Source organism: Nicotiana sylvestris, chromosome 1, assembly GCF_000393655.2.
Source record: "Nicotiana sylvestris chromosome 1, ASM39365v2, whole genome shotgun sequence".
NCBI classification, from domain to species: Eukaryota; Viridiplantae; Streptophyta; class Magnoliopsida; order Solanales; family Solanaceae; genus Nicotiana; species Nicotiana sylvestris.
In genome coordinates, this window is record NC_091057.1 from 56,277,669 (window position 1) to 56,349,757 (window position 72,089).

Consider the following 72,089-nt stretch of genomic DNA (forward strand, 5'->3'; position numbering starts at 1 on the left):
ATGCAGTAGGATACTTCATGCGAAAACTTTATCAAAATAAACCCACATTAAAACGAAACCACAAATAGATCCGTGAATAACATAGATTCGAGGTAAAAGATATGACCTTTACTACTGCACTTTCTTGCTCCGTTATGCACAGTGAAAACGAAACTCCAAAGAAAAAGCAAAAAATCCGTGAACGAGCTATGGCTGACCTTTATGCTGACGATCCGACGTCGAACAATGCTGAACTTCCGATGAAACACAGCTTCGTTCACAACACTATTTCGACGCTTGACTAACAAACACGGACTTGGACGGAACCTCGACGCACTGTCTCGACGTACGATTGAGCACGACCTCGGATGGCTGGTCTCGTTTTAGACTGGAGGGTGGCTGGTCTCGTTTTGGACTGGAGGGTGGCTATGGAGAAGGTGAGGCGGGCTATTTCAGGTGGTCGACGAGTTGATGGAGTCGACGGTGGTCGTTGGTAGTGGGGCTGGCGTGAAGGGAGGTAGTCATTTGGAGAAGCTGGCGGTGGCTGCTGGACGTGGTCGTGGTGGGCGTGAGGTGGGCTGTCGATGAGTGATGGAGTCGCCGGTGGTCGTTGGACGTCGATGGAGAAGGCTGGCCAGTGGTCAGCAGTGCAGCGACGAGCGGACTTGGTTGGGGCTCGCAACTGGAGGGTCATTGGGCTGTAGGTTGTCGATGGGTTGATGGAGTCGACGGTGGTCGTTGGTTCGAAGAAGAAGAATGAGGGCAGCCATGGATGTCGAGGGAGAAGGAGGGGTCGTTTGGAGAAGATGAAGAGAAGAGGGGGCGGGTGGTTTAGGGTTTTTTTTTTGTTAGGGATTGGAAATGAGAATGAAAATGGAAAAAGGGGGGGTGGTCGTTTGGGCTTTAGGGCAGACCGGGTCAGGGATGGGGTATGGGCTGGGTATCTGGGCTGTCTTGGATGGGTTTCAATTTCAGGGGAAGAAAAATTGTTTGGGATGATGGACTTTAAATTAATTTGGCCCAAATATGACTTAACACTCTTTTATTTTGCCTTTCTTTTTCTTAAACTAATAAAACTAAAAATTCCAAAAATCTTAAATTAACTTATAGGACTAGATTAATTTATAAAAGTACTAATTAACTTTTAATAACAATTAACACACACAATTAAATAAAATCACATAACTTGGACATGAAATGCTAAAAGCAAAAAATACATTATTTTGTGATTTTCTTTCTCTTGAAAACAAAACATGGTTCAATTAATTCAAAAATGCATAATTAAATTCTGAATATGCATGCAACATGTATTTTATTATTTTTCAATTAATTAAAACAAGGTAAACATTCACATACAGAAATAATTATCCAAAATGTCACGCAAAATTCTCAAAATTGTACCCAAAGACAATTTGTTTTATTTTTTGATTTCTTTTGGAGTAGTTTTCGTGAAGCAAAAATTACGTGCTCACACTAGTTATATTTAATAGTTAAATGGTTTAAATCTTTTAATAGCTCAACATGCATTATGCTTACCTAGTATCATTAATTTCTTCCGGAATTGTACCACTATTGAATGCATCTTGACAAAGGTTTGTAACTGATTTACCAATTATATTCCAATACTTTTGGAAGAAAAAAAGGGTGGAGTCCATCTGGCCCAGGTGCCTTATAAGGTTTGAACGAAAAACAGGCTTTTATAATTTCAGAGTTAGTAATGGGATCATCTAACGAGGTTAAATCTAGATTAATAAAACATTTAGGGTCATCCTGAATACTTTTCCAATCACTAATTATGTGCGAGGTTGTGAATGTTTTTTCAAAGTAGTCTCTTGTATGATTAATTATGGCCTCAAGGTTATCAATCCACTTACCATGGTCATTTTTAAAAAAAATAATTTTATTGATCCTTTTCCTATTAGTGGCCATAATGTGGAAGAATTTAGTATTTGTATCACCCTCATTTAACCAATGGATTCTAGAGTGAAGCTTCAAGTAATCCTTTTCAATTTTAAGAATATTATTATAGTCTAATTTTAGAGAGGATTCCAAAGATTGAAGGAAAGTACTGGAATGATAGGATGACGAACTTTGACCGCTAAGTCTAGCTAGGATACGTCTTTTATTTTTAAAAATGTCCCAAAATGTATTATTTTTCCAAATGGTGACAGTATCCTTAAAAGTGGATACTACTTGGTTATAAAATTTGTTACACCAAGTGTTATTGACTAAGGTTTTGAAGTGAGGGTGTCTGCACCAAAAGGGTTCCAACCGGAATGGTTTGCCCAATAAATGGCACTATTTTGGAATGAGATTAATGAGGAGGTGATTATGGTCGAAGTGAGTCTTAGGCAGATGAGTTATAGAAGCATTAGGAAAAATCTGGATCCATTGATCATTACCAAAAACTTTGTCTAGGCGTTCCATGATAAGGCTATTATTAGCAAATCTATGATTAGACCATGTATACTTACAGCCTTTGTAACCAAGATTTTGTAAATTACAGTAAATTATACTATTCCAAATTTTAAAGGCACGTCTACGATTCAGAGGTGTACCTCCTATTTTATCGTTAGCACTAAATACATTATTAAAGCAACCACCTACTAGCCATGGTCCATTGTGATTATCTGCTATGTTTTCCAAATTTTTCCACATATGATCTCTAATAACAACATTAGTACTAGCATATATGGAGGAGTATAACCATTTAAAATTAGTGGGCCGTACCTCAATTGTTGCATGTATTTCATGATTTCGACGTACAAAGTTGTGAATATTCACTTTGGTATGGTCCCAAAGTATCACCATGCCCCAGCTTGGCCATCAGTTGACACTTCAATCAGCTCAGAAAACCCAAAATCATTCATCAAGGAGGCATGAGCTTGCATTCTGGTCTCGAGGAGGGCAACCATACATGGCCTGTGGTGAACCATAAGCTCCGTAAAATTCCTTCTAAAATCCTCATTATTCCCACCCATAGTGTTCCAGATTATGAAGTTAGTGGGACTAAACATATTAACAGTTTGGGTTGGGTTGTGACCATTCTCCATCATTTCCCTGGCAGGGGGTGAGTTCCCCCTCAGAGATGGCACAAGGATCATCGTTTTGTTCCCCGCAGTTGGGTCATGTGGTGGACGAATATCCATTGCACACTTGTATAGATTCTGGGGGCAAGAAAGAATGTGCATCTTCTCTTGAGTTTCTCTGAACAAGAAAACCTTTACCTCATTTAGGTTTCCCAATTCCACGACTGATGATTCCCCTATCAGGTCTATTTGATCGATCATTTCCTCTTCCACTGGATTGCCTATGTTTGGAACTACTGGAGGATTGAGATTAATATCTTCCACTGCATTTGCATGTTGGGATTTTGTGGGTGTTGTTGGGGTTGTGGTGCTTCCCACTGCATCAGTATTGGATTCACAGTAGTTAGGGCTTCCGATGGGAAGAAAGGAAGATCTAAGCCCAGGTTCTAGGGTAGTATAGGAACTGTATTGAAGTGGGGGGAGGGGGGATAGGTTCTATTGGGATCTCATCTCTTGTACTAGATTTGGGTTAATTGCTGGTGCTAAAGGTTGTAAAATGTTGTTCACCCACACGTGGTTCATATAGTTGCTCATAAGGTGAAGACCCTCAGACACTAGTTGAGCTAAATAGCGTGGGTTTTGGATCAGTATCACACTCTCCTGGCCATTGATTGTGGCATTGAACATAAGACCCCTCCCCATAAGTCATATCTCTATCCAGGACAGTGGGCGATGGTCTTGTGGCAATGGAGGTTGAACATAGATTATTGGGTTGTTTGGAAGTTGGTGTGGGAGTGGTAGAAGATTTGCCATGTTCACTGGTCGTGGGGGACGAAGAATTTGGATGAGTCTGTATCTCCTCCGGTTGTTCAGTGGTAGTCTTGGCATTTTTTGAAGAATGGTGTAAGCACGTGATTTTTACCCTATGAAATAATTACTCCCAAAAATTCAAAATAAAACGATTTTCCTTGGTGTGCAACTTGGAGAATTTTTGTGTTATTTTTCTTGTATTGTTTGCATTTGTCTGCGCATATTTATTTTATAAATTAATAAAAATATAAAAAATACGTCGCATTTGCATTTAGGATTTAAGTTTACAATTGTTAGTAATTAAGTTTGTTTTACAAAAATAAAAATTACAAAAATAGGCATCTTTTGCATTTTTAGTATTTAATGTCCAATTGTACAATTTTATGCTTAATTATTACTTAATTGTGCATTAATTGTTATTGGGAGTTAATTTACGCTTTTATAAATTAATTTAGTTCTATATAATAATTTAAGGATTTTTAGAATTTAGTTTTAGAAAACAAAAGATGAAAAAAGAACAAAAATATAAAGAAAATCGGAATTGGGTCTCTTCTTCAATTTCAAACCACATGCCCAAAAAATACCCAACCTTCCCCATGACCCGGTCCATCTCAACACGGGTCGACCCGGTCCGCCCCATAACCCCTCTTTATTTTTCATTTTTTCCCAAAAAACAAAAACAAAAACAAAACAAAAAAAAACCCCAAAGCCCTAAAAACTAACCCATCCGCCCCCTTTCTTGCTCTCTTCTCCTTCACCATCCCAAACACCCCAAAGACCCTAGCCAACCATGGTTGCCTCACCTTCACACACATGCACAACCCCTCCATTGACCACCCTTCACTAGTCGTCGAACCTCCATAGCCACACCAAACGACCCCGCTGCCATTGCTTCATCTTCTTCGTCAAGTTCGAGCTCCGTCTCGACATCCATGGCAGAAATCAACCAACGTCCATGGTTGCTTCACCATTGTTGCTTCTGCTACATCTAAAGAAACCCCGCTGCCACTGCTTCATCTTCTTCATCAAGCTCGAGCTTGAGCTCGACACCCATGGCTGTTGCTGCGTCTTCTCCTCCATTGAGCTCGTTTCCGTTGCTGCTACCTCCAGCTGCCTCGACTTCTCCTGCTTCACCTCACTGCCATCGTCGAGACCCTCTCTGTCATCGTCTTCAACCAAATACCCTACTGTCCCGTTGTTGCGTCTTCTGCTACGTCCAAACGGAACCCATTCTGCTACTTCTTCGTCGAACAACGTCCAGCGATGAACGACCCTCCCTCATCACCATAACTTACCGGAAAAACACACACAAACATACACGCTGAAGCCCAGCTGAAAACATTCAAAATCGCCCAGAAGTTCTGTCCGAGGTGAGGTCCGTTCGAGTTCGTCGTTGGTCAGTCGTTGTTCGTGGTTCCGATCCGGTTAGTTGTTTTAACCAATTCGTGTTTATCATTTTTCTTATTTTTCTTCAGTTTATTTCATTTTTGTTTCATTGTTCTTGTTTATTTTTAGGTAGAAATTGTTAGTAATTATAATGTTTTTAGATTTAAGTTGAAGTTCAACTAATTATGTCTTTAGTTTGTTCTGTTGATTTTAAAATGATTTAGTATAGAAGAGCGTTAGTTTAAATCATTTAAATCCATCATGTTTGTTGTTTAAAATAGATTTAATTCATGTTCGTTTTTGTTTGAAGTTCGTTTTTTTAATCCAGTGATTTAATGTGAGTTTATGTTTTGGTTTTTGATTTGTTGATTTAGTTTGAATCATGTATCTTTGTTGTTAATATTGTTGTCTCTTTGCTCATTCATTTGTGTCTAAGTTAACCAGGATTGGTTCCCAATATGGTTAACTTATTCCCATTAATTTGATGTTGTTCAATCTGTGTTTATGTGATTTGTTGTTTGAATTTGTTTAGAAATTGGTCATATTTGTTGTATTTTGGTTGAGATCAATTGGGTGAATTGGTTATAGTTGATGGGGTAGTTTGGTAAATTGCAGTACGTTCAGGGGGTAAAATGATAATTGCAGTAAGGTCGGAGGGGTATTTTTGGAATTGAACATTTGAACAATTGTTTACTCTGAATGCTTTGTCCACTAGGCATTAACAATATTAAAATAATACATTGTGGGGGACAAGACATGTAATGATGAGGTTGATATATTTATTTAATGTAGTGGGGGACAAAACATGTAGGCATATGGGATAAGGGAATTAAATAAGAAAAACATTAAGTAGTGAGGACAAAACATGTAGGTATGGGGGACAAAGAAATTAAAATAAGAAAAACATTAAGTAGTGGGGGGCAAGACATGAAATTAAAAGAATATTTCGGGTTAGTGGTTCAAGACAAGAGTCTTGCTATAAATAAGAGTCATTCTTGATATAGAGAAGATGGAGATTGAAGGAGGACTTGAAGGATTTTTGGGGAGAACATTTTTGAGAGAGAAATACATTCTGAAAATCTGAAGAGAGTGTGATAGAGTTTAAAAAGAGAAAAGAAAAACAAAGTGAGAAACGAGTTTAGTTTCGGGTTTTAATACACGCGTGGGTTGTTGCTGTTTAGTTTGTTTACAAATTTTTGGGTTTGTTCTATTGAGTTGTTCGGTTTTTCTTCAAAGTTTCTGGGCCTTGAATCTGGTTCGAATTGCTGCTGTTGGGTTGCTGTTGCGTTGCTGTGTTATTACCGCTGCTGACTCCTCCTTCTTTTCTTCTTGTACTGTCATTTCCAGGTACACATTTGTACACTCTCGGCTTGAAGCAAAAAATGAAATATTAATCAGGCTTTGTTCCTGTTGAATTCCTCTTGTTTAGATTTGTGTTTGAATAGAATTTTCCTTTCTTTGTATCAAATGTAGTTGACTGATTAATGAGTAATGGGGTTGCACATGTATAACTTATTCATCTAATAATGCTAGTTTAAATTAATCAAAGAATAATTAATTTGTTTTGATATTCTTGTGTGTCTATCTCATGTTCTAGTGTTAGTAAATGATAGAATATAGAATAAAAGCAATCCTTCTTGGTACAAACCCGATTGCAATTTTCCATTTGCATTAACCGTAAACTAATAACTAATAAGTTACGTGTTTTTAGCATGTAATTAATCGGGAGATTTTCTTTTATTTTTAGAGACGAACTTAATAGAAAAATGTAGTCACTGTAGGTTTATCCTTTTAAATAAAAATGAGACGAGCCTCGCCAAATAAAACGCATAGATTGCGGGGCCCTCACAAAAAATGTATGTGTTAATTACTTAAAACTCGGGACAGGCCGCTTAGCGAACTCCACGGCCTTACCCAAAAAATAATAATACACTAATCGATTTAGGCGCGTATTTAATAAATCTTACCTTCTTAAACTCGGGTGCACATTTATGTGACCCAAATCCAAATCTCAACAGAGTTGAAATATGCCAACAACCACGGGTGCATTGATGTGACGTGGTTCGAGATGTGTTTCCACAATGTTGCAATTCTTGATAAAAATAATAATAATGACAAAAGCGGTTAAAAGTTAAAATTCACACATAGGTTCAATATTTATTAAATCAGATAATCAAGCCGAATATGACAGTTGAGCGACCGTGCTAGAACCACAGAACTCGGGAATGCCTAACACCTTATCCCGGGTTAACAGAATTCCTTATCCGAATTTCTGGTTCGCGGACTGTAATACAGAGTCATTCTTTTCCTCGATTCGGGATTAAATTGGTGACTTGGGACACCCTAAATCTCCCAAGTGGCGACTCTGAAATAAATAAACAAATCCCGTTTCGATTATCCTTTAATTGGAAAAACTCCTTCACCCCTCGCGGGGGCGGAAAAAGGTGGTGTGACAGCTCTGGCGACTCTGCTGGGGATTAGACCCAGAACCACTGGTTCAGGGTTAGAAATTCGAGCTTAGATAAATTGTTATATTTGGTTTTATCTGATTTTGTTACATGATATATGTCTAATGTGCTAATTGATTGCCTTTACCGCTTTGATATTATGTGAACTGTATATAAACTGTGCCGAAACCCTTCTCTTCTTACCTCCGGGGAGAAGCTCGTTGGTCGAGACTCCCTATTCTGTTAGTGTCAATACCTGAAATAAGAAAGAGGCCGAAGTTACAAAGCCGGACGATCCCGCGGGTCCCTGGTACGTAGCCCCCTCCTCGACTCGAGTTGCCCGCTCGGGTACACAGTCTAGAACAAGTACCCAGGTTATGCACTTAGAATAACTCAGCTTCATGCTGGATCCCTAGTAGGAACGTTTGTTTGCATCACATGCATTTGACTTTGGAGGCTCAACACAGGGGTTGGGTCTGTCTAGGACAGGTGTACCAAAAAATAAAAATGACCATCCTGATGCATCTTACCTGCTGCTACTTGTGCATTTATTTGATTCAGACTTGTGTGTTGACCGATTTTTGAATATCAAGAATATTGTGAAATTGAAAAAAAAGATGAAAAAAAGAAAAGAAATAGCGGTTAGGGAATTGATTGTTTATTTTTGAAAAAACCCAATGCCCAAATACTGTCAAAACTCTGCCGAAAATCTTGGAAAAAAATGAAGAAAAGAAAAATGTTTTATTTTATTTCACTCAATAAATAAATAATAATAATAAAAAGGAGTCTTTTATTTTAAGTTTGGAAGAATAAGTTGGTCATTTTAGTGAAACGAAAGAAAATCTTCACTTTGTCTTGTTTTCAAAATAAAGAAAAGAAAATTAGTTTGGCTTGCCATGAAAAATGAAAATGAAAAAGAGTCTTGTTTTTAAAATGTGTTTTATTTATTTATTTATTTGTTTATGAAAATGCCAAAAATGAAAATAAAAGAGTCATGCGTTGCATGGTTTTATTATTTGTTGCAAAAAATATGTATATATATAAATTCAAAAAGTATTTTTCTTTATTTCCTTTCTAGAGAAGTTTTTTTAGACCCCCAATTTTCAAAAAACAAAATCCAAAAATATTTTCCATTATTGATTTCTTTAGAAAGTCTTTTTAATTAATTTTTTACAAAAAAAATAAAAATAAAAATAAAAATATTTCCTTTTAATTTCTTCAAAAAAAACCGAAAATATTTCATTCTTCTTTCAAAATTGAAAAGAAAATTCAAAATTCAAAAAAACAATTTTAGAAGCATTTCTTTCATTGCAAGTAAAATTCCAAAAATATTTTTCTTCTTTAGAAATTTTTCTTTCGAAATTCGAAAAAAATTGTAACATCTTTTTTCTTTAGAAATCCTTCTTTGCAAAAATGCTCCCTTTCTTCTTTGTAAGTCTTTCCTTCAAAAATAATAATAAAAAAAGTTAGTTTATTTACTTTATTCATGATCCCGAACTACGCGGGTTTGATTCTCACCGGATGTGAGATACGTAGGCAACCCTCATCGGGTCCAACCTCCCCTTTTTCTAAAATAGCCAAAAACAAATAAATAAATAAAAAAAACATGTCAAAATTTTAATTTTGTCATAAATAAGTCGGGTGATGTCCAACCTCCCCTTTTGCAAAAAATAGCAAATATATATATATATATATATATATATATATGTCAAATTTTAATTTCATCGTAAAGAAGTTGAGTGACGCTATTTTGTCAAGACATAGCCGAATGTTCCCGAAAGGGACGCCGGAAGGCTGACTTTGCATAAACAACCATCTTTTGGGTCATGTTTAGGATTTTGGTCCAGTTGACCCACACAGCCTTAAAAATCTTCGTCCCTGAGGCACTGAAGGGTCGTGTGTGCAACACCAAGTTTTTATTGTAATTTGAAAATAACCCGACTGAAATTTGGAAGGGGCCACATTTGCAAAAATAACCGTTTGGTTGCATTTGTCAAACAGAGAAAGGGAGTTGGCCTTTTGTTTTTGAGTTTGTAAATCTTTGATTAGAATATGTGGGTTGTTTGATTTTCGAGTTTGTAGGTCATCTTCAAACCTTTGAAACCCAGTTTGTTTTAATATGAAAATTGTGAAAAAAAATGTTTATTATTGTTTATCTTTTATTGGGCCGAATTACGCAAGGTCTGATTCATGCGGGGTCATGATACGTAGGCAATCTCCATAAGATTCGACCACCACTGAAAAAGGATTGATAATAAAAAAAAAAAGAGAAAGAAAAATAAAGGAAAGCGCGAGTGCATCGCATCTCTGATAGAATGGTTTAACTGCTTAGGTGCATTGCATCTCTGATATATGATTTTCTGTCAAATGCCCTAACACTAACGTGATGGCTTCCCTTTGCTGTGTTCATATATAGAAAAATGGTTGGTTGTGGTAACTCCTCCCTGCAAAGCAAAAAGGACAATGCCACAGAACCTCAGAACTGAGTGGGTCGGTACCGATGACCGACAACAACTGGTCGAACGGAATAATGGGTTGGTAGAAGAAGTGAAAATGCTGAGACAGCATGTGGCAGACATGTATCGAGCGCGGGTGGCTCGGATAGCACCACCCCCGCCACCACCTAGCTTCCTGGAATATGTCCTTACCCGAACACCGAGCACAAGGCCAGACGCTCCCCCACACTCTCCATATATAACCGCCTATCACAGCTTGCTCAGCCACCCGAGTAGCTCCATCACTCGCCCTCCAGCTATGTTTTCTCAATGCTTCTCCCCTCCCCAACACCACTTCTCTCCCCGTGACCCTAAAAACCATACTTCACTTTCCAGGTACCCGGCTCCACAAAATGCCTGTCCACCCTCATAAACCTACCGGAAGCCACCTGGATCAGGTTTCCGGCCCAATCAAGCATTTAGGGACGAGAAGTTGCTGAAACAAGAAAAGGCTCGCACCCCTATCAGAGTATCTTATGCAAGTCTGTTTGAAAGGCTAAGGCATGCTGGCCTGATTGAGCCTCTCCCTGCATATACTCCAGATCCACGTGCAAGAAACTTTGATCCGGCGGCACGATGCGCATACCACTCCAATGTCAAAGGGCACAACATTGAGAGCTGTCGTAATCTGAAAAGGGAAGTAGAAAAAATGATCCAAAAAGGGCGGATCGTGATCGATAACAGTGACATGGAGCACTCGAACCCTATCGAAAACTTGTTGACGGAGGTTGATGATATTGAAGCTGGTAATGGTCTTGGCAGTATTGTTGCGAAGCTCAGTGGCTAAGATGCCAGGTTTGACATGGAGCACTCGAACCCTATCGAGAACTTGTTGACGGAGGTTGATGATATTGAAGCTGGTAATGGTCTTGGCAGTATTGATGCGAAGCTCAGTGGCTAAGATGCCAGGTTTGATAATTGGGAGGGCGCTCCGTTCCTTAGTTAGCAAGAGATAAGCTTTTGATGGTTTATTTTGTTGTCATTTCTGTTCTCCGGATTATTAGGGTTGTAATTCGGATATTTTCTTGTGTCAAACTTTCTTATCTTTCCATTTTGTCATAGCGGTTTGTTTAAGTTTTGTCCAGGTTGTTTTAGGATTTTATTCCGGTTTGTTTTTGTTTGTTTTGACCATTTCACCGGTAGTCTAATGCAAAATCCGGTCTTTTATTATTTCCAGTCATCTTTTTGTTTAGTTCTTTTATCATTTTGTTCAGCCGATTCTAGTGACATGACATGCGCACACAGTTTGGGCCTAATCCTAATAGTTAATCATAAAACCACGAAAATGTGATCAAAACATTTAAAGGAAATAAGGACGGGTTGAGATTATTCGGAGCTCGAGTCATACGGAACTAGGGCAAGTAAAACACAAAGAAAACCGTTAAAAGCAAGATTCGCCTTTCATGATAATGAGAGTGAGAGTGTCGCCCAACGATGCTTTAGAAATGACAAATGAAAAAGCAAATGTTGAATATAATTGTCAAGTCCAGCACCATCAGAAGAGGCTACAAATCTTTGTTTAAATTGTGTTGTTTGCACTTGGCATATTTTTAAGACTGGAATGACGAAGGCATTTTGTTCTTCTACCTAAACACTTTATCATTCATTATCCCTTTTGAGCCTTATTTATTTTTCTTTCGTACCCCTCGTTCGGAATCAGTAGCAACAATTAGAAAATACAAGCATGGCAGGTAAAGAAAAGAAAAGAAAAAAAGAAAAAGAAAAAAAAAAAGAAAGAAAAGGAAACAACAAAACGACAAAAGAGAAAGGAGAAATGAGAAAAAGAAAGAAAAGAAAAGAAAATAATAGGTAAATGAAAAAAGAGGAATTGGGAACTACGTTTGACCTGATTCCTCAAAGAGGATACGTAGGCGCCTGCTCGGTCATAGGGTGCATAATGTGCATAATGTAACATGGTATAACAAAAAAATAAAAATCCCCAAGCTAGAAACTGGGGCAAGAGTTGCGCTTGTTGTAAGCAAATATGGTTCCGAAGGTTGTAATTTTGAACCCCAAATTTATTTTGTTTTTGAGCCTTTAATACCTTTTCTTTCTAGCCCTATCCAAAACCCCACATTACGGTCCAAAGAAAGACCTTTTGACCAATCTTCGAAAGATGCCAAGTCATGCAAACGGAAGTCGGGGATAGCACCCCGATTCCCAACAGAGAAAAGGATCGTGGATTGGACATGAATTGATAGCCGAAAAGAATCCCCAGCGGAAAGAGTCATATCGGAAACACTCCAAATCCCCAGCTGGAAAGTGATACAAATGAGAGAGTCTTATCGGTGAAAGTCTTTACGGACACCATAAGGCGATGAAAGCTGAGAGAAAACCAAAATGAGAGAGGCTTGATAGTGAAAACCCTTCGGGCACTACAAGTCGAATAAGATTGAGAATCAGATGGGGAATCGCCAAGGGAAGATCTTGAAAGACGATTGACGGCAGAGGATAGGCCACATGTGCATGTCATGATTATTAGAGTCGGTATCTGCGTTTGATAGGCTTTTATTTAGTTTCTCTTGTTAAAGAGTCATCTTTTTCCTTTGTCTTTTATTTGGTTCCCTTTTTGTTTATCTTTCTCCTTCCGTAGAAAAATTCCCCAGTAGAGTCTGTTTGGTCAGAACAAGTGAGAAATGACTTCAAAATCTGCCATCAGCTTTCCAATTATGCAAGACCAAATCCGATTAGAACATCCAAATGGTCTAAATCAAGAAAGATCAACGCGGAGAGCAATGTGCATGATTTGGGAAATTTATATGAGACTAAAAGGTCGAGGGAAATGCCAAGTTTCACTTGCTATGCCACAAAAGAAGAGGGATATCCCCAACAGAAAAAGTTGCTTTCAGTGACACGAATAAACAGAGATTTGGAGTGTTATCCCCAACAGATCATCTCAATGAACATGCACAATCTTCAAGTTACATCGGCTGTCACGAAATGCGTAAGGTCAGATAAGGAGACGAGGAAAATGGTTAAGAGGTTTGGGAATAATGAATCATCAAGAAGGGCGGAAGGTATCAGCCTAAGCTTCAAGATGGACAGACAACGCATAGATGGAGAATGACTGATGACATCCCCAGTAGGAGTATCACAACCAACCACCACGTTTTAAACTGACCAAATTTTCTTTGATTTAAAGCAGGGACAGGGAATGCTACCGATGACAGAAAGATGCGTCGCAAGAAAGATTGTCAAACTGGGGCAGAACATTTTCGTTCATTTCGAAAGTTTTCGAGGAGTCCAACACAAGTTTGGTGAAAATCGGTATCCTCAACGGTTCCTTTCAGGGAAAGGCAAAATGAGTCTTAAGGGAGGTAGTCTTCGAAGGAAGAAGCTAGCAAAACAAAGAAAAATAAAAAAAATAAAAAAAAACAGTTTTGCAAAAGGAAACAATTTGCAGAGGGATGAAACATCCTACTTAAAAAGAAGTAGTTTTGGAAGGAGTAAGATAACATATTTTACTCAGCAGTGTTATCCCTAGCAGATCATCGAGATGTAGAAGCATCCTCGACAGATTTTCGACCAAGTTTCGAGAGGGTCGGACAACCCAGAGTGGGGAAGGAGGAAAAGGAAAATTCATCCCCAGCAAGTTTTGAGGTAAGACATTTTCAAGTTTTGAAGATATTTTGGGTTCATCCGCCCTCAAATAGGATATGTTGGGTTCATCCGCCCTCGAATAGGATATGTTGGGTTCATCCGCCCTCGAATAGGATATTTTGGGTTCATCCGTCCTCGAATAGGATATGTTGGATTCATTCGCCCTCGAATAGGATATTTTGGGTTCATCCGCCCTCGAACAGGATATTTTGGGTTCATCCGCCCTCAAATAGGATATGTTGGGTTCATCCACCCTCAAATAGGATATTTTGGGTTTGTCCGCCCTCAAATAGGATATTTTGGGTTCTTCCGCCCTCAAATAGGATATTTTGGGTTCGTCCGCCCTCAAATAGGATATGTTGGGTTCATCGCTCTCAAATAGGATAAGTTGGGTTCATCCGCACTCAAATAGGATATTTTGGGTTCATCTGCCCTCAAATAGGATTTTATTTTCAAAGTTGTTGTTGAAATCAGGAGCCCGCCTGAAGAGAGGAAAGACGTTTTATTTTTCAAAGTTGTTGTTGAGGTCAGGAGCCCGCCTGTAGAGAGGAAAGGCGTTTTGTTTTTAAAGTTGTTGAAATCTCGCCAACCTAAAGAAAGGAAATGGCATTTTATTTTTCAAAGTTGTTGTTGAGGTCAGGAGCCCACCTGATGAGAGGAAAGACGTTTTATTTTTAAAGTTGTTTAAATCTCGCCAACCTAAAGAAAGGAATGGCATTTTATTTTCAAAGTTATTGTTGAGGTCAGGAGCCCGCCTGAAGAGAAGAAAGGCGTTTTATTTTTCAAAGTTGTTGTTGAAGTCAGGAGCCCGCCTGAAGAGAGGAAAGACGTTTTATTTTTAAAAGTTGTTGAAATCTCGCCAGCCTAAAGAAAGGAATGACATTTTATTTTCAAAGTTGTTGTTGAAGTCAGGAGCCCGCCTGAAGAGAGGAAAGGCGTTTTATTTTTAAAGTTGTTTAAATCTCGCCAACCTAAAGAAAGGAATGGCATTTTATTTTCAAAGTTGTTGTTGAAGTCAGGAGCCCTCCTGAAGAGAGGAAAGACGTTTTATTTTTCAAAGTTGTTGAAGTCAGGAGCCCGCCTGAAGAGAGGAAAGGCGTTTTATTTTTAAAGTTGTTGAAATCTCGCCAACCTAAAGAAAGGAAATGACATTTTATTTTTCAAAGTTGTTGTTGAGGTCAGGAGCCCGCCTGAAGAGAGGAAAGGCGTTTTATTTTTAAAGTTGTTTAAATCTCGCCAACCTAAAGAAAGGAATGACATTTTATTTTCAAAGTTATTGTTGAAGTCAGGAGCCCGCCTAAAGAGAGGAAAGACGTTTTATTTTTCAAAGTTGTTGTTGAGGTCAAGAGCCCGCCTGAAGAGAGGAAAGGCATTTTATTTTTAAAGTTGTTTAAATCTCGCCAACCTAAAGAAAGGAATGACATTTTATTTTCAAAGTTATTGTTGAAGTCAGGAGCCCGCCTGAAGAGAGGAAAGGCGTTTTATTTTTCAAAGTTGTTGTTGAGGTCAGACGCTCACCTGTATAACGAGAGGAATACTTTTCTGTCTTTATATTTCATGTCCTAGGCGCCCACCAGTATAATGCGGGAATACATTTCGGTTTTCATTTCTAGGTCGCCCACCAGTATAATGCGGGTATACATTTCTGTTTTCATTTCATGTCCTAGGTCGCCCACCAGTATAATGAGGGTATACATTTCTGTTTTCATTTAATGTCCTAGGTCGCCCACCAGTATAATGAGGGTATACATTTTTGTTTTTCATTTCATGTCCTAGGTCGCCCACCAGTATAATAAGGGTATGCATTTCTGTTTTCATTTCATGTCCTAGGTCGCCCACCAGTATAATGAGGGTATGCATTTCTGTTTTCATTTCATGTCCTAGGTCGCCCACCAGTATAATGAGGATATACATTTTTGTTTTTCATTTCATGTCCTAGGTCGCCCACCAGTATAACGAGGGTATACATTTCTGTTTTCATTTCATGTCCTAGGTCGCCCACCAGTATAATGAGGGTATACATTTCTGTTTTCATTTTATGTCCTAGGTCGCCCACCAGTATAATGAGGGTATGCATTTCTGTTTTTCATTTCATGTTCTAGCCCGCCCACCAGTATAATGCGGGCATACATTTCATATTTTTGCATTCAGGCGCCCACCTGTATAACGAGAGGAATACTTTTTAGTCTTATACTTCCGATATTGAAATCAGTAACCCACCGGAAGGCAGAAGGTTACAACAGGAATCCCCAGCAGGAAACAATAAAAATCCCCAGCACCGGAAAACAGAAGGTTGCAACAAGAGGTCCCAGCACAAATTCAAGCGCATGGGTCAAAAGGAAGAAAAGACGCGTCTTGAAAGAAGCGGTCTGTGAACATTAAATTATGCCCAGTATAACAAATTTGATGAAGAAAGTTGTATCCCCAGAGGAACCACCGAAAAGCTTAATGAAGGAGGCCATATCCCCAGTAGACCGAGCAAAATGATGAAAACTGGTATTCAGAAAAGCAAAAGGCCAGTGTCATCCCCAAGTTCTTGGAAGAAAAGCACCGGAAGAAACACAAGCCGACAAGAAAGCAAGGCAACAAGAACAAGTTGAAGATAGATGAGATCTTATGATTCGTAGTCTAGCCTAGTTTCTTGTTTTCTTTTAAGCACGGTGTAACAAGGAGGTCGATAAGCAGTGATAACAACATGCAACAGCAGTAACATTGCAGTCTCATGGTAGTCCCAGCTACCAAAACTTCCCGAACTACATTAACCTGATTCCCCTTTAGCCAGGGATATGTAGGAAACCTTTGAAGCAAAGGTTCGGTTAAATCTTTTTCAAAAAAAAAAAAAACACTTCACACGGAGTACTCGGATGGGCAAAAAATTGCTCACTTTATCTTTGCACGAAAACCCTTCGTGTCTTCGGGCAAATAGGGGCAGCTGTAAGCACGTGATTTTTGCCCTATGAAAGAATTACTCCCAAAAATTTAAAATAAAACGATTTTCCTTGGTGTGCAATTTGGAGAATTTTTGTGTTATTTTTCTTGTATTGTTTGCATTTGTCTGCGCATGTTTATTTTATAAATTAATAAAAAATATAAAAAATACGTCGCATTTGCGTTTAGGATTTAAGTTTACAATTGTTAGTAATTAAGTTTGTTTTACAAAAATGAAAATTACAAAAATAGGCATCTTTTGCATTTTTAGTATTTAATGTCCAATTGTACAGTTTTATGCTTAATTATTACTTAATTGTGCGTTAATTGTTATTGAGAGTTAATTTGCGCTTTTATAAATTAATTTAGTTCTATATAATAATTTAAGGATTTTTTGAATTTAGTTTTAGAAAAACAAAAGAAGAAAAAAAAAACAAAAATATAAAGAAAATCGGAATTGGGCCTCTTCTTCAATTTCAAACCACAGGCCCAAAAAATACCCAACCTTCCCCATGACCCAGTCCATCTCAACACGGGTCGACCCGGTCCGCCCCATAACCCCTTTTCATTTTTCATTTTTTCCCAAAAAACAAACAAACAAAAAAAAACCAAAGCCCTAAAAACTAACCCATCCGCCCCCTTTCTTGCTCTCTTATCCTTAACCATCCCAAACATCCCAAAGACCCTAGCCAACCATGGCTACCTCACCTTCACACACACGCACAACCCCTCAATCGACCACACTTCACTAGTCGTCGAACCTCCATAGCCACACCAAACGACCCCGTTGCCATTGCTTCATCTTCTTTGTCAAGTTCGAGCTCCGTCTCGACATCCATGGCAGAAATCAACCAACGTCCATGGTTGCTTCACCATTGTTTCTTCTGCTACGTCTAAACAAACCCCGTTGCCACTGCTTCATCTTCTTCGTCAAGCTCGAGCTTGAGCTCGACACCCATGGGTGCTGCTGCGTCTTCTCCTCCATTGAGCTCGTTTCCGTTGCTGCTACCTCCAGCTGCCTCGACTGCTCCTGCTTCACCTCACTGCCATCGTCGAGACCCTCTCTGTCATCGTCTTCAACCAAATACCCTACTGTCCCGTTGTTGCGTCTTCTGCTACGTCCAAACGGAACCCATTCTGCTACTTCTTCGTCGAACAACGTCCAGCGATGAACGACCCTCCCTCATCACCATAATTACCGGAAAAACACACACAAACACACACGCTGAAGCCCAACTGAAAACATTCAAAATAGTCCAGAAGTTCTGTCCGGGGTGAGGTCCGTTCGAGTTCGTCGTTGGTCAGTCGTTGTTCGTGGTTCCGATCCGGTTAGTTGTTTTAACCAATTCGTGTTTATCGTTTTTCTTATTTTTCTTCAGTTTGTTTCATTTTTGTTTCATTGTTCTTGTTTATTTTTAGGTAGAAATTATTAGTAATTATAATGTTTTTAGATTTAAGTTGAAGTTCAACTAATTATGTCTTTAGTTTCTTCTGTTGATTTTAAAAGGATTTAGTATAGAAGAGTGTTAGTTTAAATCATTTGAATCCATCATGTTTGTTGTTTAAAATAGATTTAATTCATGTTCGTTTTTGTTTGAAGTTCGTTTTTTTAATCCAGTGATTTAATGTGAGTTTATGTTTTGGTTTTTGATTTGTTGATTTAGTTTGAATCATGTATCTTTGTTGTTAATATTGTTGTCTCTTTGCTCATTCATTTTTGTCTAAGTTAACCAGGATTGGTTCCCAATATGGTTAACTTATTCCCATTAATTTGATGTTGTTCAATCTGTGTTTATGTGATTTGTTGTTTGAATTTGTTTAGAAATTGGTCATATTTGTTGTATTTTGGTTGAGATCGATTAGGTGAATTGGTTATAGCTGATGGGGTAGTTTGGTAAATTGCAGTACGTTCAGGGGGTAAAATGATAATTGCAGTAAGGTCGGAGGGGTATTTTTGGAATTGAACATTTGAACAATTGTTTACTCTGAATGCTTTGTCCACTAGGCATTAACAATATTAAAATAATACATTGTGGGGGACAAGACATGTAATGATGAGGTTGATATATTTATTTAATGTAGTGGGAGACAAAACATGTAGGCATGGGGGATAAGGGAATTAAATAAGAAAAACATTAAGTAGTGGGGACAAAACATGTAGGCATGGGGGACAAAGAAATTAAAATAAGAAAAACATTAAGTAGTGGGGGGGCAAGACATGCAATTAAAAGAATATTTCGGGTTAGTGGTTCAAGACAAGAGTCTTGCTATAAATAAGAGTCATTCTTAACATAGAGAAGATGGAGATTGAAAGAGAACTTGACGGATTTTTGGGGAGAACATTTTTGAGAGAGGAATACATTCTGAAAATCTGAAGAGAGTGTGATAGAGTTTAAAAAGAGAAAACAAAAACAAAGTGAGAAACGAGTTTAGTTTCGGGTTTTAATACACGCGTGGGTTGTTGATGTTTAGTTTCTTTACAAACTTTTGGGTTTGTTCTATTGAGTTGTTCGGTTTTTCTTCAAAGTTTTCTGGGCCTTGAATCGGGTTCGAATTGCTGTTGTTGGGTTGCTGTTGCGTTGCTGTGTTATTACCGTTGCTGACTCCTCCTTCTTTTCTTCTTGTACTGCCATTTTCAGGTACACATTTGTACACTCTCGGCTTGAAGCAAAAAATGAAATATTAATCAGGCTTTGTGCCTGTTGAATTCCTCTTGTTTAGATTTGTGTTTGAATAGAATTTTCCTTTCTTTGTATCAAATGTACTTGACTGATTAATGAGTAATGGGGTAGCACATGTATAACTTCTTCATCTAATAATGCTAGTTTAAATTAATCAAAGAATAATTAATTTGTTTTGATATTATTGTGTGTCTATCTCATGTTCTAGTGTTAGTAAATGATAGAATATAGAATAAAAGCAATCCTTCTTGGTACAAACCCGATTGCAATTTTCCATTTGCATTAACCGTAAACTAATAACTAATAAGTTACGTGTTTTTAGCATGTAATTAATCGGGAGATTTTCTTTTATTTTTAGAGACGAACTTAATAGAAAAATGTAGTCACTGTAGGTTTATCCTTTTAAATAAAAATGAGACGAGCCTCGCCAAAATAAAATGCATAGATTGCGGGGCCCTCACAAAAAATGTATGTGTTAATTACTTAAAACTCGGGACAGGCCGCTTAGCGAACTCCACGACCTTACCCAAAAAATAATAATATGCTAATCGCTTTAGGCACGTATTTAATAAATCTTACCTTCTTAAACTCGGGTGCACATTTATGTGACCCAAATCCAAATCTCAACAGAGTTAAAATATGCCAACAACCACGGGTGCATTGATGTGACGTGGTTCGAGATGTGTTTCCACGATGTTGCAATTCTTGATAAAAATAATAATAATGACAAAGCGGTTAAAAGTTAAAATTCGCACATAGGTTCAATATGTATTAAATCAGATAATCAAGCCGAATATGACAGTTGAGCGACCGTGCTAGAACCACGGAACTCGGGAATGCCTAACACCTTCTCCCGGGTTAACAGAATTCCTTATCCGGATTTCTGGTTCGCGGACTGTAATACAGAGTCATTCTTTTCCTCGATTCGGGATTAAATTGGTGACTTGGGACACCCTAAATCTCCCAAGTGGCGACTCTGAAATAAATAAACAAATCCCGTTTCGATTGTCCTTTAATTGGAAAAACTCTTTCATCCCTCGCGGGGGCGGAAAAAAGAGGTGTGACAAATGGTTGTCACTTAAATTGGAGGGGATGGAAGAGTAGGGTATGATTGCATCTACATGCGTGCAATCTGTAATGGTTAGCATAGGAGATAAAGAAGAAGATTTTGCATGGCAAGGTTTGGCCACATGTCGCATGCTTTCCTCCATTTGTTCATAAGCAATGGTTCTGTGGACAAGTGTGGGTTGACATTTGTAATATTTTTATTTTTAGTGGTCATGTCATTAGAGTTAATAGTTACATTGTTAGTAGGGTTACTAGTTAAATTACTAGGATTATCTTTTCTAGAAGATGTGTTTGGGACAAGATTATTAGTTTATTAGTGGTATTATTAATTCTAGTAGTAATTGGCGTGTCCAATTTACAATGGATTGTTGCATGTTAAGACAATTGGTTAATAATAAAGAATTATTTTTTTGAGGGGTAGTGTCCAAAATAGTATGCTCATTGCACAACTTGGAGAAGCGGTTTTCTAACTGAAAACCAGCTGATTTTACTTCCATCATGGTAATGTGGTATTAGCCATACGAGTATGAAGTATATTACCTTTGTTAGATGACAAGGAGTTAGAATCCTTTGACAAATTTCAACTTTTGTCTGTTGATATACTTAACTGTGGAGGCATTGAATATTTTAACATCAATACCTGCCTCTATTGATGTCTCCTTGCTTGTCTTCGGAATTCTCTTATCCGATCTTCTTGATTTTTGAAAGGATATAGTGTGCCAGTCATCGTCATTGCTTGATTTGTGTGAACTTTGAGTGTCTTGATGTAACTGCTCCTTCTTTATTATTCTCCACCTGAGACATTGGAATTAATATGGTAGGGCAGTGGCCTAAAGTGTGTCCTAATCAACCACATTTTTTACACAGAATTTTGTCTCCTTCATATTCAATTATTTGCTTGTGCTCTTCAATAAATATGAATTTTGCCACAGGTTTGTCCATTGGAACTTCCACACATAGTCTAGCATATCGCCCTTTTAAGATAGATGATGTACAAGCATCAACTTTTAAGAGTCTCCCAATAGAGTTACCAATCTTTTGAAGAATAATCCCTCATAAAATTCAATAGGTAGATTTAGGAGACGGATCCAAATAGCAGTGCATATTTGTTTAGCATCAGAAGCTAAAAATTTGGTTCCCACCTTTGGCAGGAGAGGAAATGACCAAAGATGAACCATGATCCGTTTTGAAGAACTGAATTCATGCTCTCTTGCTTTTGAAATTTTGCAATATAATAATCTTAGCCTAGGTCAATTAGAGAAAAGTTTTCATTTACTTTCCACATTTCCTGAACTTTTTTTTAAGGATTTGGTGAAGAGTTCGTTTACTTTGTAATTTTATGCTTATGGAGTATTTCCAAGGCATATACATACGGTTTCTATCCTCTTGAGAGAGGAAAATTTTCCTTTTACCCGATGTATTATCATTTGTATGCCTTGGCGAGAAGGAAGTATGAATGTCGTTGGATAGAGGAACGATGATTTCAATTATGATGTACGTCCCTTTCTCTCCCCCAATTAATTTGTCTTTAAAGGAAGTTTGTTGATTTCCAGAAGTTGGGGGTATAATCTATGTTAATGTCCTGTGGTTTAGGAGGAATTAAAACCATCTCCATATCAGTATCCATGTTTGGATTGGATATGGCTAGAGAAATTGGTTGAGATAGTCTAGGGATTTTTTAGATAGAAGATGGAGCTTCTCTCAATATAAAAAGCTTTAAATTCTTGTTTGTGGGTAGAAAATAGAAGTTAATAATTGATTATTGTTAAAATTATTTGAATGTTAATATTTGTACTTAAATTTTTAGTTCAAACACTAATTTAGTGATTTACTTTAAAACTATTAAAACTCCAATGTCGATCCTTAGACAAAGTGGGTCTTCTTGATTTGGTATTCTTTGACAAAATTGATAATTATGGATCGTTTGTATTGGTATTTGGAGGTTTTGTTTTACATTTGAGATCATTTGGAGAAGATTTAGAGTGGTTTGACCCAAATTAAAATTAAAATTTCGAAAAATACTTTGTTGAATAACATAGAAAAATTATGCCATGTAGACTTTAATGACTAATTTAACAGATAAGTCATAGGTCAATTGCAGATAATACAAAGTCATGCCAATCTAAAAGAGTTTGGTGAATAATATAATACATAGGTCAAATGCAATTAATACAAAGTCCATACAAATATGATAGAATTTGGTGAATAATTGAACAATCATAAAATTATGCTAGTCGAATAGGGTTTGTGAACAATTAACAATACATGTAAAGTAAATATACTATAAAATTTACTAGCATGGTAGAAAAATCCTTGATAAGCAACAAGTGTGTGTGGAATACTGTCAAAATAAAAATAATATTTAAAGACTAGCTGTTTACATGGCAAATCCTGTCAATCACCCCTTTTTCATTGTAAATGGTGCATTTACACAACTCTTTTGAAGCTATTATTAGATTTTGTCCCTATTTTAAGGAATTGTGCAAATACAAATATAGTCCTTTGGGTAGATACTCCTTCCAAACAACATTAAATTTATATTTCATGTTTACTCATTTATTTTGTAGTTTGATCATGAAATATTAGATTGGTAAATATGTACAATATTTTGCAAAATTTTAAATCGTAGTCTAATATTTCTCATACCCCACTTATGAGATTACACTGAGTCTGTTATTGTTGTAGTCTAACATCTCTCATAATATTTTCAATTTACTAAAAACAAGTCTTTAGACCATAGTTTAACATGTCCATCAATTATAAAAAAATAAAAAGAGAGTAATTTACTAAACAACTAATACAAAAAGGGATACATGACAAAAATTTCTATTTTCATGTTTATGTGTTGTAGTTGGGAAAAATGGCATTCAAAAATTATGAATATTTTTTTTTTTGAACCAAATACTTGAAATGCAAATTAAACATTTTTTAAAAAAAGAGGAGAAACTAAATTTTCCTTTTCAGATTGAAAGGCATTTAGACCCCATTTTCTAGAAAGATCTTGACAACGATGGTAAATTATATACTCTCTCTATCTAGTGGCTGAATAATTTTCTGCTTCAGATATATAGTGGTTCTTGAAATTTTGTTCCCATGACTTTTTCCCCATCTCTTATTGAACTGTTGAATTTTAACATAAAAAGTGTCCTATATTATGTTTCATAAATGTCCAAATAAATTTGCCAAGAAGAATCTTCCTCATTCTCTGGATAACCCAATGGCAAAGAAGGAAAACTATAAGATATATAGAAACAAACTTCTTTTTTATTTTTTTTTTTATTTTTTTTTTGTGTGTTAGGAGAAATGCCACGTGGCACAAATTCTTTGGTGAAAAAGTATATTCCAACAAGTGTGGATAGGGTCCCATTTTTTCAGAACACGTTTTGATTTTTGTTGGTTTCTATTTTTCATTTTTGCTATGTATTTTATCTCCTTAAAGCCTAAAGGTCATCATCACGATCATAAATTAAGCATCATTCATAATGCTTTACTAACCCCCCCCCCCCCCTCAGTTGGATTGTACCATAAGACTATGCTTAAAATTGTACTGCAGTATTTAGCCTATTTAAAAAAAAGTGTAGTAACTAATATTTAAGAAAATGGACTTCCTCAAATTTGAAAAATATTTAAGATTTTTCCCATACTTTAATGTTCTATTACAATTTACACATATAGCATGACCCTCTTTGTTGGTATTACGTACAACTGCTAAATATACCAAACCAATTATATCATCAAATTATGTTCAGATTTTTCCTAACAACAATATCATATCAACTTTATGAAAAGCATAACCGAATATATGAAAGAGAATTTCGGGTTAATTTCATACATTAACGTACAGTTAAAAGTGAACTGTTAACATAATTTTGGGTTAATGACTTTAGTTTAATATTATAGGTATGTTTGGTATGAAGGAAAACATTTTTCAATTTTCCCATGTTTGATTGGCTTAGATGTTTTGGAAAATATTTTCCTTATCAAGAGAAGAGAAAACATTTTCCAAAATTCATTCTCCACCTTCCTCACCCTCACCAACCCACCCCCGCCCCCACTCTCTAAAAAAGGCTTCTTCTTTTTTTTTCAAATTTTAGTTTTTCCGTTATCACCCAACCTACTACTCCTCCACCCATCTCACCCCACCCCTTCCAGCAAAAAAATTATTTTTTTACCTTTTTTTTTTGCAATTTTAAATTTCTGTTTTTTCGTTTTTCTGTACCTCCCCCCACCCCCAATTTTTTTTTCTTATTTTTTTTTGTAATTTCAAATTTCTGCCCTCGTCCCTCCCCATGAAAAAAATATTTTTTAAATATATTTTTCAGTTTTAGTTTTTTTTATTTATCGGTTTAAAGGTTCAAAATTTTACAAGTTCCAAAGTTATGAGTTCGGAGATTTATGTGTTTGAAAGTTTACGGGTTTAGAAATTATAAATTTTATGGGTTCGAAATTCCGCGGTTTCGAAAGTTTAGCAGTTCGAAAGTTTATGAAATTTGTGGGTTCGGAAGGTTGTTGTTTTGAAAGTTTATGGCTTCATGTTTATTATATTTAAATTATTTGTGAATACTCTTGAGAAGTCATTTTCCTTAATTTGCTTACCAAACACCGAAAAATGAATAAGATTATTACTTGTTTTTCAAGAAAATATTTTCCGCTATACCAAACACACCCTATGTGTCTTGGTTTGTTTCTATCTTTAGTCACCTTTTTAAAAACAAAATTAGAGACGTGAAAACATAAGAAAATGTATAACTAAGAGCAATTTGGTAAAAAAGAAGCAACTGGATGCTTGAAATAGGTAAAAGTTTATTAAGAAGAAAACTGTAATAGAGGATATTGAAGTAGTTGACAAAAGAGGAAAAAATAAAACTAGTATAATGAAAAACATGCCAAGCAATATTATTAGTCGAGTTGAGATGCGTGCCATGCCATGAATTGGCCCATACATAACCAACTCAACTTGCATCTTGTATGGGTGGAGTCAAAATTTTAATTTTATAGATTCTAAATTTTAGAAAATATTAATAATTAAATTCTAAATCTAATACTCCTATGTGTATATATTTAATGATTTTTTTAAACAAAAATACAAGTACATTGTTTAAGAAGAAGATATATGCGAAGAAGGGCAACTTTGGAAATTCGTTATTATATCACAAATGTTTTTCCCTCCCAATTAGTCAAAGTCACAGTTAACCATCTTGCAAAAAGACCAACACCATTATTGATCACGCCATTCTAATATCGTCCACAAATAATGCTCTTTTTTTTGTTGCTATTAATTCATTCATATTTTGATGTACTACTATACTATTAGTCCTTGTACATAGCCCAACTACCATTTTTTCTGTTGATTTCAGAAATAACTTTGAAGTTTCAGCTCTTCTCAAACTCAATCACAACAGAAGTATGCATGTTATTTAGCTGTGTGTTTTCCTGTTTTATATATTTATGAATCTTGATATTTAAGTTGCAGGTTATGTTGAAATTCCTTTTCTTGATTACCCTTTTGTTTGTTTAGCAGGGGAGTGTAGGAATTAAATAAAATGTCTTCACTTGCAAATTTTCAGTTCTATGTCTGATATTAAGTTGCAGTTAATGTTAGAATTAGTTACAAATTTCATTTTTTATTAATATATTTGTTAAAGCAGGGGAGTTTGGATTTGATGAGTTCAGCAATGAAGGGGTTATTGTTAAAGTCAAATACAAATGATATGTACATGAGAAAATTAGTCAAAGAAAAGTATAGAGAAGAGCAGATTCAACTATTTCAAGCAAAGAACATACATGTGAATTGGTGTACTGATCGAGGTAAAGTAATTAGATGCAATCAAGAAGCAAATGGGTTTTCAAATCCCAGAAAGCAAAATATTGGCTCTCTTCCACCCCACGCAATTCTGACTCCTGTTTCAGATCCCACTTCAACTACAAAAAAGGTACTGACTTGCCTTTTTGAATAAATGCTGTTAGATTTACAGAATACGTCATGAAACGATTAGTAACATCGAAATTGATTCAATCCAGAGATTACTCTATTGAAAATTGTCGTATACAACAGCAACAACAACATATGTATTTTATAATATGTATGCACACCTTATTCTTACCTTGTTAAGTTAGATAGGTTGTTTTCGGAAGATCCTCAGCTTAGTAAAAGCAAAATCACAGCAGTTATGAAAGGAAGTACTGGTTTGGAGAAAAAATACGATCAACTATTTACTAACCTTCTACCCTAATCCTTGCGACCTCCACACCCTCCTATCAAGGGTCATGTCCTTGATAAGCTGAAGATGTGCCATGTACTGTCCGACCACCTCTCCCTAATACTTCTTCGGCCTACCTCTACCTCTTCTTGGACCCGCCAAAGCCAACCTCTCACGACATATGGTTCAAAATATGTGTTTATTTTTAAATAGGATAAAAGTTTATTTCACTATTACGAGATGTATAGCCTGTTTAGCCAAATTTCTAAAATCAGTTTATTTTGAAAAATGCTTTTCTCAAAAATGCTTTTTAAAAAGTACTTTTGATGAAAAATAAATGTGTTTGGCTAATTAATTTGAAAAATACTTTTGATCAGTATATTTCTTAAAAGTGCTTATGAGGAGAAGCTATTTTTTCTGCTTCTAAAAACGTGCTTATGCCAAATAACTTAACTTTAAAAAAAAACATTTTGGCAATTATTTAATTGCACTCTTCTTAAGAGTGTATTCGATTAAATTACCTCTCTTTTTGAGTAACTAATGATTAGTTCTATGCCTTGTTAGAGTACGTCTAAGGGAATAAGGGTGGAATAAAATAAAAATAAAAGATCTTTTAGTAATTGTTTAAAGCACATATATTTTTAGCTAATGTAACTAATGAATAGAATAGAGGGAGTATTATTTATGAAAAAAGAAGTAACAACTAAGCATTGATTTAGTAATGTGGATTTTAGGAAGGGATCTCTCTTTACCCAACCAACGAAAGACTTGTTAAAATGGCGATAATTCAGGATAAACCTCAGAATTTTATGAATAACAGAGGATAAAGGAAAAATTTGACTTTGTTTACACGTGCTCTTGGTTTGAGGTTGAATTTGTCCTTTTGTAGCTTAAAACTGACACCTAGATTTGCCTAATACACGTGCCTATATATAAGTTTGTTCATTCACTGAGACTGATAACTCTTCACTCAGTGATAGCTGAATTAGGAGACAAAATTGTTCTTTGAATTCTACACTTGCACATATCTGCTTAATTTCTCCTCAAGCGTAAACATGCAGGTACATTTTGCTGAATTTTATATATCCAAAAATGTTTTACGTAGCTTAAAATGACCCTGTAAGTTGAATTTCAATCTTTTTTGTTTGTTTGTTTGGTGGGCAGAGAGTATACACTTTTGGAAAAGGAAAGAGCGAAGGAAACAAGGGCATGAAGTCCTTGGTAAGTTATTTTCCGATCCATCTCCTATTTTTTTTTTTTTTTTCTATTTTCTTTCCTTCGCAATTCACATGCCATATTAGTAAGAAAATTTTAATATATTGCTATAGAGTCGTGCTCTTCAAACTTAGTATAAAGGAGCAACATGTTGTCTTTGCTAGCTCAAGAAAGGACGTGGTTAAAATTCCAGGTTAACCACTAAATTTGTTTAACCTGAGCCTACCCTAACCCTTCGTCGGGTTACTAATTTCAATAGCTATTTTTTAGGCGAAGTTAAAACTCTTTTATGTGTGTTTGATTAAGCTTATAATTATGAACATTTGTATGTGTGGTGTAGTTGGGAGGTAAAGGTGCAAATCTAGCTGAAATGGCGAGCATCGGATTATCGGTGCCCCCGGGCCTTACTATATCGACAGAAGCATGCCAGGAGTATCAGAATGGCAAAAAACTTCCACAAGGACTGTGGGAGGAGATACTGGAAGGTTTAGAGACTGTGGAGAAAAACATGGGAGCTTTCCTTGGGAACCCCTCCAAGCCTCTCCTTCTCTCGGTCCGGTCTGGTGCAGCTGTAAGTCTCTTCTGTGTATTCGTGTAATCTTGTGTCTTCATCCATAGCTAGTCCTTGCTTATATCTCACTCTTCATCAGAAATCATTTTTTAGGAGCATACAGTATGCTTCGGTCTTCTCTTTTTATCTTCTTGTTGTTATTACTTGTTGCCTTTACTTTCTTTTCATTATTTCTTTAGCCGAGCCGAGGGTCTATATAGACTGCGTACATCTCCTTCACAGACTCCACTTGTGGGAATTCATTGTTATTGTTGTTGTTGTTGCTTCTATCCTATACTCCGCATTTTGTGATATTCATATTATTGAATCAAAAATCCTTGATCTTGTTTATTGAATATAAAAATTGTGATGTATATTTTGAGTGCTCAATAGGTGCTTGTTTTGTTAAGTGACTCTAGAGACATCTTTTTGTGGATAATCTTCCTTCTAAGTAAAAGCAATAAAAAAATTCTCTTGATTGGTTGTACATAAGCTTTAGTCTTTCTAGTTGGACAATTTGAGAATGAAGATTAGTTCAGGGCTAGACATTATGCTTGTTAGTCCATTTAACTAGGTGTATCATGTATGTAGTTTACTTTATTTCTATTTATTCCTCTGCTAATTTTTGCTTGATCTACTTATAGATTTCTATGCCTGGGATGATGGATACTGTCTTGAACCTTGGACTCAATGATGAAGTCGTTACTGGTTTGGCTGCCAAAAGTGGAGAGAGGTTTGCTTATGACTCGTACAGACGGTTTCTTGACATGTTTGGAGATGTGGTGAGTATTCTCATCTGGCGTCTTGTCCTTTTCTAATTTTTCCAACTCATGTATCAACTTCCTTGTTTTTCAAATTTTCCTACATTTCTTGAAAGGGAAACGGACCGCCGGTCAAATTCTCTTTGTAGATTTTATCTCCTACGGTTCTCACATTGCTCTGTTTGATTGAAGGTAATGGGTATTTCACATTCATTATTTGCGGAGAAGTTAGAGAAAATGAAGGACGCCAAAGGAGTGAAGCTTGATACAGAGCTGACAGCATCTGATCTTAAACAGCTTGTGGAACAGTACAAAAATGTCTATGTTGAAGCTAAGGGTGAAAAGTTTCCTTCAGGTATTGTAAACCACAACCATCTTCCACCGATGGCCTGCATCCTAAAAGAGTCACAAAAGGGCTACTCTGTCAATTTTTTGGTTATGAGAGTAAATTTTGTGGGTTATGATTCTGTATACAGATCCCAAAAAACAGTTGGAGTTGGCGGTCAAAGCAGTTTTTGATTCTTGGGACAGTCCAAGAGCCATCAAATATCGAAGCATTAACCAGATAACAGGACTTAAAGGAACTGCAGTAAACATTCAGTGCATGGTGTTCGGGAACATGGGTAACACTTCGGGAACAGGTGTTCTCTTCACTAGGAATCCAAGCACCGGCGAGAAGAAGCTCTATGGAGAATTTCTAGTCAATGCTCAGGTCTAAAATTATGCTATTTTAGTTCCTTTTTTGGTGCATTTGAAGTTTTAAGAACGTCTCATATTTTTGTCAAAAAAGCTGATAAAAACTGCATTAATCAGGGAGAGGATGTTGTCGCTGGAATTAGAACGCCTCAGGACTTGGACACAATGAAGGAGTGCATGCCTGAAGCATACAAGGAGCTTGTTGAGAACTGTGAGATTTTAGAGCGGCATTATAAAGATATGATGGTAAACCTCTGGTTTTATATTTGATTACAGCATATTCTTGCTTAGTTGTTTTACCTTTCTATTTTCAGATTCTGACTAATAATCTATACATCTCCACTAAATAGAAAAATCAGAACATTATTACGAATCTTTTCTCTTTCCTTTTTTTTTTGGGGGGCGAATGGCAGGATATCGAATTCACTGTTCAAGAAAATAGACTGTGGATGTTACAATGCCGAACAGGGAAGCGTACGGGTCAAGGAGCTGTAAAGATAGCAGTTGACATGGTGAATGAGGGACTTGTTGACAAGCGCACAGCTATAAAGATGGTGGAGCCACAGCATCTAGACCAACTTCTTCACCCCCAGGTCCGGATATGTTGATAAATCTTGCATGGAGTGTGATGTAGCACTTATGCAATAACTCTTTTTTGCTTTTAGAAAATAGTCAACTCTAGGATGTATCAGTTAGTAGCTCCGATGTAAGGTAATATTCTTCACTTAGGTATTATTTTAATAACCCACTTTGACTGTACATCAAAAGGGATTTGCTGGATAATCATTTCCGGATAGGCAACAAGAACTACTTCACTTGAACTTTTCAGATGATGCATTACGCTTATCACTTTATTGTAAATATAAAGATAAATACTTATTTTCTTCTTTTGTTTGTCATAGTTTGAAAATCCATCAGCTTATAAAGACAAGGTGATTGCCAATGGCCTTCCTGCCTCTCCTGGGGCAGCAGTGGGACAGGTTGTGTTTTGTGCTGAAGATGCTGAAGCATGGCATGCACAAGGGAAGAGTGCTATTTTGGTATTTCCTCACCTTACCCTGTATTATCTTTGTTTATATGAATTATCCATGATTTATTTTCTTTTATATTGTCCTGTGGAAGGGGAGGGGAGTGTTTGTAGGGAGGTAACTCAAACTAAGACATTGTTTATTGATATCTTCTCATCAACCATTTATCGATACAACATCAGTGTTTCAGCTTATTGACTTATGAAGTTGGACTTATTGGAAACAACATTCACAACGTTCTTGCCTTGTGCAATTAACAGTTTTTTCGTTCTTGAAATTGAACTTTCCCTTATGGCATATAAAGGTGAGAACTGAAACAAGTCCAGAGGATGTCGGAGGCATGCATGCTGCTGCTGGGATCTTAACCGCACGGGGTGGTATGACATCTCATGCAGCTGTTGTAGCCCGTGGCTGGGGTAAATGTTGCGTGTCCGGGTGTGCTGATATTCGTGTTAATGAGTCGGATAAGGTACGGCTAAAGCTACCGAAAATGAACATAAGTGTTGACATCAAAGAACTTGGAAGAATTCATTTGACCAGTTTAATGCAGGTTGTCACCATTGGAGACAAATTTATTCATGAAGGAGAGTGGCTTTCATTGAACGGATCAACAGGTGAAGTAATCTTGGGCAAACAACCACTCGCGCCTCCAGCTATGACTGGCAATTTGGAGATCTTCATGTCTTGGGCTGATAAGATAAGGCGCATCAAGGTGCCGCAGGATATACAGTAGTATTATGCTTCATAAGTTACTTCGATGATATACTTTTAACTGATCATGAATATGTTGCCAATGGATTAGGTTATGGCAAATGCTGACACACCAGAAGATGCACTAACAGCAAGGAATAATGGCGCTCAAGGGATTGGTCTATGTAGGACAGAGCACATGGTACTAACTTGTTGTATTTTTTTGCAATCTACATTGCCACTCTTCGGGCGATTTCCAGTTTTCTTGCCTACTTTAATGAAGAGGAATAATAATCAGTACTGTCTCAAGAGAAGTGCCATATCTTTTATTGTGAAATTTGTTTATTTATATTTGCGGTGAGCTGATGTATATCTCTCTTTTCAGTTCTTTGCATCTGACGAAAGGCTAAAAGCTGTAAGAAGGATGATAATGGCAGCTACTCCTGAGCAGAGGAAGGAGGCACTAGACTCATTGTTGCCTTATCAGCGATCCGACTTTGAGGGCATTTTCCGTGCAATGGATGGTAACTTCAATAGTGTCCAGATTTTGTATTTCACTGCCTTGCTAGATAAAAGTTCATTTCTGTATTCATAAAAATACAACCATAATTAGAATTCAGTTTGCGCTAGTGGAATGGCTATCCATATTTCCAAGTTGACATAAAACTTCCGAAGAGAGTATGTCAGATGTCCTAAGTTTTCTATCTTTTCAGGTTTTCCGGTGACAATTCGACTGTTAGACCCACCACTTCATGAATTTTTGCCAGAAGGGAGCTTAGAAGAGATTGTCAATGAACTAACAACAGATATAGGCATGCGCGAGGAAGATGTCTATTCTAGGATTGAGAAATTATCAGAAGTCAATCCCATGCTTGGATTTCGAGGCTGCAGGTCTGATCTTTTCGTGTCACAATCAATTGATCTATTTTACTACATTATTTGAATTTATCGGAACGATTGAGGATGTCTAAAAGTAAGAAAAGTATGGTTAGTCTCCAAATTCTTAAAAGTGTGTGCGTGTGTGTATATATATATATATAGGTGCATATGTTATCTCACAAATTCCACAATCAAATGCATAACTTGGTCAGTGCTAATATGATTTCTGAGTTAGGCAATGCAGTACCTATTTTATGCTCAAAATCCAGAATCAAATTACTTATAATGTTCTGCTAGCAGTTTTCTGGTGGAACCTGTATTGTGTCTGAAAACTGTATATAGCAAACTTATTTCTCTAATATAGCGATGTTTGTTTTTTCTGTTCAACAGACTAGGTATATCCTACCCTGAGCTGACAGAAATGCAGGCTCGTGCAATCTTTCAAGCTGCTATAGCTATGAGCAACCAGGGTATTTCAGTCTTTCCGGAGATAATGGTTCCCCTTGTTGGAACACCTCAAGTATGTCTTTCTGGCGTTTATAAGAAATTTTTCTCTACTCTTACATCTTGAATATAGTTGTTGTATCAAGAGTAAAGAGACATCATTGCCATTTCATTTTATGAAGTGTATAAAAAGGGGTTGAGTCGGTTATATTGTAATAGTGGATTTTTGCCTTTGTTTACTTTGACAATTGCATTTTTAATTGACAGGAATTAGGTCATCAAGTCGGTTTAATCCGTCATGTTGCCAAAAAGGTTTTCTCGGAGATGGGTACCTCGTTGAATTATAAGGTTGGCACCATGATAGAGATTCCTAGAGCTGCTTTGATTGCAGACGAGGTATGTTTTTTCCTCTTATTTTACTAGTGATTAAAGATTATCAACTTGCTAATATCTTCAATGATATATTTCGATCCCAATGCTACACAAGCGACAACCATGAAAACTCTAACTTCTACTCTAGAAAAGCTTCCACTTTGCTATGTTGCTTTGCTTATGCTCCATATTTTCTGTAAACTGGTGATAGATTGCTAAAGAAGCAGAGTTCTTTTCCTTTGGGACCAATGACCTCACGCAAATGACGTTTGGGTACAGTAGAGATGATGTTGGCAAGTTTCTTCCTATATATCTATCTAAAGGCATCCTCCAACATGATCCATTCGAGGTTAGCTTGTCGTATCTCAAATTACTGTCCGTGTGATATGCAAAAATTTGGAAACTAGCATATTGAAACTTGAAGATTTAATGTCATTCAGGTCCTTGATCAAAAGGGTGTTGGCCAACTCATCAAGATGGCTACTGAAAGAGGTCGTGCAGCGAGGCCAAACTTGAAGGTCAGTTACAAACTGAATAAGAGATTTAACTTGTATACGCTAATACTGTAAATAACTCTTACAGTGTAATTTAACATCCAAGAAGCTAGTTTCACTTTTATGGGTAGTATCCTGGAGTTTTTATTTTTTTATTTTTAAGTGACCTTACTTTTTTAGCTCTTAGTGTGTAGAAGTTAAGCTCTTCAATGTGATTCCCTAAAAGAAACTTTGGATCATTATCAGTTGTCTGTGCCTTTGGGGACTATATTCTTAATTTTTAGTTCAAAGTGTAAGGCTTCTTTTTGTTCATTGATTAAAATCTTGAGATATAACAGGTTGGAATTTGTGGAGAACATGGTGGGGAGCCCTCTTCAGTTGCATTTTTTGCCGAGGCTGGATTGGACTATGTTTCTTGCTCTCCATTCAGGTAACCTTGCTGAAACCGTAATTTGCTGATTTCTAGAATTTCGGTCATATCGAAAATATATTGTGTATACGACTATATTAATCGGTATATACGAGTATATTAATTGGCGATTTTTTTGTATAATGCATGTGCTTAAACAGGGTGCCCATTGCTAGGCTAGCTGCAGCTCAAGTTGTAGTTTGAAGGCAAGGTTCAAGGAGGAAGAAAGATCAACTCGATTCTCAGAAGCTGTAAATAAATAATAAGATTACTACAAAAAAAGTTGTTAGAGAAGAGGGGAACAAAATCTATTATTTCCTTTTTAGACAAACAATTGTTTCCTATGGTGCGAAACAATAAATAACAGATTTATTCTTCTTTTCACATCCTTATTCTTGTTATATGATATTCTGTTTTTTACAGTTCATATTTCAAGCGTGGATATATGTTTGCTTCACTAGGAGATTGTGTAGTTTGTTACATCAATTCCAAAAGGATAATTTGCATGGACTTAATGGAGTTTATAATTGCAAAAAGGAATCAAAGTATTGGAGTTGTGTTTTGTTGAGTTTTATGCATACAATACAGGGAGTCAAAGTTAATGGTTGTGGCATGTTGAGCACATTCTCGACAGTCCCAGTGAGGGCAAGATATATGCTACACATTGATCCTCTGCTGTGTAACTGAGTAAAAACACTTTAAAACTTGACTTACCCAACTTTGCTTAAAATTATCACCCAATTTGGAAGCAGATATAAGTCAGAATAATTGTTTTTCATCACCCAATTCGGAGGCAAATATAATTCAGAATAATTGTTTTTCAAAGGATGGTTACAGAGGGGAGACTTCTTTACCATTTTAAACCATACTGAAATACTTCTTTTAGGCAGTTGAGCATCCGATCTCTTAATTTGCTGGCCAGTTCTTAAGCATTCTCTAAGTGTTAGAAGTACGTCAGACTCCTTGGGTCACTCTGGGCTGATGGCGCTTTGTAACGGCTTATCTGAAGTCCAACAACAGATCCCTATTCGCGACAGAGAACAAGACAGCATGACTTTGCTTCCATAGATTTGTTGAATTTACGACGAATTGGATTTAAACAAATATCTCTGTGTGCTGCCCTACCTTTCGATTGACACACGGTTGAGGAGGCAGATCATAATTTTAGACGACAATAGGCCTACCGAAATTTTATACAACAATAGACCTACAGTTAATTGATTTCAAGCTAGATACTTGAATTTTGTTCAAAAAGCTCTTGTACAAGAAAATAAAGAGTAGTTGGGATAGATTTGGTAGGCCGCTATGGAGAGCCACGTTGCTCGGGGGATCTAAATATTTGGAACTTTTGAATACTTAAATCAATTTTTGAGACAAAAGTGTTAAGATTATTGTGAAAAAGACACTTTCCTTGTTAGTGTTTATTATTTAAAAATAGGTTTAAAAAGAACCCCAAACTTCTAGAATTATCACAAATGCCTTAAATGGACCCCAGCCATCTTTAAAAACATAAAAATCTAGCCCACAATCCCCAACTGGGCCCCACCCCCTAAAAATAAAAAGAAAACCCTCCCCGTTCCCGCTCCCGGCCCCATTCCCCATTGCCAATTCACAAAAACCTCTCTCTTCTTCTTCTTCTTCTTTCTTTAACCCCAACATTATTTTCCCATAGATCTTCTTCTTTGATGTTCTTGTTCTTTATTAAAAAAGATTGATGAAGAAAGACAAGAACAATTGGAGATTGACCCTTGCACCATTGAGAAACATTTGTCCGTAATTTGCTAAATTGATTTGTGCATCACATCAAGGGAGATATTCAGTCTATTTGTCACTGCTGGTAAGTAACGATGGTGTTTAAGCTTATTTTTTTTCGTCTGCAGATATTGCAAGTTTTCTTCGATTTCTTAAACATTCTGTGAGATGTTTAAAATATTCTGATATATTTGTAGGTAGTTGTTTCAAACATCCTGAAAATCCAATCAAGATGTTTTAAACATCCTCTTAGGATATTTCAAACATCCTAAGTATATTCTCAAGATGTTTTAAACATCTTCTTAGAATGTTTGAAACTTCATTAGGATGTTTGCAAAAAACTTGATTCTTTAAATCAATTATTTATATATTTGTGATATCTTTAGGTATTACAATCATAAAATGATTAATTATATAGTATGAGAGTTGATTGTCACGGTGAATGAGAAGAGTGCTCTACTCATTTTACCTGGCGTTCGAAGAGTAAAGAGACGGTTCTAAATAAAAGTGCGTACAAATGTTACGTATGATGAGTTTGTTGATAAGATTATTAGTGGTTGTGAATTAATTTGTTATCCGAGTGATGTCTCCATGACTTACATGCATAGCATTGGTGAAAAGCACAAGAAAGTAGCTCCCTTTAAAATAAAGAATTATGATTATTTGAGCTATTATTTGGAAGATGAAAATAGGCCCATTCTAAGGGTATCTATGCCGAGCGCAAAACACAATAGAAAATTTATGCTCGCTAGTCAAATATACTATAGTTTAATTATCATCTCCACAGGGATTTGATTTAAATAATGTTCAAGTAATTTTTGGCTTAAACGCTATTCGAGATGATCAACACTTTGATTGAGAATGATTATTGTTACATCTCGCATTTTCATATGTTAAAAGCTTCGTCTTCAGTTAATTGATATAGACTCGGGGATGAGATCATCTTGACGTTAACATATTTATGCTATTTATAACAAGCAATCAAGAAGTGTCATGAAGGATAAAGGGGTACACGAATTAAAGAAAACGAGTTTCGTTGAAAGTGGCCAATTTGAGATAAAATACGGGTCGAGCAATAATACCCGATGATTATGAACTAGTACCATGCAAGGTACCATATGACCATGGTAGTATAATATATAAAGTATATTAAAAATAAATAGAATTTTAAGTAATTTGTGACAAATTTTAAATTATGCGGGTAATTGGTTAATTATCGGGTAACGGAACATTACCCAATTAACTAAGAAGTGGATAAAAATTAACAAAATTACACCCCAAAAGAAATGTGGCAGCCCCCTTTTAGTTTAATGTGACTCATTATCCATCTTTACATGTGTCACATTAAGATTTAAGTGGCAATCATTTAAGATTGGAGTAAATTCTCCATTTACTTGCATGACATCATCCTAATCATTTGAACCAAAGGCTACTGCAGAACCCATAACGAGCTTATAAGCATTATCCATGAATCTTTCCTTCAAAAACGTTCTGTCTGTGGTCCACAAGAAATATTACAAACAGAAGCTAAATGACTCACTTTGATATATATATATATATATATATATATATATATATATATATATATAATCTTCTTCAAAACCGTTAGAAACAGAAGCAAATTTTCCAACGAGAATTTGTTGGAATAGTAGCAATGTGAAATTTTGCGGTTCTAGAAGAGTACGGTGCAATCTTCGCCAAGAATATTATACGAAGTTTTCCTGCTCCAGGTATGTTAAGGTCATCCCTTCTTTCTTTTGTCATGGTCCAAATTATACTGAAGAAACGAGCAAACGCACAATTTCCATAAATTACTCTTTTCATAGAAATATTAGGGGTGTCTATATTCTTGATTCCCCATGTGAATTATTATTATCTTCTGTTCATGGGTCTCAAAAGGAATATTGAGATTTTTATGTATTTTTCATGCATTTCACCCATTTATACATGTGCATTGACCCATGACCAGATGACGTTATATACGCGTATATATGTAAATATATGTATATGGGATATGGGAAAAGGTTACAACGTTATATACGCACCACCACCTGATCAGCTGGTACATGTTGATGATGTTGCCCACAGTGGCCGAGACGATATGATGGGATGCCCTCAGTTACTTGATGATATTATGTACACCTATACCTATGCATGACACGATTTTTATACGCATGTGCATGACATTATAAATGTTTCAGAATTTACAAAATTATTTAGATTTAAAGATGTGTTTCTTTATTCCATGTTTCACCTATGTCTTTTATGTACTAATTTCATGCCTTACATACTCAGTACATTTTTCGTATTGACGCCCTATTTCATGGGACCTGCGTTTCATACCCGCAGGTGCAGGTAGGCAAGTTGACGGTCCCCCTTCTTAGGATCCCTAATCAGCGAGAGTTGGCGTGCTCCACTTGATCTGGAGCTGCTTTTGATTTTGATACGATACGTTTGTATATATATATATATATATATATATATATGGGTATGACGTGGTTCAGTCCCGTCTTTGTACAGTTATGTTTCTATTAGAAGTCTGTAGATAGTATGTCTAGTTGGATAGTATGTGGCCTTGCCGGCTTCCAGTTTTGAGATGTATAGTTGTCTATAGCAGCCTTGTCGGCTCGCCCTACGTATGTTGTACGTATATGTATGTATGCTTTTTTTGGCAGATTTCCTTCATGTACTTTATTCTCGTAATTCAGCAGATGTTATTCAGGTTTATATCTTAGACACATGCTTAGGGGTGTTTGACAGGTAGGACTCGGGCACCCGTCGCGGCCCATCGGTTTGGGTCGTGACAAAAGTGGTATCAGAGCAGTTCTGTCCTACGGTTATCTACAAACCGTGTCTAGTAGAGTCTTGTTTATGGATGTGTTGTGCACCACACTTATAAATAGGAGGCTACAGGACATATAGGATGTTATCCTCTCTTTTTATCTCAGATCGTGCGATACAAGAATTCATGTTCCTAACAATATGTTATATTTTTTGCAATGCCTCCAAAGAGTACGGTCGCCCAGAAGAGAAAGTCCGTGGCTGGTGAGACTACTAGTCGAGGTCCACGAGTTACCAGGGCTCGGGGAGAGTCTCATGGTGAGGTTTCATCTTAGACTTTACATACCTCGCCCTTTTCCAGAAGAGCTCCGAGGGGCACCAACTCCAGCGTCTACCCCTGTACCTTCAACACCTCAGCTAGATACACCGGGTCAAGAGATGAGAGATGATATCCAGCTATTAACCAATTAGTAGCCGCGCAGGCTCGGCGTCAGGAAATAGGTATTGGTCATGCAGATAGGTCCGTCAGTGCAAGGGTTCGTGACTTCATCAATCTAGACCCTCCGATATTCACTGGGGCATATCCGAATGAGGACCCTCAGGTATTTATTGATAGAGTGCAAAGGGAGTTACGGGTAATAAAGGCCACTACGACTGAGTCAGTTGAGCTAGCTTCCTATAGACTCCGAGATGTTGTAGTTAATTGGTACGAGTCTTAGGAATTGTCCAGAGGTGAGGATGCCCCTCCAGCAGTATGACAAGAGTTTACAGAAGCTTTTCTTCGTCATTATCTACCACCAGAGCATAGACGGGCCAGAATTGATAGGTTTTTGACCCTTCGGCAGGGTAACATGAGTGTTCGGGAGTACAACTTTCAGTTTGATTCGTTGGCTAGGTATGCTCCCACCATTGTATCTAAGATGGAGGATCGGGTGTACCGATTCATGATGGCATTAGAGCCTCACTTCAGCCGGACATGTATATTTCTCGTATTCAGGCATACGCTCAGGGTGTAGAGGAGCGTAAACAGAAATAGAGGGCCGATCGCGAGCATGATAGGGCCTAGAATAAGAGAGCGAGGTCTTCGGGTCCTTCTGGTGAGTTTCGAGGTGGTTAGAGGTAGCAGCACTCGAGGTATCCAGCCCAGCCATCGGCTAGCGCACCCCCTCAATTTAGCGGTAAGAGATTCGATCGTTCCACATATTCAAGGTCTAGTCAGAATTTTAGGGCCTCAGGTTCTCAGTATATGGGTGAGTCAAATCAGATGAGGCTGCCCTTGCCACGATGTGCTCAATGTGGTAAGTAACATACCGGGCAGTGCCGTATGGGATTATGTGTTTGTTATACTTGTGGTTATCTGGGCCACATTATGAGGGATTATCTGATGAGAGGTGATGCAAGCATAGCTCAGCAGTGGGATCTGTAGCTGGTTCGTCATCATCAGTACGCCCCCTCGGCAAGGTCCACAAGCACCAATAAGTCGTGGTAGAGGCAGAGGCGGAGCATCTAACTCGAGCAATCCTCAGAACCACATTTATGCGTTGGCAGGACGACAGGACCAGGAGTCATCGCTTGATGTTGTTACATGTATATTATCTGTCACGACCCTAAACCCAGACCCAATCGTGATGACGCCTCTCGTGAAGACAAGGCCAACCGACACAACACCCAATTCATTTTAAACAATTAAAATAACACAATTTAAGTCATTAACATGCTAATAATCCCAAAATAAGAGTGAACTAGTACAATTTGTGGAAAGCAACACAGCCCGACATCGGGTGTCACCAGTCATGAACATCTAAACATGTGTCTAAGAGTCTGAAAGAGTTTATACAGTCTATTACAGAACTAGAAATAGAAAGTAAGATAAGAGGGAGAAACACTAGGCTGCGAACGCCGAGCAGCTACCTAGTGGACTCCAAATGGCATCATGGGAGCAATCAACCCTCACTGGCGGGACCTGAAGCTCCTGAATATGCACATAGGGTGCAGGGAGTAAAGTGAGTACTCCAACTTAGTGAGTAATAACAATAAATGAAAACTGAGCGATAAGAAATCATGTAAAGCACAACAGCATGCTATAAGAGGCAGTGTAAAACTAATAAAATACAATAAAATAGTGAAATCTTATAAAAAATACCTTAGTTCAGAATAAGCTTCTTTAAAACACCTTTTTGATAGTTAAACAAGTAAATGAAAGGCACCTAGAAAAGATAAACACATAAAATCCGCCCCTCGGGCACAATGTCAACAGAATCAGCCCCTCGAGCCATAACATGGAACAACACCAGTCCCTCGGGCTATATCTCATATCACAATGGGTACCGACGCTCACTGGGGGTGTCAGACTCCGGGAGGGGTCCCTTACGGCCCAAGCGCAATATCAAGCCATATCGTGGTCCAATAATGATCCCATAATAATCCTCACAACACAGGCCCTTGTCCCTACTTAGTCAGAAATCTCTAAAAGCCACTCAGGCACAGTAAAATATGATGCTCAGCCCAAAATATCATTTAAAGTATTAAAACAGGGTAAGCATGGCTGAGTTATGAAAGCAGTAGATTATAGCATGACTGAGTAAAGATATAAAATCAAAACAGTAAGGAAATAGATATAAAAATCCCCTAAGGGTCCGAAATAGTTGGCACGAGGCCCAAATATGACATTCAGCCCAAAACATGATTATAGCAAACAGTTTTCAATCAAATACGCGGTAAAACAGTCATTCGGGATGGACTAAGTCACAATCCCCAATGGTGCACGACCCCATGCTCACCATCTAGCATGTGCATCACCTCAACATAGCACAACGACGTGAAATCCGGGGTTTCATACCCTCAGAACAACATTTACGATCATTACTCACCTCTATCCGGTCCAAACTCTAGCCCGCGATGCCTTTGCCTCTCAAATCGGACTCTGGATGCTCCAGCTCTATCCAAAATCAATGCAAAACCATCAAAGTATGCTAAGGGAACAAAGCCCACTCAAAAGAAATCAAATTTCAACACAAATCCCGAAATTGGCTAAACCCGACCCCCGGGCCCACGTCTCTGATTCCGATAAAAATTACATCAATGGACTCCTTATCACTCCCTGAGTTCATTCATATCAAAATCACCAAAATCCAACCACAAATGATCCCTCAAATCCCTAATTTTAGGTCTCCAATTACAAGCCCTAGTTCTTCCATATTTAGGCTTAAATTCAACAATTTCCATGATTAATTAGGTATAAATCACATTAGGATTGAACATTAAGTCCATAAATCTTACCGCCAAGTGTTCCCCCTTGATTCCCTCTTCAATCCCCTTCAAAAAGCTTCAAAATTGCCCCAAAATGGAGGAACTTAGGCTAAAAATCGCGGAAATGACCTTTTTAAACATTCTGCCCAGCTATTAAATTTCCTTCACTGCGATCGCGGAAATAGGCTCGTGATGGTGAAGCAAAAATGCTGACTGCCCCCACTTAACCTTACGCGATCGCACAAAGCTCCACGCGATCATGAAGCCTTAGCACTCAGACCCACGCGATCGCAACAAGACTCACGCGAATGTGAAAGTACACCACATAGACCAATGCGATCGCAACCATCTCCACGCGATCGCGTAGGACAACTCTACCTCAGCCCTCAACTAAGACTATGCGATCGCAAACCCCTTATACGCGATCGCGAAGTACAAAAGGTCTGCAACAGACCTGAAGCAAAATATGCAACTTCTGAAAATGCAATTTCATCCGTTCAACCACCCGAAACTCACCCGAGGCCCTCAGGACCTCAACCAAACATGACAACATATCCCATAACATCATTAAAACTTGTTCCAACCTTCGAAACGCTCAAAACAACATCAAAATACCAAATTCGCATCGGATTCAAGCCTAAGAATTCCAAAATCTTCCAAATTTCGCTTTCGATCAAAAAGTCTATCAAACCACGTCCGAATGACCTGAAATTTTGTACACACATCCCAAATGACACAACGGACCTACTACAACTTCCAGAATTTCATTCCGACCCCTATATCAAAATCTCACCTACCAACTCAAAAATGCCAAAATTTCCAATTTCGCCAATTCAAGCCTAAATCTACTCCGGACCTCCAAAACATATTTCGATCATGCTCCTAAATCCCAAATCATCTCCCAAATCTATCTGAACCATCGAAATTCACATCCGAGCCCTTTAACACATAAGTCAACATCCGGTTGACTTTTCCAACTTAAGCTTACTCAAAAGAGACTAAGTGTCTCAAACCTTACCAAAATCATTCCGGATTTGAATCGACTAACCCGATACCACATAACACGGATAAAAAAAGCCTAAAGAAGTAGAAATGGGGGAAACGGAGCGGTAACTCATGAAACGACCGACCGGGTCGTTACATTATCAGTCTCCTCATATGATGTATATGCACTGATTGACCCAGGTTCCACCTTATCATACATTACTCCGTTAGTTACTAGTAAGTTTGGAATAAAACCTGAATTGGTTAAACCTTGTGAGGTGTCTACACCTGTTGGGGACTCAGTGATAGCTAAGCAAGTATATATGGGTTGTATAATAGTAGTTCATGGTCGATTTACCGTAGCAAACTTAATCGAGTTAGATATAGTAGAATTTGATGTTATAATGGGTATGTATTGGTTGGCTTCTTGTCATGCCAACGTTGATTGTAGAGCAACGATAGTCCGATTTCAATTTCCAGGGGAGCCTGTTTGGAGTGAAAAGGTAATATGACATCGCTGAGAGAAAGATTCATTTCTTATCTCAAGGCAAGGAAGATGATCAGAAAGGGCTGTATTTATCACTTAGTTCGGGTTCAGGATGTGGAAGTAGAGTCACAAACCATTCAGTCCATCCCTATGGTTAATGAGTTTTCCGATAGGCTTCAGGGTCTTCCGCTAGAGCGAGAAATTGAGTTTGCTATTGACCTACTACTAGATACTCATCCAATATCCATTCCTCCCTATAGAATGGCCCATACAGAGCTAAAAGAGTTGAAAGAACAACTAAAGAACTTGCTTGAAAAAGGCTTTATCAGACCTAGTACATCACCGTGGGGAGCACCTGTGTTATTTGTGAGGAAGAAAGATGGTTCCTTACGGATGTGTATTGATTATAGACAAGTGAATAAGGTGACGATCAAGAATAAGTATCCGATCTCGAGGATTGATGATTTATTTGATTAGTTTCAAGGTGCCAAATGTTTTTCAAAGATAGACTTGAGGTCCGGGTACCATCAGGTAAGGGTTAAGGATGAAGATATTCCAAAGACAACATTTAGGACCAGATACGGGCACTTCGAGTTTCGTGTTATGTCGTTCGGTTTGACCAATGCCCCAGCAGTATTCATGGATTTGATGAACCGTGTGTTCAGGCCCTTTTTAGATTTGTTCATAATTATCTTTATCGATGATATATTGGTGTATTCTCGTTCAGAGGCTGAACATGCAGATCATTTGTGTACTGTGCTCAGAGTTCTACAAAAAGGAATGTTGTATGCAAAATTCTCTAAGTGTGAATTCTGGTTAAACTCTGTAGCTTTCCTTGGGCATATCGTTTCGGGTAAAGGCATCCGGGTGGATACACAAAATATTGAGACAGTAAAGACTTGGCCTAGACCCATAACACCGACGGAGGTTTGTAGATTTCTCGGTTTGGCAGGTTATTACATGAGATTTGTAGAGGGATTTTCTTCCCTTTTAGCACCTTTGACAAGGTTGACTCAGAAGGGAGAAAAGTTTCAATGGACTGATGCTTGCGAACGGAGTTTCAGGAATTAAAGGACAAATTAACTTCATCACCGGTTCTAACGCTTCCAGAAGGGACCGATGGTTACATTATCTATGCTGATGCTTGAGGCATTGGGTTGGGTTGTGTGCTGATGCAACATGGTAAGGTTGTGGCTTATACTTCTAGACAACTAAGAAAGCACGAGAAGAACTACCCGACCCACGATTTAGAGTTAGCTGCGGTGATTCATGCACTAAAGATGTGGAGGCACTACTTGTATGGCATTCATGTTGATATCTATATGGATCATAAGAGCCTCCAGTACATCTTCAAGCAAAAGGAATTGAATCTACATCAAAGGAAATGGTTGGAGCTACTTAAAGACTACGACGTTGATATTTTATACCATCCGGGGAAGGCGAACGTAGTAGCCGATGCTCTCAGCTGTAGATCTATGGGTAACATGTCGTATTTATAGCCAGAAAAGAGGGCAATAGCCCATGAGGTTCATCAACTAGCTATCTTGGAGTTCGATTACTAGACTTAGGTGATATTGGAATCACTATTCAGGATACGACAACATCCTCTTTAGTAACTGAAGTAAAGGAACGCCAGTACGAGAATCTTGTGTTAGTTCATTATAGGAATACCACCCCTTAGAAAGAGAAAACACCGTTTGAAATTACAGAAGATGGGGTCCTCAGATATCGAGGACGATTATGTGTCCCTAATATTGCAGGGCTGCGTTGGTAGGTTATGGGAGAAACTCACTATTCTCGTTATTTTGTCCATCCAGGAGTGACAAAGATGTATCATGATATCAGGGAAGTGTATTGGTGGGACAAAATAAAAAAAGGATATAGCAGAGTTTGTTGCTCAGTGTCCTAACTGTCAGCAGGTTAAGATTGATCATCAGAAATCCGGTGGGTTATTGCAAGCTATGGAGATTCTGACTTGGAAATAGGAAGTAATCAATATGGATTTTATCATAGGCTTACCTCATACCCAGCGTAAGTTCGATTCGATATGGGTGATTGTTGATAGGCTTACAAAGTCAGCCCATTTTCTGCCCGTTAGAACCACATATTCATTAGAGGAATATGCAAGGATTTACATTAAGGAGATAGTACGACTGCATGGTGTCCCTGTATCTATTATCTCGGATAGAGGAGCTCAATTTACAGCTAACTTCTAGAGGTCCTTCCAAAAAGGATTGGGGACTCAAGTAAGTATTAGTACAACAATTCATCCCCAGATAGATAGATGGATAGGCTGAGCATACTATTTAGACACTGGAGGATATGTTACGAGCTTGTGTAATAGACTTCAAAGGTAGTTGGGACGATCATCTGCCGCTTATTGAGTTCGCATATAATAATAGTTACCATTCCAGTATTCAGATGGCTCCATACGAAGCCCTTTACAGACGAAAGTGTAGGTCGCCTATAGGGTGGTTCGATGTCGGGGAATATGGATTACATGGGCCAGGCATGGTTCAGCAAGCCATAGAAAAAGTAAAGCTTATTCGGGATCAACTATTGACAGCTCAAAGTTGTCAGAAGTCATATTCTGACGTACGACATCGAGATTTAGAGTTCGGGGTTGATGACTGGGTATTTTTAAAAGTGTCACCTATGAAGGGTGTGATGAGGTTTTGAAAGAAAAGCAAACTTATCCCATGATATATTGGGCTTTATAGGATCATTCAGAGAGTGGGCCAAGTAGCTTATGAGTTAGAATTGCCCTCGGAGTTGGAGTCTGTCCATCCGGTTTTTCACGTATCTATGTTACGGAAGTGCATTAGCGATCCTACCCGAGTGGTGCCCACGGATGATGTATAGATTATAGAGGACTTGTCATATGAGGAAATTCCAGTTGCCATCCTAGACCGACAAATCTGCAAGCTACAGAATAAGGAGGTAGCCTCCGTGAAAGTACTTTGGAGGAACAACAATGTGGAAGAAATAACTTGGGAGGCCGAGGAAGACATGAAGTCTAGATATCCGTACTTATTTCCTCCTCCAGAGAAGGTTACGACTGAGACATCATAACCATAAGGTACATGTACTCTTTTATTGGTTATTGTCGTTGATCATGTGAGGCGATTGTCGTTATTGATAATTGTGGTCCTGTGTGGCGTTGGATTATTAAGCTTCTACATGGAGAGTTGGTAGTAGTGTTGTTACAAAGGCGACCCTACCAAAGTTGTATAAATCATGGGGAGTTGAACATTCGAGGACGAATGTTTCTAGGGGGGAGGATGTTACATCTCGCATTTTCGTAAGTTAAAAGCTTCGTCTTCAGTTAATTGACGTAGACTCGGGGATGAGATCATCTTGACGTTAATGCATTTATGCTATTTATAACAAGAAATAAATAAGTGTCATGAAGGATAAAGAAGTACACGAATTAAAGAAAACGAGTTTCATTGAAAGTGGCCAATTTGAGATAAAATACGGGTCGAGCGATAATACCCGATGATTATGAACTATTACCATGCAAGGTATCATATGACCACGGTAGTATAATGTATAAAGTATATTAAAAATAAGTAGAATTTTAAGTAATTTGTGGCAATGTTTAAATTATGCGGGTAATTAGTTAATTACCGTATAACGGAACATTACCCAGTTAACTAATAAGTGGATAAAAATTAACAAAATCACACCCCAAAAGAAACGTGGAAACCCCCTTTTAGTTTAAGGTAACTCATTATCAATCTTTACATGTGTCACATTAAGGTTTAAGTGGCAAGAAAGAGACATTTTATAAGTCTTATCTATGACGACCCGACAAATCGTCTCATGAGTTGCAACTCCATTTTCCCTATTTCTGCTTCTTTATGCTTTGTTATCCATGTTTTGTGGTATCGGGTTGGTCGGATCGAATCTGGAATTATTTTGGTAAGGTTTGAGACACTTAGTCTCTTTAGAGTGAGTTTAAGTTGAAAAAGTCAACCGGATGTTGACTTATGTGTTAGAGGGCTCGGATGTTAGTTCTGATAGTTCGGTTAGCTTCGGAAGGTGATTTGTGGCTTAGGAGCGCGATCAGAATGAATTTTGGAGGTTCGTAGTAGATTTAGGCTTGAATTGGCAAAATTGATATTTTCGCGATTTCCGGTTGATAGGTGAGATTTTGATATAGGGGTCGGAATAGAATTTTGAGAGCTGCAGTAGCTTCCTTATGTCATTTGGGATGTGTGTGCAAAATATCAGGTCATTCGAACGTGGTTTGGTTGGGTTTTTGATCAAAAGCGTATTTCAGAAGATTTTAGAAATTTAGGCTTGAATCCAATGTGTTTTGGGTGATTTGATGTTGTTTGAGGTGTTTTGATGATTGGAACAAGTTTGAATAAGGTTTTATATTGGTGCCTTTGGTTGAGGTCCCGGGGGCCTCGGGTGAGTTTCGGGTGGTCAATTAGATCATTTGAAGTTGGAAAAAATTGCAGAAAATGATGTTCAGATGTTGGAGGGATTTTACCCTTCGCGTTCGCGAGTGGAGCCTCGCGTTCGCTAAGAGGCAGTTGAGGAAGGCAAGAATTAAGCCTTCGCGTTCACGAGAAGGGCTTCGCATTCGCGGAAGGCTGGCAAGTGGTGCATCGCGTTCACGAGAAGGTCTTCGCGATCGCGTAGAGGAAATTGGGTCAGATGGGTTCGAGGTCTAGTGTTCATCGCGTTCGCGTATGAGTGAGCGCATTCGCGAAGGTTAAGATGGATGAAGCATAGCATTCGATGGTCATTACGCGTTCGCATAGAGAAAAAGTTGGTCAACGCGAGTTTGTGCTTCGCGAACGCGTGGGTTTGACCGCGTTCGTGAATAAGGAAATATAGGCCAGGGTAGAATGTTTTTAAGTCGTCTTGTTCGCGATTTTGGGGCTTATTTCACCCATAGCTGCTCGTTTTTGGAGATTTTTGAAGGAAATTGAAGAGGGATTCAAGGGGAATCGTTGGGAGGTAAGATTCTTGGACTAAAACTTGATTATTATGTGAAATCCACCTAGAATCATGAAAGCTAAGCCTAAAATTGCAAAAACTAGGGCTTGAGAAATTGGACTTTTGATTGGGGATTTGGAGGACCATTTGAGGTCGGATTTGAGAACTTTTGATATGTATGAACTCGTGGGGAGATAAGGAATCTAATGATATGAACATTTCTGAGTTTCGAGAAGTGGTCCCGGGGCTCGGGTTTTGCAAATTTCGGGATTTGTGCCCTTTATTGATTGTTTTCGCTTGGGCTTTGTTCCCTTAGCATATTTTGATGTCCTCGTTCTGATTTTTGATAGATTTGACGCGCTTGGATGTCGATTCGAGGGGAAAAGGCGTTGCGAGCTAGAGATTTAGCCGGTTCGAGGTGAGTAATGATTGTAAATGATGTTCTGAGGGTTTGAAACCCCATATTGCGCATCGTAGTGCTATATTGAGGTGAGACACACACTTGATGGCAAGCGTGAGGTCATGCACTATTGAGGATTGTGACTCGGTCCGTCCCGATTGATGATTTTGCCACCTATTTGATTGAAAACTATTTGCTATCATCATTATTTGGGTTGAATGCCATATTTGGGCTTAGATCCAACTATTTGAACCCTTCGGGGCTATTTATTGATTTTCCTCACTATTTTAACTGATTACTTGAGCTTAGTCATGTTATTTCCCACCGTTTTCATACTTATCCATGTTTACTCAGTTTTAAGATTTAAATAATATTTTAAATGATGTTTGAACTGAGAAACACCATTTTACTATTGCCCTAGAGGTTTATGATGATTTTTGACTGAGTAAGGACGAGGGCCTATATGTGAGAAAATAGTGATACTGATTTAAGGCCGAGGGCCTGAGATATATCTACGCCATGAGGTGGCTTGATTTATATGAGGCTGAGGGCCTAGATTTGTGCCACGAGATGGCTTGTTATTGCGCTTGGGTCGTAAGGGGACCTTACAGGATTCTGTACATCCCTAGTGAGCGCGGGTACCCATTGTGATGTGAGATTGAGCCCGAGGGGCTGGTATTGTTCTGAGATTAAGCCCGAGGGGTTGGTACAGTTCTGAGATGTTGCCCGAGGGGCGAATTTTGATGATACTGTGCCCGGGGGCCGAACTTCTATTTATTTACTTTATCTTAATTATGTGTCAATTACTTGTTTACTGGTTGAAAGAGGATTTTACTTGATTTTACTAGTTTTACTGTTGTTAAGTGATTTTACTGCTTCATTATAGAATGCCTTGTGCCTTACGTGTGTTCTTACTTTCAGTTATTATTTACATTTGTTACTCACTGAGTTGGAGTACTCACTTTACTCCTTGCATCCCTGTGTGCAGATTAAGGCGTTGCTGGTTACGCTCCGGAGTGTTGATTTCCTCCAGTTCCAGGCGGGCCTTTCCGAGATTACGAGGTAGTTGTTGACGTCCGTAGCCCCGTGTCTCTACTCCTCTAGCACTTTTGTTCCTTTTCAAACATTTGTAGTAGTTCATGACTTTAGCAGACTTGTATTATGGCTCATAGATGCTCGTGACTTGTGACACCCCGATTAGGGCTGTGTTGGGTTGTACTTCTGCACTTTATTGGCATTATTCTCTACTTAGTATTGCTATATCATGTTCTAGACTGCCTTTATGTTATTTAACTGTTTAAAAAATGAATTAGGTTTAATTGGCTGGCCTTGTCTTCACGAGAGGCGACATCACAACCGGGTTCGGGGTTAGGGTCGTGACAAGTTGGTATCAGAGCCTAGGTTACGTAGGTCTCACGAGTCATGAGCAGGTTTAGTAGAGTCTCGTGGATCGGTACGGAGACGTCTGTATTTATCCTCGAGAGGCTGCAGAACCTTTAGGAAAAAGCTTCATATTTTGAAATTCTTGTCGTGCGAACTTGTTGATCCGAGTACTGAACTTTTGTTATTCTATTCTCTCATAGATGGTGAGGACATGCGCTACCGGACAGGGTGGACGAGCACCAGTGCCACCTGCTGTGGCCACTAGAGATCGTGGACATGGTCGTGTTCGTGGTATAGGCTGAGTAGCGAGGGCAACACCTGTGGATCTATCAGCTGCCCCAGCTCAGGATCAGGCTCCAGCTATGGATGCTCCAGCAGCACCAGCTGTGCCCATTGTGATTCCGGGTCTTCAGGAGGCCTTGACACAGATCTTATCAGTTTGCACTAGCCTGGATTAGGTGGTTTCAGCCACTATAGCCATAGCTATTTCATAGGCTGGGGGAGGCAATCAGACTCCCGCCGCTAGCACACCTGAGCAGGTTGTGCAGGGACTTCAGACGTCGGGGGCACCTCCAGCCCAACCAGATGCATCAACTCAGGAGTTTGTGGTACCAATTATGCCAGATGATGAGCAACGTCGACTTCAGAGGTTTGGTAGACTCCAGCCTCCGACATTCAGCGGTGCAGAGGGCGAGGATGCCCAGGGGTTCTTGGATAAGTGCCAGCAGATGCTTCGTACAACAGGGATTCTTGAGACTAGTGGTGTTGCATTTACTACCTTTCAGTTTTCTGGGGCTGCCTTCACTTGGTGGGAGGCGTATAAGAGGTGTAGGCCTGTTGGTGCAGCGCCCCTTACTTGGTAGCAGTTCTCCGTTCTCTTCCTGGAGAAGTATGTGCCGCAGTCCCGCAGAGAGGAGCTGCATAGGCAGTTTGAGTGGTTGTGACAGGGGGATATGACTGTGTCATAGTATGAGTTGAGGTTTTCTGAGTTGGCTCGTCATTCCATCTAGTTGGTTCCGACAGATCGAGAGAGGATCAGGAGGTTTGTTGATGGTCTTACTTATCATCTCCGTATTCTTATGACCAGGGAGAGGGTGATATAACTGTGTCACAGTATGAGTTGAGGTTTTCTGAGTTGGCTCATCATGCCATCTGGTTGGTTCCAATAGATCGAGAGAGGATCAAGAGGTTTGTTGATGGTCTTACTTATCATCTCCATATTCTTATGACCAGGGAGAGGGTGATATGACTGTGTCACAATATGATTTGAGGTTTTCTGAGTTGGCTCGTCATGCCATATGGTTGGTTCCGACAGATCGAGAGAGGATCAGGAGGTTTGTTGATGGTCTTACTTATCATCTCTGTATTCTTATGACCAGAGAGAGGGTGACTGGTGCTACCTTCGAGGAGGTTGTGGATATCTCCCGTGAGATTGAGACGGTTCGTCGTCAGGAGCGAGAGGAGAGGGAGGCCAAGAGGCCTCGAGGATCTGGTAGCTGTAGTGGCGCTCCTTTGAGGGGCCAGTTTTAGCACAACAGAGGCCGTTCATTCAGGCCTGCTAAGTCAGCTTGCCTAGGTTATCGTGGGACATCTTCGGGTCATGGTTATCATGGATCTCAGCAAGGCCAGTCATCACTCAGTGCCCTTCCAGCTCAGAGTTCGACCCGTACTCCATCAGTTCAGGGCTCATCTATGCCGAGTGCATCTACTAGTCACTCCAGTGTGAGGGGTTCCCTTCAGTCCCCTTCTCTAGCACCGGGGAGTTGTTTTGAGTGTGGTGAGATGGGCCACATGTGGAGGCAGTATCCTCATCGTGTTGCTAGTTCGTCCCAGCAGAGGGGTCAGTCATCGGCTTCAGCGCCAGTTTCTTCACCACCACCCGCTCAGCCAGCTAGGGGTGGGGGTTAGTCAGATAGAGGCCGTCCCAGAGGGGGAAGTCGATCAGGGGGTGGTCATGCCCATTTCTATGCACTCCCAGGCAGACCCGATGCTATTGCTTCAGACATTGTCATTACAAGTATTGTTTCAGTCTGCCACAGAGATGCTTCTGTATTATTTGATCCTGGTTCCACCTTTTCTTATGTGTCATCATACTTGATGCCCCGTGAGTTTCTTGTTTTACCTGTTCATGTATCTACCCCAATGGGTGATACTGTTGTTGTAGACCATGTGTATCGATCGTATGTGGTGACTATTGGGGGTCTGAAGACCCGAGTGGATCTATTGCTATTGAGCATGGTGGATTTTGATGTCATTTTGGGAATGGATTGGTTATCTCCGTATCGTGCTATTCTGGACTGTCATGCTAAGACAGTCACATTGGCTATGCCGAGTGTGCCACAGATCGAGTGGTGAGGTATGACTGATTATGTTTCTAGTAGAGATCTCCTTCTTAAAGGCCCGACGTATGGTTGGGAAGGGTTGCCTTTCACATCTAGCATTTGCGAGGGATGTCGAAGCTGAGGCTCCCAGCATTGATTGTGTTCCAGTTGTGACGGATTTTCCTGATGTGTTTCCTGCAGACCTGTCGGTCATGCCACCAGACAAGGATATTGATTTTGGTATTGACCTGGTGCCGGGCACTTAGCCCATTTCTATTCTGCCATATCGTATGGCACCAGTGGGGTTGAAGGAATTGAAAGAACAGCTTCATGAACTCCTTGATAAAGGGTTCATTCTGCCTAGTGTGTCACCTTGGGGTGCACCGGTTCTGTTTGTGAAGAAGAAGGATGGCACCATGAGAATGTGCATTGATTATAGGCAATTGAACAAGGTAACAATTAAGAACAAGTATCCTTTGCCTCGTATTGATGATTTATTTGACCAGCTTCAGGGGGCGAGGGTGTTCTCCAAGATTAATCTCCGTTCATGTTATCTCCAGTTGAAGATCAGGGATTCAGATATTCTTAAGACGGCTTTTAGGACCCGATATGGTCATTATGAGTTCTTGGTGATGTCTTTTGGGCTGACCAATGCCCCAACAACATTCATACATTTGATGAATAGTGTGTTCCGGCCTTATCCCGATTCGTTTGTCATAGTCTTCATTGACGATATTCTGGTGTATTCACATAGTCAGGAGGAGCATGTGAGAGTTGTGTTGCAGAGATTGAGGGAGGAGAAGCTATATGCAAAGTTCTCCAAGTGTGAGTTTTGGCTCAGTTTAGTGGCTTTCTTAGGGCACGTGATGTCCAGCGAGGGTATTCAGGTTGATCCAAAGAAAATAGAGGCGGTTTAGAGTTGGCCTAGACCGTCCTTAGCCATAGAGATTCGCAACTTTCTTGGTTTGGCAGGCTATTATCGCCGGTTTGTTCAAGGATTCTCATCTATCGCATTGCCCTTGGCCAAGTTGACTCAAAAGGGTATTTCATTTATATGGTCGGACGAGTATGAGGAGAGCTTTCAGAAGATCAAGATAGCTTTGACTACAGCTCCAGTGTTGGTTTTACCAGCAACCTCAGGTTCATATACCGTGTATTGTGATGCTTCGAGAGTTGGGATTGGTTGTGTATTGATGTAGGAGGGTAGAGTTATTGCTTATGCTTCTCGTCAGTTGAAGCCTCATGAGAAGAACTACCCTGTTCACGATTTGGAGTTGTCTTCCATAGTTCACGCGTTGAAGATTTGGAGGCATTACTCGTATGGCATATCTTATGAGGTGTTCATTGATCATCACAGTCTTTAGCATTTGTTCAAGCAAAAGGATCTTAATTTGAGGCAACAAAAATGGTTGGAGTTGCTTAAGGATTATGATATCACTATATTGTACCATCCGGGAAAGGCCAATGTGGTGGCCGATGCTTTGAGACGAAAGGCAGTGAGTATGGGGAGTTTGACATATATTCTAATTAGGGAGAGACCTCTTGCGGTTGATGTTCAGTCCTTGGCCAATAGGTTTGTGAGGTTAGATATTTCGGAGCCTAGTCAGGTATTGGCTTGTGTGGTGTCTCGGTCTTCCTTATATGATCACATCAGAGAGCGCCAGTATGATGATCCGCATTTGCTTGTCCTTAGGGACAGAGTCCAGCATGATAATGCCAGAGATGTGACCATTGGTGATGACGAAGTATTGAGGATGTAGGGCTGAATTTGTGTGCCCAATGTGGATGGGCTTCGGGAGTTGATTCTGGAGGAGGCTCATAGCTCGCGGTATTCTATTCATCCGAGTGCCGCGAAGATGTATAATGATTTGAGGCAGCACTACTAGTGGAGAAGAATGAAGAAGAATATTGTGAGATTTGTAGCTCGGTGTCTCCATCGTCAACAGGTGAAATATGAGCATCAAAGACCGGGTGGCTTGCTACAGTAGATGGATATTCCTGAGTAGAAGTGGGAGAGGATCACTATGGACTTTGTTGTTGGACTTCCATGGACTTTGAGAAAGTTCGATGCTATTTAGGTGATTGTGGATCGACTGACCAAGTCCGCGCACTTCATTCCTGTGTGTACTACATATTCTTCAGAGCGGTTGGCAGAGATCTATATTTGGGAGATTGTTCATTTGCATGGTGTCCCAGTTTCCATCATTTCAGATAGAGACACTCAGTTTACATCACAGTTTTGGAGGTCTATGTAGCGAGAGTTGGGTACTCAGGTTGAGTTGAGCACAACTTTTCATCCTCAGACGGACGGGCAGTCCGAGCGCACTATTCAGATATTGGATGACATGTTGCACGCTTGTGTTATTGATTTCGGAGGGTCATGGGATGAGTTTTTACCGCTTGCAGAGTTTGCTTATAACAATAGATACTAGTCGAGTATTCAGATAGCTCCATATGAGGCTTTCTATGAGAGGCGGTGTAGATCTCCAGTTGGTTGGTTCGAGCCCGGTGAGGCTAAGCTATTGGGGACTGATTTGGTACAGGATGCCTTGGAGAATGTGAAGGTGATTTAGGAGAGGCTTCATATAGCGCAGTCGAGGAAAAAGAGTTATGCTGATAGGAAGGTTCAAGATGTGTCCTACATGGTCGGTGAGAAGGTTCTACTGAAGGTTTCGCCCATGAAGGGTGTTATGAGATTTGGGAAGAAAGGTAAATTTAGTCCGTGGTTCATTGGACCTTTTGAGGTGCTTCGGAGGATTGGGGAGGTGGCTTATGAGCTAGCTTTGCCACCCAGCTTGTCGAGCGTGCATCCGGTATTTCATATTTCTATGCTTTGGAAGTATATTGGGTATCCATCTCATGTTCTGGATTTCAGCACGGTTCAATTAGATGATGATTTGACTTATGATGTGGAGCTAGTAGCTATTTTGGAGCGTCAGGTTCGAAAGTTGAGGTCAAAGGATATAGCTTCAGTGAAAGTGCAGTGGAGAGGTCGGCCCGTGGAAGAGGCTACCTAGGAGACTGAGCAGAAGATGCGGAGCAGATGTCCTCACCTGTTTGAGGCTTCAGGTATGTTTCTTGACTCGTTCGAGGACGAATGTTTGTTTAAGTTGGGGAGGATGTGACGACCCGGCCAATCGTCTCATGAGTTGCCACTCCGTTTTCCCTATTTCTGCTTCTTTATGCTCGTTATCCGTGTTTTGTGGTATCGGGTTGGTCGGATCGAATCCGGAATAATTTTTGTAAGGTTTGAGACACTTAGTCTCTTTAAAGTGAGTTTAAGTTGAAAAAGTCAACGGGATGTTGACTTATATGTTAGAGGGCTTGGATGTGAGTTTCGATGGTTCGGTTAGCTTCGAGAGGTGATTTGTGGCTTAGGAGCGTGATCGGAATGAATTTTGGAGGTCCGTAGTAGAGTTAGGCTTGAATTGGCGAAGTTGATATTTTGGCGATTTCTGGTTGATAGGCGAGATTTTAATATAAGGGTCGGAATGGAATTCTGAGAGTTGCAGTAGCTTTGTTATGTCATTTGGGATATGTGTGCAAAATTTCAGGTCATTCGGACGTGGTTTGGTTGGGTTTTTGATCAAAAGCGTATTTCGGAAGATTTTAGAAATTTAGGCTTGAATCCGATGTGTTTTGGGTGATTTGATGTTGTTTGAGGTGTTTTGATGATTGGAACAAGTTTGAATAAGGTTTTAGGATATGTTTGTGCCTTTGGTTGAGGTCCCGGGGGCCTCGGGTGAGTTTCGGGTGGTCAATCGGATCATTTGAAGTTGGAAAAGATTGCAAAAAATGTTGTTTAGCTGTTGCAGGGATTTTACCCTTCGCGTTCGCGAGTGGAGTCTCGCGTTCGTGAAGAGGCAGTTGAGGAAGGAAAGAATTAAGCCTTCGTATTTGCGGGAAGGGCTTCGCATTCGCGGAGGGCTAGCAAGTGGTGCATCGCATTCGCGAGAAGGTCTTCGCGATCGCGTAGAGGAAATTAGGTCAGATGGGTTCGAGGTCCAGTGTTCATCGCGTTCGCGTATGTGTGAGTGCATTCGCGAAGGGTAAGGTGGACGAAGAATCACGCTCGCGATGGTCATTGCGCGTTCGCATAGAGGAAAAGTTTGTCAACGCTAGTTTGTGCTTCACGAATGCGTGGGTTTGACCGCGTTCGCGAAGAAGGAAATATAGGCTTGAGCAGAATGTTTTTAAGTCGTCTTGTTTGCGATTTTAGGGCTTATTTCACCCATAGCTGCTCGTTTTTGGAGGTTTTTGAAGGAAATTAAAGAGGGATTCAAGGGGAATCGTTGGGAGGTAATATTCTTGGACTAAAAACTCGATTATTATGTGAATTCCACCTAGAAAATCATGAAAGCTAAGCCTAAAATTGAAGAACTAGGGCTTGAGAAATTGGACTTTTGATTGGGGATTTGGAGGACCATTTGATGTCGGATTTGAGAACTTTTGATATGTATGAACTCGTGGGGAGATAAGGAATCTAATAATGTGAAAATTTTTGACTTTCGAGAAGTGGGCTCGGGGCTCAGGTTTTGCAAATTTCGGGATTTGTGCCCTTTATTGATTGTTTTTGCTTGGGCTTTGTTCCCTTAGCATATTTTGACATCCTCGTTCTGATTTTGGATAGATTCGACGCGCGTGGAGGCTGATTCGATGGGCAAAGGCGTCGCGAGCTAGAGATTTAGCCGGTTTGAGGTGAGTAATAATTGTTAATGATGTTCTGAGGGTTTGAAACCCCGGATTGCGCATCGTAGTGCTATATTGAGGTGAGACACACGCTTGATGGCGAGCGTGAGGTCGTGCACTATTGGGGATTGTGACTCGGTCCTTCCCGATTGATGATTTTACCGCGTATTTGATTGAAAACTATTTGCTATCATCATTATTTGGGCTGAATGCCATATTTGGGCTTAGAGCCAACTATTTGAACCCTTCGGGCTATTTATTGATTTTCCTCACTGTTTTAACTGATTACTTGAGCTCAGTCATGTTATTTCCCATTGTTTTCATGCTCAGCCATTTTTACTCAGTTTTAAGACTTAAATGATATTTTAAATGATGTTTGGACTGAGAAACACCGTTTTACTATTGCCCGAGAGGCTTGTGATGATTTTTGACTGAGTAAGGACGAGGGCCTATATTGTGAGGAAACACTGATACTGATTTAAGGCCGAGGGCCTGAGATATATCTACGCCACGAGGTGGCTTGATTGATATAAGGCCAAGGGTCTAGATTTGATGCCACGAGATGGCTTGTTATTGTGCTTGGGCCGTAAGGGGCCCCTCCAGGCATACACCCCTAGTGAGCGCAGGTACCCATTGTGATGTGAGATTGAGCCCGAGGGGCTGATATTGTTCTGATATTGAGCCCGAAGGGCTAGTACTGTTCTGAGATGTTGCCCGAAGGGCGGATTTTGCTGATACTGTGCCCAAGGGGCGAACTTCTATTTGTTTACTTTATCTTAATTATCTGTCAATTACTTGTTTACTAGTTGAAAGAGGATTTTACTTGATTTTACTGGTTTTACTGTTGTTAAGTGATTTTACTACTTCATTATAGAATGCATTGTGCCTTACGTGTGTTCTTACTTTCAATCGTTATTTACATTTGTTACTCACTGAGTTGGAGTACTCATTTTACTCCCTGCATCCCTGTGTGCAGATTCAGGCATTGCTGGTTCTGCTCCGGATTGCTGATTTCCTCCAGTTCCAGGCGGGCCTTTCCGAGATTACGAGGTAGTTGTTGACGTCCGCAGCCCCGTGTCTCACTCCTCTAGCACTTTTGATCCTTTTCAAACATTTGTAGTAGTTTATGACTTTAGCAGACTTGTATTATGGCTCATAGATGCTCGTGACATGCGAAACCCCGGTTAGGGCTGTGTTGGTTGTACTTCCGCACTTTATTGGCATTATTCGCTACTTAGTATTGCTATATCATGTTCTATACTGCCTTTATGTTATTTAACTGTTTAAAAAGTGAATTGAGTTTAATTGGATGGCCTTATCTTCACGAAAGGCGTCATCACGACCGGGTTCGGGGTTAGGGTCATGACATTATCAAAATAAGACTTACTTATAAGTAGAACTCAAACATCCATTTTCATTTTCAATACTTGGTTGGTTTTCAGCTTGAAGTTTATTGTGCACTATTAAAGTTGGAGTAAGTTCTCCATTTTCTTGCATGAAATCATCCCAATCATTTGAACCAAAGGCTACTACAGAACCCATAACGAGCTTATAAGCATTATCCATGAATCATTCCTTCAAAAATGTTCTGTCTTTGGTCCACAAGAAATATTACAAACAAAAGCTAAGTAACTCACTTTGATATATATATATATATATATGTATGTATAATCTTCTTCAGAAACGTTAGAAACAGAAGCAAATTTTCCAACGAGAATTTGTTGGAATAGTAGCAACGTGGAATTTTGCGGTTCTAGAAAAGTACGGTGCAATCTTCGCCAAGAATATTATACGAAGTTTTCCTACTCCAGGTATGCTAAGGTCATCCCTTCTTTCTTTTGGCATGGTCCAAATTATACTAAAGAAAAGAGCAAACACACAATTTCCATAAATTACTCTATTTATAGAAATACTAGGGGTGTCTATATTCTTGATTCCCCATGTGAATTATTATTATCTTTTGTTCACGGGTCTCAGAACAATACGCAGTTGAAAAAGTTTATCCGGAAGGAATATTGAGATTTTTACGTATTTTTCATGCATTTCACTCATTTATACATGTGCATTGACCCATGACCATATGGCATTATATACGCGTATATATATAAATATATGTATATGGGATATGGGAAAAGATTATGGCATTATATACGCACCACCACCTAATCAGCTGGTACATGTTGATGATGTTGCCACAGTGGCCGAGACGATATGATGGGATGACCTCAGTAGCTTGATGATATTATGTACACCTGTACCTATGCATGACATAATATACACACGTGCATGACATTATAAATGTTTCAGAATTTACAAAGTTATTGAGATTTTAAAATGTGTTTCTTTATTCCATGTTTCACCTATGTCTTTTACATACTAATTTTCATGCCTTACATACTCAGTACATTTTTCGTACTGACGCCCTATTTCACAGGGCCTGTGTTTCATGCCCGCAGGTGCAGGTAGGCAAGCTGACGGTCCCGCTTCTTAGGATCCCTGATCAACGAGAGTTGGCGTTGTCATACCTCCTTTTTGCCTACGCCCGCATGGGCGTAAAGGGAGTTTTTCCAATTAAAGGACAATCGAAACGGGATTTATGTATTTAATTCAGAGTCGCCACTTGGGAGATTTATGGTGTCCCAAGTCACCGGTTGAATCCCGAATCGAGGAAAAGATTGACTCTGTATTATAGTCCGTGAACCAGAAATCCGGATAAGGAATTCTGTTAACCCGGGAGAAGGTGTTAGGCACTCCCGAGTTCCGTGGTTCTAGCACGGTCGCTCAACTGTCATATTCGGCTTATTTATCTGATTTTAATACATGTTGAACCTATGTGCAAATTTTAACTTCAATCGCTTTTTATTTATTTTTAAGAAAAATTGCAACGTCATTAAAACAAGTTTTGAATCACGTCACATAAATGCACCCATGGTCCACGACACATTTCATTTAACGTTGTTGAGATTTGGATTTGGGTCACATAAATGCACACCCGAGTTTAAGGAGATAGACATCGTAACTATGTCACGGAAACCGTACCCATAGTCACAATGGTTTACTAATCGCGCCTAAAAGTTTGCCTACCCGCGCGATGATAGCCTAAGAATGCTCTTACTCGATTAGAGCAATAAAATAAAATAACAAACATGTAGTTTTCGAATTTCAATCACGTTTCATTAAAATCCCAACTTCACAGCACATTTCAATCATCAATAAACATATATGTTGCATCTAAAACGTTAGAAACCAACAAAACACTACCTGAAGGAAAAAGCAAATTAACAAACAAACAAAATAAGGGAGAATAAATCAAAAATATGGTAAGAAATATTTAAATATTCTACTAATTCCTCTTCTGCCAACTAAATGACACTCATGTTGCTTACTCAACTCTTACAATCACAGTCTTCACACATCATATGCTTAGTTAGATGATTAACCTTCACAACAAAAAAAATCATTATATTCTCCAAATTCTCCAAGACAGTGACTTCCTTTTATAATTGAAATTTTAAGAATGAAATAAGGGACTATGGTAAGGCACGAGAAATAGAAACTAAACCAACTTTCAAACTTGAGGATAATACCTCTACAATATCCATGAGCTACTCAATATAGCAAAGATAATTCCTACGAACGCAGCTAAATCAAAATATCACGAAAAGATTCGACAAATCTCAAATAGGAAATCAACTATTGAACCAAAGGCTAATACCATTCTCCAAATCATATTGAAAATTAATGCTGAAATAGAAGTAAGAAGGGGAAGAATGAACTTGTTAAGACCAAAAATTCTTTAAGGTTTTGAGAATCAATAGATACAAACTCCAATCCACGAAATTTGTCCGAGAAAACAGCAGCGAAATCGGACAGGAATCGCGAAGTTAAACCTTGAACGACACCTCACGCTCGTCAGCTCAAAATAGATCTCGCACGAAATCCATTTATGAAACCAGAATCGAATAGGAAGAGAAACTCGAGCTACTTTGGCGTTTTTTTTTCTTCTGAAATATGAGCCAACCTCAAATTAAACTTGAAAATCAAAAACGAGGAAAAGAAGAAGAAAACTTTGTTTGAAAATCGAAGATTTGAAGATGAAGATCAAAGGTGGCTAGGGCTGTTCATTCTCTCTTGTTGAGGCTGTGTGTGAGTGAAAGAGGAAGGAGATACCTCGGGGAGGGAGGTCTTTTGCCCGTATATATCTAGGGTATATCGAGTGTATATAGAATGTATACTCTGTATGCGTTTTTGGGAGGGTGGGTGTGTTTTCCAGCTCCTTTTCGTTCCTTTTTCCTTTCCAGCCTTTTCCTTTCCAGCCTTTGCAGATTTGCTGCTTTTTTTCCCTTTCCAGCCTTTTCTTTTGCCCTTTTCAGCTTTTTTCCTTCTCTTTTGTTATCCCTTTCTTCGTTATATTCCTTCCTTTTATTTTCGTTCATTCCCCGTTCTCTTTTCGTTAATTTCCCCCCTTCGTTCATATATTTTAGTCTTAGGCTTTTTATATATATAGGTCTAGGTTAGTTTTTGTAGGATTTTTTTTTAGGTTAAGGGGTATGGGCCTTGGAATCATGGGCTTGGGGATTATGAGTTAGGTCCAAAATTAGGCCTAAAAATGGATTGCTAAAGCCCAAGTTCTATACTTTCCTTGATTAAAAATACGGGCCCATTTATTAATTAATCCTACTATTCAAATAATTATTAAAATAAAACTAACCATTAAAACAAATCTATTTTTGGCATTTTCAAATATCCGATTAAAATAAAAATACGATACTATTTTTATATACTATTTTTATTAGGATTTTTTTTAAGATTAGAAATGACTACAAGACATTAATGAACCTATTTTTTTGTGTGATTTTTGTTTTCTTGTAATAAAATAAAGTAAAAGAGCCAAAATTACTTGAAATATCTATATATGCCTAAATTAAATATTTTACGCTAATATATAAAAATCTTGGGGAGGGTCAAAAATCACATGTCTACAGCTGCCCCTCTTTGACTGGAAACGTACAGAGTTTTCAGACAAAGACTGACTAGACAGGTTTTTGACCCGACCCTTATTTGGAGAGACTAAGACTAAGAGAAAAGAGGAATGTGACCGAGCCCTGGTATCTGAGCTACCTACATATCCTTGGCTATAAAGGAATCAGGCCACGTGTAGTTCAGAGGTGAGTGAGATGATGGAGTATACCGAGGTGGAGAGCCAGTCGAGGTGCCGTTCCGCCGAGGTTCCGGTCCGCGGTTCCTGTTATTACATCAAAAATCAAATGAAAAAGACTAACTAAGCCTTTCAACTACGAGTTACAAGATTCCTATCTATAAGTCTTCTGAAGCTTGATCTTGAGTGTTGAATGGTTCTTCATACAGATTTAGATTTGAACCTTAATGCTTGCCAGTTGCAGGTGCTAGTTCATTCTTCTTCAGCTTTTCAAATCAAAACCGGACACACCATGCTTGTGACCTCTTGTCTCAGCTTCTGTATTTTGGATTCACTTTTTTTTTTCTTTATTGTGACTAACTTCTGTTGATCATCTAGGACTGCTGACTCGCATTCTTGATGCGAGCTTCTTTGTTACTGACCTAAATTCCATTCTGAATTGAATTCCCTTTCTTCCAGGTGGGCGCCTGATTGCTGAACTTGAACCGTCTTCTCTAAATTGCCGAATTTGAACTGCTTATTTCCTTCTTGTGAGCTTCGAATTATTTTTCCTTCGAAGCTTGAACTGCCTTCTTCTGACTAGTGTTGCCTTCCTTCCGACTTCTGAAATTTAATTTATGCTGGGGATTTTTGTTGTAACCCACCGCTTTACTGAATTCAAACTTCAATGTATTCCTTTGTTATACGGGTGGACTCCCGACTTCAAAACTTGAAATGTAAAGACTAAAATGTATTCCTCTATTATATGGGCGGGCTCCCAACTTCAAAAATTGAAATGTAAAGACTGAAATGTATTCCTCTGTTATATGGGCGGGCTCCCAACTTCCAAACTTGAAATGTAAAGACTGAAATGTATTCCTCTGTTATATGGGCGGGGTCCCAACTTCAAGACTTGAAAATAAAACGCCATTCCTCTCTTCAGGCGGGCTCCTGACTTCAACAACAACTTAGAAGATAAAACATCATTCCTCTCTTCAGGCGGGCTCCTGACTTCAACCAACAACTTAGAAAATAAAACACCATTCCTCTCTTCAGGTGGGATCCTGACTTGAACAACAACTTCAAAAATAAAAAATAAAATGTCATACCTTTCTTTAGGCGGGCTCCTGACCTCAACCAACAACTTAGAAAATAAAACGCCATTCCTCTCTTCAGGCGGGCTCCTGACTTCAACAACAACTTAGAAAACAAAATGCCATTCCTCTCTTCAGGCGGGCTCCTGACTTTGACAACAACTTTGAATATAACACCTCCATTCTCCAGGCGGGCTCCTGACTTCAACAACTTCTTAAAATGTAACACCTCCATTCTCCAAGCGGGCTCCTGACTTCTACTACGACTTAAATAGATAACACCTCCATTCTCCAGGCGGGCTCCTGGCTTCAACTACTTCTTAAAATGTAATACCTCCGTTTTCCAGGCGGGCTCCTGACTTCAACAACTTCTTATAACACCTCCATTCTCCAGGCGGGTTCCTGACTTCATCAACGACCTAAAAATACGTTCTATCGCCATTGTTCCTTCCTGCCTCCTGAACCATTTTCCTTCTAACTTGAATAATCTTTTTCCAGAACTGCTTCCCTCAAAACTGGTGTTTCATTCCTCTGAAAACTGCTGGGGATAACACCGGTGTTTCCTTCAAAAATATGTTATTCTCCTCCTTTAAAGACTACTTCCCTTAAAGCTGGTGTTTTCCTTCCTCTGAAACTACTTCCCTTAAGACTTATGTTATCTTCCTCCCGAAATTGCTTTCTTTAAAACTTGTTTTGCTTTCTCCCGAAAACTGCTGGGGATACCGCCTTTCAACAAACTTGTGTTAGACATCCAGAAAATTTTCTGCCCCAGTTTGACAATCTTTCTTGTGGCATGTCTTTCCATCATCAATAACATTTCATGTCCCTGCTTCAAATCAAAGAAAATTTGTTAGTTTAAAACGTGGGGGACATTCCTGCTGGGAATGGTTTTCCCCTTTTCTTTTTCCCATGCTCTGCATTGTTCGACCATCTTGAAACTTGGCCGATAACTTTCAACCTTCTTGATGCTTCTGTTATTTGCTAACTTCTCAACCGTTGTTTTCCACTTTTACTCCATACTTTCCACGACATCTTAGAGCAATCCATCATTTAGTCTTATAATGACGTCTTTCTTGTCCCGTCACATTATCTTCGGCCCGTCTTATCCCTATTTACCTTGTCCCTTATTAGCGACTGGTAGTTGGCTTTGAAAATCCTTCTTAACAAACTACCATAAATATCTTTAACCAAAAGAAATGAAAGATGATGACTTCAAAAGATAAAAAGAAAAATTTTCCTAAAGAATTGTTTGAAGAGAAAAAGGAAGAGGACTTATCTGAATGGTATAACCGATCTCAATGATCATGCCGTGCATTTCGGTTTCATCAACCCAGTCTATTATATCACTCAATCTTTCTGATGACCTTACTTTGCATTTCAAAAGGTCCCGTCACCCAACTCTTTTGCCGAATCAACATCTTTGTTCTGTTTGACGCCTCGACGGATCATTTCTGTCAACCTTACCTCGTTTGCCCACTTTCAATTCCTTGTCGCCTTATAGTTCCCTTCGAGGGGTTTTCACTAATAAGACTCTCTCATTTCTCTCAACTTCCGTCGCTTTATGGTGCATGTGAAGGTTTTCACCGATAAGACTCTCTCATTTTATTTCTTTTCAGCTGGGGATTGGGGTGTTACTGATAAGATTCTCTTATTTCATTTCCTTTATGCTGGGGATTCTCTCATTTCATTTCTTTTCTGCTGGGGACCAGAGTGTTACTCCAGACTTCCATTTGCCCGACTTGGCACTTCTCGGATACTGATCGGGAGGTCTTTTGGACATCAATATGGGTTTCTTGTGTATGGCTAAAGAAAAATTTAAAATAATTTTGATGGGTAAAACATTACAACTCTTGGAATCAACTTTCTTTCCAAAAATTATAAACACCACTTCTGCCCCAATTTTTCTTGCTTGGGGATTTTTGATTCTTGTTACACTATGACCGAGCCGTGAGGCACCTACGTATCCTTTTTTGAGGAATCAGGTCAAACGTAGTTCCCAATTCCTTTGTTTTTCTTGTGACTTTTCTTTTGTCTTTATTATCATTATTTTTTTTCTTTTTCCATTTTCATTATTAATTCCAAAAGAGGGGTATGAAAGAATAAATAAGGCTCAAAAGGGGAAGAAAAGGTTGAAGTGTTTGGATGGAATAACAAATTGCCTCCGTCATTTCATTCTCCGATACCATGCCAAATACAAACAAACAACAATTACAATTAAAAGAAATCATACATAATATCTCTTAACTGCGTCAGAATTGATAGCCATGTCGATGCATTTTCCTTCGACATCTGTTAAACATAAAGCACCATTAGACAATACTCTGGTTATAATGAATGACCCTTGCCAATTCGGGGCGAACTTGCCTTTTGCCTCAGCCTGATGTGGAAGGATGCGTTTCAGCACTTGCTGACCCACTTCAAATTTTCGGGGACGTACCTTTTTGTTGTATGCTCTTGCCATTCTCTTTTGATATAATTGGCCATGACACACAGCTACCAATATTTTTTCGTCAATCAAGTTCAACTGCTCCAGACGAGTTTTGATCCACTCATCATCATCAATCTCAGCTTCAGCGACAATCCGAAGGGACGGGATTTCAACTTCCGCAGGTATTACGGTTTCAGTTCCATATACCAACAAATAAGGAGTTGCCCCTACTGAAGTACGGACAGTAGTGCGATAACCCAACAATGCAAATGGTAATTTTTCATGCCATTGCCTCGAACCTTCTACCATCTTCCGAAGTATCTTCTTTATGTTTTTGTTGGTTGCCTCAACTGCTCCATTCGCCTTGGGATGATATGGGGTGGAATTGCGGTGTGTAATCTTAAACTGTTGACATACCTCTTTCATCAAATTGCTGTTAAGATTAGCACCATTATCTTTGATGATCACCTTCGGGATTCCAAATCGACAGATGATATGTGAGTGAACAAAATCGACCACTGCTTTCTTGGTCACAGATTTGAAAGTTTTGGCCTCAACCCATTTGGTGAAATAATCAATGGCTACCAGAATGAACCTATGCCCGTTGGATGCTGTTGGCTCAATTGGTCCAATGATATCCATGCCCCAAGCGACGAAGGGCCATGGCGCTGACATTGTGTGCAATTCCGATGGTGGAGAATGAATCAAATCTCCGTGTATCTGGCACTGATAACATTTGCGCACAAAACCAATACAATCTCGCTCCATGGTGAGCCAATAATAACCTGCTCGGAGAATTTTCTTTGCCAGCACATATCCGCTCATATGTGGTCCGCAGACTCCTGAATGTACTTCGGACATGACAACCATAGTCTGTCTAGCATCTATGCATCTTAACAATCCCAGGTCTGGTGTTCTCTTATACAGAACTCCTCCACTCAAGAAAAATCCACTTGGTAACCGTCAAATTGTTCTCTTTTGATCCCCCGTGGCGTGCACTGGGTATATCCCCATTCTGATGTATTCCTTGATATCGTGAAACCATGGTTCACCATCCAGTTCTTCTTCAATCATGTTACAATAAGCATGTTGATCTCGGACTTAAATATGCAAAGGATCGACATAAGCTTTGTCCGGATGGTGCAGCATTGATGCTAGGGTAGCCAAAGCATCGACGACCTCATTATGGACCCTTGGAATATGCCTGAACTCCACTGATCTAAACCATTGGCAAAGATCATGTAAGCATTGTCGGTATGGTATGAGCTTCAGATCTCGCGTTTCCCATTCTTCTTGAATCTGATGTACCAGAAGGTCCGAGTCTCCCAAGACCAAGACTTCCTGGACATCCATGTCCGCAGCTAACCTTAAACCCAAAATACGTGCTTCGTACTCAGCCATATTGTTGGTACAATAAAAACAAAGATGAGCTGTAACAGGATAGTGATGCTCTATTTCAGAAATAAGCACAGCTCCTATTCCGACTCCTTTCATGTTAGCATCCCCATCAAAGAAAAGTTTCCAATTTGGTTTTTCGGCCTGTTCTAGTTCATCAGTATGCATCACCTCTTCATCAGGAAAATAAGTCCTCAGTAGCTCATACTCTTCATCGACCGGGTTCTCGGCCAAATGATCGGCCAATGCTTGGGTTTTCATCGCAGTCCGAGTTACATAGATTATGTCAAACTCTGTGAGAAAAATCTGCCATTTTGCAAGCCTTCCTGTCGGCATAGGCTTTTGAAAGATATACTTCAATGGATCCAAGCATGAAATGGGTAAGTAGTGTAGGATGACAAATAATGTTTCAACTTCTGTGCCACCCAAGTTAAGGCGCAACATGTCCTTTCCAGGTGAGTGTACTTAACCTCATAAGCTGTAAGCTTCTTGCTAAGATAATAGATGGCTTGCTCCTTCCTGCCGGTGACGTAATGCTGCCCCAGTACACATCCAAATGAATTTTCCAAGACTGTCAAGTAAAGAATCAAAGGTCTCCCTGGTTCTGGCGGAACCAGCACATGTGGGTTTGTCAAGTAACCTTTTATCTTGTCAAACGCTTCTTGACACTCATCAGTCCACTTGATCGCAGCGTCCTTCCTCAACAACTTGAAAATAGGCTCACAAGTTGTCGTGAGCTGAGCAATAAACCTACTGATGTAGTTTAGCCTTCCTAACAGACTCATCACTTTAGTCTTGTTCCTCGGAGGGGGCAAATATTGTATGGCTTTGATCTTTGATGGGTCCAACTCGATGCCTCGCCGACAGACTATGAATCCTAACAGCTTTCCGGATGGAACACCAAATGCACTATTGGCGTGGTTAAGCTTGAGGTTGTACCTGCGAAGCCTCTGGAAGAATTTCCTCAAATCCTCGACGTGGTCGGCCTGATGCTTTGATTTTATGATCACATCATCTACATATACTTCAATCTCCTTGTGTATCATATCATGAAACAAAGTAGTCATTGCCCTCATATAAGTTGCCCCAGCATTCTTCAAACCAAATGGCATTACCCGGTAGCAATAAGTTCCCTAGGGTGTGATGAATGTCGTCTTTTCTGCATCTTCTTCATCCATTAGAATCTGATGATACCCGGCATAGCAATCCACAAAAGATCCGATCTCACGCTTGGCATAATTATCGATCAAAATGTGGATGTTGGGTAGTGGGAAGTTATCCTTCGGACTAGCTTTGTTGAGATTGCGGTAATCGACGCATACTCTGATCTTGCCATCCTTCTTCGGCACATGCACAACATTAGCCAACCAAACAGGATATTGGGTGACCCGGATAACCTTTATATCCAACTGTTTGGTAACCTCTTCTTTAATCTTCACACTCATATCAGTCTTGAACTTCCTCAACTTTTGCTTGACGGGGGAGAATGCTGGGTCAGTGGGCAATTTGTGAACCACTAAATCAGTGCTCAAACCTGGCATGTCGTCATATGACCACACAAAAACATCTTTGTACTTGATGAGTGCTTTGATTAACTCCTCCCGGATTTTTGGCTCGAGGTGGACACTTATTTTAGTCTCTCGTACGTTGTCTGTGTCCCCTAAATTGACGGCTTTCGTGTCATTCAAATTGGGTTTGGGTTTTTCTTCGAAGTGAATTAACTCCTTACTAATTTCTTCGAAGGCTTCATCCTCATCATCATATTCTGATTCGTGTCACACCTCCTTTTTACATACCCGAGAGGGTACAAGGGAGTTTTTTCCAATTAAAGGACAATCGAAATGGGATTTGTTTATTTATTTCAGAGTCGCCACTTGAGAGATTTAGGGTGTCCTAAGTCACCAATTTTAATCCCGAATCGAGGAAAAGAATGACTCCATATTACAGTCTGCGTACCAGAAATCTGGATAAGGAATTCTGTTAACCCGGGAGAAGGTGTTAGGCATTCCCGAGTTCCGTGGTTCTAGCACGGTCGCTCAACTGTTATATTCGGCTTGATTATCTGATTTTATACAAGTGTGAACTTATGTGCAAAATTTAACTTTTAAACCGCTTTTGTCATTTACTGTTATTTTATCAAGAATTGCAACGTCGTGAAAACATATCTCGAACCACGTTACATCAATGCACCCGTGGTTGTTGACATATCTCGACTCGGTTGAGATTTGGATTTGGGTCACATAAATGTGACCCCGAGTTAAGGAAAATAAATTATTAAAGGCGCGCCTAAAGCGACTTCGCGTTATTGTTATCTTGGGAAGGGCCGTGGAATTCGTTAAACGGCATGTCCCGAATTCTAAGTATTTTAATATATATACATTTAGAGGGCCCCGCAACCTGTGCATTTTGTTTGGCGAGGCTTGTCTCGTTTTATTTAAAAAGAATTTGCAACGTCATGGAAATGCATCTCCGACCACGCCACAATCAATGTACCCGTGATTGGAGACACATTTCGATTCTATTGAGATTTGGATTTGGGTCACATAAATGTGCACCCGCGTTTAAGGAGATAACATTATTAAATACGCGCCTAAAGCGACTAACGTATCATTATTTTAAGTAGGGCCGTGAAATTTGCTAAACGGCCCATCCTGGAATCTAAGTATTTAATACATATATTTTTGTGAGGGCTCCGCAATCTGTACATTTTTATTTAGCGAAGCTTGTCTCGTTTTTTTTATTTTTATTTTTAAAAGGATGCCATTTTTATGCCTTTAACAATACTAAACCTTACAGCCTCTTTACAACTAAAATCTCATAACTTGTTAGAAATTCAATAAAAGGAGTTTAGCGAATGAGTGTTTCGGGAGTAGCAACAGCATGTACTAATACTAATTTTGTCTAAATGCACTAAGTAAAGGAAGGGACGAACCAATTAACGTCAAACTGTGTCATAGAACACGTAATACAACTTAATCAAATGACATCAAATAAAAAAGAATAACATAACATAAAAAATGAACCAAAATGCATATAGTGAAACATAGGCAGAAAATTACCATACTAATTTCTATATTGCATCTTTGAACATTCAACGTAACGTTTCCTTATCTAATACTTGAGGTTTACTAACCTGAACAAACAGAAACGGATAGAGCCACGGACCAGCCCTCATCATCGACCTCAACGGACAACCTCAAACGGGAGCCCATGGAAACAGTCTTCAAAGCTCAGACGGAATAGCTCGCGCCAGAAACTCGAACACGAACGGACTGAAAATGAGTCATGGCTGCTACTGGTTTTTCCAGGTGGTCCTTTGAACGAGGGGGCTGAATGGAGGTTACTGTTTGGTGGTGGCGTTTGGACGTGAGGGAGTGGGGTCGAGGGACAGTGACGACGCAGCAGCAACAGCTGCTGCTCGACGGGGCTCCGGTGGTCGTTTGGCTTGAGGAAGGAGCAGCTATGGAGGGTCGAGGGTTATGGAGGTCTGGAGGCGAGGAGGGTGATGACGGTGAAGCTGGTTGGAGGTTGGTCGCGATGGGAAGGTGACGGACTGGCAGAGCTGGAGTTCCGACGAGGGGGGTGGCTGACGGGTTGTTTGGTTTACGACGCTACTGCTGGTTCGTGGTGGATGGTGGGTTGTTGATGGTGGTCGTGAGGCTGGTGGGTCGTGGTGGTTTTGGGGTAGGGCTGCTACTAGGGTTTTTTAGGTTTTTTCTTGAGGAAGAAGGAGATCTACAGTGCACCTCCCTTTCAAAATCTGTCAAAAATCCCCCCTTCCCTATAGCTTGTCCGTGTATTTGTACCCTTTGCCAAGTAAAATGGACCCCACGTGTGTTGGGCTCCAAGACATGTGTTCCCCATGCGTGGTGGGGTTCCCCGTGTGTGGGATTCCGTCTGTGTTCCCCACGCGTGTCCCCCATGTGTGGTGGGCTCGGATTATTATGGGCTAGGTCCGAAAATTAGGCCTAAAAATGGGTAGTTTGAACTCGAATATTATTCTTTTGCCCGGACCCGAGAATAAGAACACGACGTTACTCAACTAATCCTATGTAAGCAAAATAACCACCAAACTAAGACTTAATATTTAAAACAAAACTATATCTTTTTAAATATTTTTCAAGATTAAAATAGCTACAAAAATATTAATAAAACTATTTTTTGTAATTTTCGTTTTTATATAAAGATAAAATATAAAGTAATATTTTTGTATTTTTTCAAAATTAAAATGACTACAAAACATTAATAGAACTATATTTTTGGTAATTTTCGAAATTATATAAAGTACAAAAGTAAGGTACAATTTTTGTATTTTTTTCAAGTTTATGAGAAATACATAAACTAAAATTTATATATATATTTTTGTAATTTTTTCTTTTGCGACGAAATAAAGTAAAATAGTCAAAATAGCTATATTAGACCTAAATTAAATATTTACGCTAAAAATGTGGAAATTCTCGGGGAGGGTCAAAAATCACGCGTCTACAGCTGCCCCTCTTTGACTGGAAACACGAAGAGTTTTCCGACAAAGAACGACTAGACATGTTTTTGACCCGACCATTATTTGGAGGGACTACACTAAGGATAGGAAGGGGATGTGACCGAGCCCTGGTATCTGAGCTGCCTACATATCCTTGGTTATACAGGAATCAGGCCACGTGTAGTTCGGAAATGAGAGAGATGGTAGAGTGTACCGAGGTGAAGAGTCGATCGAGGTGTCGTACCGTTGAGGTTCCGGTCCGCGGTCCTGTCATTACATCAAAAATGAAAACTGAAAAAGACTAACTAAGCCTATCAGCCACTAGTTACAAGGATTCTTATCTATAAGTCCTCTGAAACTTGATCTTGAGTCTTGAATGGTGCTTCATACAGACT

At 39.1% G+C, this 72,089-nt stretch overlaps 1 protein-coding gene across 2 annotated transcripts; it reads left to right on the top strand.

Moving 5' to 3' along the window:
* Nucleotides 1-25,672: 25,672 nt before the first annotated feature.
* Nucleotides 25,673-34,545, top strand: LOC104229459 (pyruvate, phosphate dikinase, chloroplastic). 2 transcript variants are annotated; one of them, XM_009782112.2, is made up of 21 exons: nucleotides 25,673-25,827; nucleotides 26,072-26,356; nucleotides 27,788-27,844; nucleotides 28,179-28,409; nucleotides 29,033-29,170; nucleotides 29,342-29,504; nucleotides 29,626-29,861; nucleotides 29,963-30,091; nucleotides 30,259-30,438; nucleotides 30,748-30,885; nucleotides 31,178-31,342; nucleotides 31,424-31,585; nucleotides 31,676-31,765; nucleotides 31,949-32,087; nucleotides 32,277-32,454; nucleotides 32,833-32,962; nucleotides 33,154-33,282; nucleotides 33,470-33,607; nucleotides 33,699-33,776; nucleotides 34,091-34,182; nucleotides 34,323-34,545. In XM_009782112.2, exons 2-21 carry the CDS (start codon nucleotides 26,087-26,089, stop codon nucleotides 34,363-34,365), a joined length of 2,886 nt encoding a protein of 961 aa, XP_009780414.1. In that variant the 5' UTR covers nucleotides 25,673-25,827; nucleotides 26,072-26,086; the 3' UTR covers nucleotides 34,366-34,545. The 2 variants fall into 2 exon arrangements, with proteins under 2 accessions (XP_009780414.1, XP_009780413.1); XM_009782111.2 differs by lacking the exons at nucleotides 25,673-25,827; nucleotides 26,072-26,356 and adding an exon at nucleotides 27,571-27,684.
* The last annotated feature ends 37,544 nt before the right edge of the window (nucleotides 34,546-72,089 follow it).

What these genes read in the sequence shown, in the direction of transcription:
- LOC104229459 (XM_009782112.2), top strand. Translation starts at nt 26,087, where the DNA reads ATGAGTTCAGCAATGAAGGGGTTATTGTTAAAGTCAAATACAAATGAT. An exon ending in TCCAACATGATCCATTCGAG is followed by an intron (nt 33,608 to 33,698) that starts GTTAGCTTGTCG and finishes AATGTCATTCAG; the next exon opens with GTCCTTGATCAAAAGGGTGT. An exon ending in CAGCGAGGCCAAACTTGAAG is followed by an intron (nt 33,777 to 34,090) that starts GTCAGTTACAAA and finishes GAGATATAACAG; the next exon opens with GTTGGAATTTGTGGAGAACA.